This window comes from Pelecanus crispus, chromosome W, assembly GCF_030463565.1.
Source record: "Pelecanus crispus isolate bPelCri1 chromosome W, bPelCri1.pri, whole genome shotgun sequence".
In the NCBI taxonomy this organism is placed as follows: Eukaryota; Metazoa; Chordata; class Aves; order Pelecaniformes; family Pelecanidae; genus Pelecanus; species Pelecanus crispus.
In genome coordinates this window covers 13,805,148-13,877,236 of record NC_134675.1, presented here as the reverse complement: position 1 = coordinate 13,877,236, position 72,089 = coordinate 13,805,148, and the positions used below count along the sequence as shown (strand labels likewise).

The window sequence follows — 72,089 nt, the reverse complement described above, 5'->3', positions numbered from 1 at the left end:
CCTCTGCCGATGAAAGAAAATACCCAATAACATTTCAACCAGGAAAAGCGGTTATGGTTAATTTACCACAAATTGGAAATGTGCCTATGACTCTGACTAAACTCGTGGCACACTTGCTTGGGAAGCTATTGATAACAGTGGTACAAAACACAGAATTACTACTAGGTGGATTTATCCTGTATCATAAAAGGGGTAACCTGTTCGGACTCTCCCTGCCAAAACAGGTTTGGTTTTTTGTTTCTCTTTTCTCTCTCTTTTGCAGCACCCCGCAGGATGGCGAACGGAAATGCTGTGTTCATGTTACTATTCCAAACCCTAGCAACGCCACTCCTCTTAGCCTGTGGTCAAAGAACCATAGAATGGCCATGGTCTCAAGCTCGTGTTAAGTATACCGGGAGTATGGGAATACACCCTAGTATGGGAAATTTAAACCTTTCTATCATGGTCATGCACGGAACTGAGGCATACTTGGAAAACAAATGGAGCTGGGACAAAGATGAAGCTGATGGTAAAGTTCCTCAACTTTGAGGAACAACAGGGAAAGAAATTAAAATAGGATGCCGGATGATCAATGGGTCTGCTCATGAGAAGGCATCTCAGATTTCTGTGTACAATATCACATCAGACTCAATAGAAAAAGATACGAAACTTTGTGCCTCTGAAAGAATGGACTGTTGGTACAATTTTACCTTAGTACAACCTGTTCTCGTAGTCTGCCTCTGGGCTCGCCATAGCATGGGACTGTCCTTTAAATTTAAAATAGACATTACTGAGCCTAGTACAATAACATCCGCCCCGATTGTAATGGATAAGAAAACCCTATCCCCACAAATTTCTAAAATTGGACCATATGTGATCAAAAATACTGGACAAGAGCGAATATTATTTAACCCATCATGGTCCCTCAAACGAGTGGAACTGTCAATGCAGGTTAACATCTCTACAATTAAACCTACCTGCTCACCATTCCTAAATGCATCCTATACCGGATGGTTAGTGTCCTGGTTTCAGCTGGGATAGAGTTAATTTTCTTCCTAGTAGCAGGCACAGTGCTGTGTTTTGGATTTAGTAGGAGAAGAATGTTGATAACACGCTGATGTTTTTAGTTGTTGCTAAGTACTGCTTATGCTAGTCAAGGACTTTTCAGGTTCCCATGCTCTGCCAGGTGCACAAGAAACTGGGAGGGGGCACAGCCAGAATAGTTGATCCAAACTGACCAAAGGGCTATTCCATACCATATGACATCATGCTCAGTATATAAACTATGAGGGGTTGGCCGGGGAGCAGCGATCGCTGCTCGGGAACTGTCTAGGTGTCGGTCGTCGGGTGGTGAGCAATTGCATTGTGCATCACTTGCTTTGTATATTGTTATTATTATTATCATGATTATATTATTATCATTTTACTTTATTTCAATTATTAAACTGTTCTTATCTCAACCCAGGAGTGTTTTTTTTTTCCCACATTACTCCTCCGATTCTCTCCCCCATCCCATCGGGGTAGGGGGAGTGAGTGAGCGGCTGCGTGGTGCTTAGTTGCTGGCTGGGGCTAAACCACAACAGTCCTTTTTGGCGCCCAACGTGGGGCTCGAAGGGTTTGAGATAAGAACAGATTAACTAGAGTGTATTAAGGAATCTGTTAACAGTTGCCAGTCATGATATTAGTTCATCTGATCTGTACCATGTTCTTTTCTTGGCTGTGCATGTTAAAGCTTGGTGTTGGTCTGTGCATTGCACTATGCTCTGCAGTGATTAAGGATGTTTTGCTTGGGAGGTTCCTTATCAAAATCCTGACCTTGAGCATTGTTTTGTATCTGGGTTTTATACACAAGTCACTACTGTACTTCGGGTACCACCTCATGGAGAGAGTTAGCAATTATACCTTTCCCTTGGAGACGTTTGTTGTGGAGGAAATACAGAATGGCACCTTCATTACCTTCTTCTATAATGCTTCCTCCCTCATTACAGAAAGTTTTCAGTATTTTGAACATCCCTGGGCAGTTAAGATACTTCTATTGATACTTCTTGGGAATATTGTTTCGGTTTTGACAAAGATTAGTAAGCAATTTAAGAATATCATCCAGAGATCTGCCCCAAGGCTGGAGAGTTATGAGTGGCAGGGTGTGTGGGATAGTATGGGCAAGTACCTAGGACAGTGGGCACCTCTAGTGTTTTGGAACTTCACCCCTGAACAAGTGCAGAATCCTGAAGAACTAGTAAAGTATTTGGAAAAAGTATGCTGTCACCCTGGCAACTCCAGAGACACAGAAATCATTGCAACATGCTGGGGACTGGCCCATGCCTATCGAGCCATGGTCAACACTATTCAGTACCCTCAAGGGAAAGAGAAGGTCTCTGGATCTGATGACAAAACGACAAGCACTGTCACTACTCAAACCCCCGCTACAGGCACTGCAGCCACTCCAACCCCTGCCACAGGCACTGCGACTACTCCAAACCCAGTGACAGGCACCGTGGCTAAAACAGAGAATCAACCCGCACCGGTATCAGTTGCCCCTATACAGAAGAAAAAATACACAAGAAAATCAACTCGTTTAGTAAGGGAAGAAGATGAACCAGGGCCATCACGAGAACCAGAGGAGGAAGAACCCGTAAATGAGATGGTAACCACCCGATCCCTATCCCTGGGTGAGCTGCGACATATGCGAAAAGATTTCAGTCGTCATCCAGGCGAGCACATCATCACCTGGCTGCTCCGATGCTGGGATAACGGGGCCAGTAGTCTGGATTTAGAGGGTAAGGAAGCCAAGCAGCTGGGATACCTTTCCAGGGAAGGGGGCATTGACAAAGCAATTGGAAAAGGGGGAAAAACCACTCAGCTTCTGGAGGCGACTTCTGTCAAGCGTGAAGGAAAGGTACCCCTTCAAGGAGGATGTTTTATACCGCCCAGGCAAATGGACCACCATAGAGAAGGGTATCCAGTACTTGAGGGAATTAGGCGTGCTGGAGGTGATTTACAGTGACCTGAACGATGAGCAGTTACCCAAAGATCCAGATGAAGTCAGGTGCACACAACCCATGTGGCAGAAGGTGGTACAGAGCGCACCAGCATCGTATTCCAACTCGTTGGCAGTACTGACCTGGAAAGATGACGAGGCACCAGTGGTGGATGAAGTGGCTAGACGACTCCGGGAATATGAAGAAAATATCTCTTCCTCCCTACGGGCCTGTGTCTCGGCTGTGGAAAAACTGTCTGAAAAAATAGGCCGAGAGTTCCAACAACTCAGACAGGATCTGTCCTACTCCCCACCTGTATGGACCAGTGTCTCAGCCATTAGGAGTCAACGTCCCTATGCTCAAGAGAGAGGATGGAGAGGATACAGACCACGGGGCACCCTGTGGTTTTACCTGTGTGACCACGGAGAGGACATGAGGAAGTGGGATGGAAAACCCACCTCGACCCTAGAAGCACGGGTGCATGAGTTGCAAGGAAAAACTTTTACAAAAGGCAGTTCTCCCAGGAAAATTGCAGCTCCAGTTTCCAGTGAGCAGTTCCCGAGACAGAGGAGGAGGGATAATTCTACTCCCGTTCTTAATCAAGGGACTTTTGATTCACATTTACAAGGAGTGAACAACGAATACTATGACCAGTGTTAGAGGGGCCCTGCCTCCAGCCAGGTGGAGGAAAGGGACAATCGGGTTTACTGGACTGTGTGGATTCGATGGCCTGGAACTTCAGACCCACAGGAGTATAAGGCTCTGGTGGACACTGGTGCATCAAATGCCATCAAACTATAGAGGGGCAGAACCCATTTGTATTTCTGGAGTGACAGGGGGATCCCAACAGTTAACTGTATTGGAGGCTGAGGTGAGCCTAACTGGGAATGAGTGGCAGAAGCACCCCATTGTGACTGGCCCAGAGGGTCCGTGCATCCTTGGCATAGATTACCTCAGGAGAGGGTATTTCAAGGACCCAAAAGGGTACCGGTGGGCTTTTGGTATAGCTGCTTTGGAGACAGAGGAAATTAAACAGTTGTCCACCTTGCCCGGTCTCTCAGAGGACCCTTCTATTGTAGGGTTGCTGAAGGTTGGGGAACAACAGGTGCCGATCGCTACCACAACAGTGCATCGGCAGCAATATCGCACCAACTGAGACTCCCTGATTCCCATCCATGACCTGATTCGTCAACTGGAGAGCCAGGGAGTGATCAGCAAGACTCGCTCACCCTTTAACAGTCCCATATGGCCAGTGCGAAAGTCTAATGGGGAGTGGAGACTAACAGTGGATTATCGTGGCCTGAACGAAGTTACACCACCACTGAGTGCTGCCGTGCCAGACATGCTAGAACTTCAATACAAACTGGAGTCAAAGACAGCCAAGTGGTATGCCACAATTGACATTGCTAATGCATTTTTCTCCATCCCTTTGGCAGCAGAGTGCAGGCCACAGTTTGCTTTTACCTGGAGGGGTGTTCAGTACACGTGGAATCGACTGCCCCAGGGGTGGAAGCACAGCCCCACCATTTGCCATGGACTGATCCAGACGGCACTGGAACAGCGTGAAGTTCCAGAACATCTGCAGTACATTCATGACATTGTCATGTGGGGCAATACAGCAGAAGTTGTTTTTGAGAAGGGAAAGGAAATAGTCCAAATCCTTCTGAAGGCCGGTTTTCCCATAAAACAAAGTAAGGTCAAGGGACCTGCACAGGAGATCCACTTCTTAGGAATAAAATGGCAAGATGGACATCGTCAGATCCCAATGGATGTGATCAACAAAATAACAGCTATGTCCCCACCAACTAGCAAAAAGGAAACACAAGCTTTCTTAGGCGTTGTGGGTTTTTGGAGAATGCATATTCCAAATTACAGCCAAATCGTAAGCCCTCTCTATCAAGTGACCCGGAAGAAGAACGATTTCAAATGGGGCCCTGAGCAACAACAAGCCTTTGAACAAATTAAACGGGAGATAGTTCATGCAGTAGCCCTTGGGCCAGTCCGGGCAGGGCAGGATATTAAAAATGTGCTCTACACCGCAGCCGGGAAGAATGGCCCTACCTGGAGCCTCTGGCAGAAAGCACCAGGGGAGACTCGAGGTCGACCCCTAGGGTTTTGGAGTCGGGGATACAGAGGATCCGAAGCCCGCTATACTCCAACTGAGAAAGAGATATTGGCAGCATATGAAGGGGTTCGAGCTGCTTCAGAAGTGGTTGGTACTGAAGCACAGCTCCTGCTGGCCCCCCAACTGCCGGTGCTGGGCTGGATGTTCAAAGGGAAGGTCCCCTCTACACATCATGCAACTGATGCTACCTGGAGTAAGTGGGTTGCATTGATCACACAACGGGCTCGAATAGGAAACCCCAGTCACCCAGGAATCTTGGAAGTGATCATGGACTGGCCAGAAGGAAAAAACCTTAGAATATCACCAGAGGAGGAGGTGACACGTGCTGAAGAGGCCCCACTGTATAATAAATTGCCAGAAAATGAGAAGCAATATGCCTTGTTCACTGATGGGTCCTGTCATGGACTCCTCATGATGGGAGTGTCGATCTGCTCGAGGGTAGGATGGCCCTGCAGAGGGACCTGGACAGGCTGGATCGATGGGCCGTGGCCAACTGTATGAGGTTTAACAAGGCCAAGTGCCGGGTCCTGCACTTCGGTCACAACAACCCCATGCAACGCTACAGGCTTGGGGAGGAGTGGCTGGAAAGCTGCCTGGCCGAAAAGGACCTGGGGGTGTTAGTAGATAGCCGGCTGAACATGAGCCAGCAGTGTGCCCAGGTGGCCAAGGTGGCCAACAGCATCCTGGCTTGTATCAGGAATGCTGTGGCCAGCAGGAGCAGGGAGGTGATTGTCCCCCTGTACTCGGCGCTGGTGAGGCCGCACCTGGAATACTGTGTCCAGTTTTGGGCCCCTCAATACAAGAAAGACATTGAGGTGCTGGAGCGTGTTCAGAGGCGGGCAACGAAGCTGGTGAAGGGTCTGGAGAACAAGTCTTATGAGGAGCGGCTGAGGGAACTGGGGTTGTTTAGCCTGGAAAAGAGGAGGCTGAGGGGAGACCTTATCGCTCTCTACAACTACCTGAAAGGAGGTTGTAGTGAGGTGGGTGTTGGTCTCTTCTCCCAAGTAGCTAGCGATAGGACAAGAGGAAATGGGCTTAAGCTGCGCCAGGGGAGGTTTAGACTGGAAATTAGGAAAAATTTCTTTACGGAAAGGGTGGTCAGGCATTGGAACAGGCTGCCCAGAGAGGTGGTGGAGTCACCATCCCTGGAGGCGTTTAAAAAACGGGTAGATGTGGCACTTCGGGATATGGTTTAGTCTGGTCTACCCTTGATTAGTCTAGAGTGGGCTTGGTAGTGTAGGTTAATGGTTGGACTGGATGATCTTAAAGGTCTTTTCCAACCTAGATGATTCTATGATTCTATGATCTTGTGGGAAAGCATCGGAGGTGGAAAGCTGCTGTCTGGAGTCCTATACGACAAGTCGCAGAAACTGCTCAAGGAGAAGGGGAGTCGAGTCAGTTTGCAGAGGTGAAAGCCATCCAGCTGGCTTTAGATATTGCTGAAAGAGAAAAGTGGCCAGTCCTTTATCTCTATACTGACTCATGGATGGTGGCAAATGCCCTGTGGGGGTGCTTGCAGCAATGGAAGCAGAGCAACTGGCAGTGCAGAGGCAAACCCATCTGGGCTGCCGCATTATGGCAAGATATTGCTGCCCAGGTCGAGAAACTGGTTGTAAAAGTATGTCACGTAGATGCTCACGTACCCAAGAGTCAGGCCACTGAAGAACATCAAAACAACCAGCAGGTGGATCAGGCAGCTAAGATTGAAGGGGCTCAGGTGGATCTGGACTAGCAACATAAGGGTGAATTATTTATAGCTTGGTGGGCCCATGACGCCTCAGGCCATCAAGGAAGGGATGCAACATATAGATGGGCTCGTGACCGAGGGGTGGACTTAACTATGGACAGTATTGCACAGGTTATTCATGAATGTGAAACATGCACTGCAATCAAGCAAGCCAAGCGGTTCAAGCCTCTCAGGTATAGTGAACGATGGCTAAAATATAAATATGGGGAGGCCTGGCAGATTGATTATATCACACTCCCACAGACCCGCCAAGGCAAGCGCTATGTGCTCACCATGGTGGAAGCAACCACCGGATGGCTGGAAACGTATCCTGTGCCCCATGCCACCACCTGGAACACCATCCTGGGCCTTGAAAAGCAAGTCCTGTGGCGACATGGCACCCCAGAAAGAATCGAGTCAGACAACGGGACTCATTTCTGAAACAACCTCATAGACACCTGGGCCAAAGAGCACGGCATTGAGTGGGTATATCACATCCCTTACCATGCACCAGCCTCCGGGAAAATCGAGCGATACAATGACTACCTTGAGAGCAATGGGTGGTGGGACATTCAAACATTGGGATACACATTTAGCAAAAGCCACCTGGTTAGTCAACACCAGGGGATCTGCCAATCGAGCTGGCCCTGCCCAATCAAAACTTCTACGTACTGTAGAAGGAGATAAAGTCCCTGTAGTGCACATAAAAAATATGCTGGGGAAGACAGTCTGGGTGACCTCCCCTTCTGGCAAAGGCAAACCCATTCGTGGGATTGCTTTTGCTCAAGGACCTGGGTGCACTTGGTGGGTGATGCGAAAGGATGGGCAAGTCCAATGTGTACCTCAAAGGAATTTGATTTTGGGTGAAAATAGCCAATGAACTGAATTGTATGATATTAATTGCTATATAATACTTATGTTATCTCTTATTGTGTGTTATCTCTTAACTGTATGTTAATGTAATAATATAGTATGTTAATGTCAAGTAAATAATACTGTATGTTATGGTTGCTATATGCCACATCAACGGTATTACAGTGAGAATTGCCCAGCTTAATGAAAATGAACTTTGATGAAACCATGTTGGAATGAGAACTGGCTTCGTCATGCAACAATCCAACACTGCACACCACCTCTCCTGTTCTGAAAGACAGATGGAACCCAAAGTCATGGGCTAAATGAACTCAATGGATATTTTACAGGAATGGGCCATAGACGAAGGGAATGATATCTGTGTGTATATATCAAGACAAGATAGGGAAACCGGTGGTGATTAATTAGAATTGGAGAGGGAATGGCCTGTGCATGACGTAAATGGTATAGAATATGGGGTGGATACTGTCCTGGTTTCGGCTGGGATGGAGTTAATTTTCTTCCTAGTAGCAGGCATAGTGCTGTGTTTTAGATTTAGTAGGAGAAGAATGCTGATAACACACTGATGTTTTTAGTTGTTGCTGAGTACTGCTTATGCTAGTCAAGGACTTTTCAGCTTCCCATGCTCTGCCAGGTACACAAGAAACTGGGAGGGGGCACAGCCAGAACAGTTGATCCAAACTGACCAAAGGGCTATTCCATACCATATGACGTTATGCTCAGTATATAAACTGGGCGGGGGGGGTTGGCCGGGGAGCAGTGATCACTGCTCGGGAACTGTCTGGGTGTCGGTTGGTGGGTGGTGAGCAATTGCATTGTGCATCACTTGCTTTGTATATTGTTATTATTATTATCATTGTTATATTATTATCATTTTACTTTATTTCAATTATTAAACTGTTCTTATCTCAACCCAGGAGTGTTTTTTTTTCCCCACTCTTACTCCTCTGATTCTCTCCCCCATCCCATCGGGGTAGGGGGAGTGAGTGAGCGGCTGTGTGGTGCTTAGTTGCTGGCTGGGGCTAAACCACGACAGTTAGCATGGTTACATGGACAAACTCTCACCTCCCCAAAGCGAGCAGAGAGAGATATAACCGGTGTCACAGGGACAGGATTGGGAGTCTTGAATAGTATAGATGCTGAAATACTCATGAATAAATTAAGCACAACAAGTGATTTGAACAAATTGGAACACCCCTTACGGTCTTCTCTGTCAGCATTGGGAACTAGTCAATGGCTTGTAGCTGACATACTACCTAAGTGGGAAAGAATCAATGAAGAAGACCACCAACTAATCATGGACGCACTAGGCACAGCTCAAACTAGTCTCTCTCTTGCTCTTAGTTGTATTCAAGCCCAATGGTGGATACAATCTACTGTAACAACAATTATAAGAGAAGGCGATAAGGGCACCTTGCCCACTGAAATTCGAAAGGTAATCTGGGATAATGCAAGTCAATTTGAAAGAGACTTCCAATCCTGGTGGCGTCTAATCAATTTTACTTACAACCCTACCGACAGTAAAGCCACAGCTTTTGTACTAACAACATGCAATGCTTCGGTATACACCATATACCCAATCATTGCGCTGGGGTTAAACCATAATGGAACTGTACTCTATCCATTAAAACATAGAGTATGGGCCCGACAAAATGGGAATAAATGGCAAACTATTGATGTTGATGCATGTCTTGTATGTGAACAACAGGGATTTATTTGTGAAAATAACACCATTAAGGCCCAAGACATTTGTCTTGACACTGAACAAAGTGTTTGTCGTTTTGAAATACATCCCAATGAAATCCCTGAAACTGTGCTTATATATGTTGGACATGGATGCGTCTGTATGAGAACCCTTTGTAACTCTGTATCTGTAGATAACATCTCTATAGATATATACAATCACTCAAATACCTGTATTTGTAATTTTATCAAAATCATAGGATGTGACTTTAACTATTCAGCTCCTGTCACAACCCACCAATTGTTACAATCTAACTATACATTGTATCATTTATTGCCTACCCCCATTGGCATGAATCTCACATTGGTGAGAAAAATGTTGCAACATAGTGACCTGAATCAACTGCTGAAAAGAATTCAGAACAATGGACAAAAAACTCTGATTACCATCCATCATGACACAGAAAAGAGACATCATATTCTAGAACAAGTGAAAAAAGATGGGGAACATCACTGGTGGGATACCTTATTCGGATGGTCACCAACTGCAACGGGAATTCTGAATTGACTATTGCATACTATTGTAATCTTACTCATTTTTACCATATTATCTTCGCTGTTAAATATAGTTCTATATGTTAGAGTGTGGAGAATAGCTAGACAGCTGACATTATTACCAAAACCTCCTTGCATATTGTCGTGCTTTAGCCCCAGCCAGCAACTAAGCACCACACAGCCGCTCGCTCACTCCCCCTACCCCGATGGGATGGGGGAGAGTATCGGAGTAGTAAGAGTGAGAAACACTCCTGGGTTGAGATAAGAACAGTTTAATAATTCAAATAAAGTAAAATAGTACTGATAATAAAAACAATATAATAATAATAATAACAATAATATACAAAGCAAGTGATGCACAGTGCAATTGCTCACCACCCGCCAACCAATACTCAGGCAGTTCCCGAGCAGCAATCGCTGCCCCCGGCCAACCCCCCCCCCAGTTTATATACTGAGCATGATGTCATATGGTATGGAATAGCCCTTTGGTCAGTTTGGATCAACTATTCTGGCTGTGCCCCCTCCCAGTTTCTTGTGCACCTGGCAGAGCATGGGAAGCTGAAAAGTCCTTGACTAGCATAAGCAGTACTTAGCAACAACTAAAAACATCAGTGTGTTATCAACATTCTTTTCCTACTAAATCCAAAACACAGCACTATGCCAGCTACTAGGAAGAAAATTAACTCTATCCCAGCCAAAACCAGGACACCGTTGTAATCATAGAATCGTTTAGGTTGGAAAAGACCTTTAAGATCATCCAGTCCAACCATTAACCTAACATTACCAAGTCCACCACTAAAAAAATTAAAGGTAAAGTAGCAACCCCACGCCTCCTGGCTTGGTGGCTGGATCATTTATAATCAAAGTAAAAACTAGGAATCATTAAGGTTGGAAAGGACCTCTAAGATCATCAGTCTAATCATCAACCCAACACCACCATGCCCACTAAACCATGTCCCAGAGTGCCATGTCTACCCGTTTTTTGAACTCTTCCAGGGATGGTGACTCCACCACCTCTCTGGGCAGCCTGTTCCAATGCTTGACCACTCTTTCCGTGAAGAAATTTTTCCTAATATCCAATCTAAACCTCCCCTGGCGCAGCTTGAGCCCATTTCCTCTTCTCCTATCGCTAACTACTTGGGAGAAGAGACCAATACCCACCTCACTACAACCTCCTTTCAGGTAGTTGTAGAGAGCGATAAGGTCTCCCCTCAGCCTCCTCTTCTCTAGGCTAAAGAATCCCAGTTCCCTCAGCTGCTCCTCATAAGACTTGTTCTCTAGACCTTTCACCAGCTTCGTTGCTCTTCTCTGAACACGCTCCAGCACCTCAATGTCTTTCTTGTATTGAGGGGCCCAAAAATGGACACAGTATCCCAGGTGCGGCCTCACCAGTGCCGAGTACAGGGGGAAAATCACCTCCCTGCTTCTGCTGGCCACACCATTCCTGATACAAGCCAGGATGCTGTTGGCCTTCTTGGCCACCTGGGCACACTGCTGGCTCATGTTCAGCCAGCTGTCTACCAACACCCCCAGGTCCTTTTCGGCCAGGCAGCTTTCCAGCCACTCTTCCCCAAGCCTATAGCATTGCATGGGGTTGTTGTGACCCAAGTGCAGGACCCAGCACTTGGCCTTGTTGAACCTCATACAGTTGGCCTCAGCCCATCGGTCCAGCCTGTCCAGGTCCCTCTGCAGGGCCATCCTACCCTCGAGCAGATCGACACTCCCACCCAGTTTGGTGTCATCTGCAAACTTACTGAGGGCACACTCAATCCCCTCATACAGATTGTTGATAAATATATTGAACAAGACTGGCCCCAAAACAGAGCCCTGGGGAACACCGCTTGTGACCGGCTGCCAACTGGACTTAACTCCATTCACCACTACTCTCTGGGCTCGGCCACCCAACCAGTTTTTTACCCAGGGAAGAGTACGCCCGTCCAAACCATGAGCTGCCAGCTTCCCAAGCAGAATGCTATGGGAGCCTGTGTCAAAGGCTTTGCTGAGGTCCGGGTAGATGACGTCCACAGCTTTTCCATCATCCACCAGGCGGGTCACCAGTTCATAGAAGGAGATCAGGTTGGTCAAGCAGGACCTGCCTTTCATGAACCCATGCTGGGTGGGCCCGATCCCCTGGTTGACCTGCATATGCCTGTTGAGCGCACTCAAGATGAACCGCTCCATAATCTTTCCTGGTACCGAGGTCAGGTCGACAGGCCTGTAGTTCTCCAGATCCTCCTTCCGGCCCTTCTTGTAGATGGGCGTCACATTGGCAAGCCTCCAGTCATCAGGGACCTCCCCTGTTTACCAGGACTGCTGATAGATGATGGAGAGTAGCTTGGCGAGCTCCTCTGCCAGCTTCCTCAGTACTCTGAGGTGGATCCCATCCGGCCCCATAGACTTGTGAGCGTCCAGGTGGCATAGCAGGTCATTAACTGCTTCCTCCTGGATTATGAGGGCTCCATTCTGGTCCCCGTCCCTGTCTTCAAGCTCAGGGGGCTGAGTACCCTGGGGATAACTGGTCTGGCTATTAAACACAGAGGCAAAGAAGGCATTAAGTACCTCAGCCTCTTCCTCATCCTTGGTGGCAATGTTCCCCCCTGCATCCAGCAAAGGATGGAGATTCTCCTTGGCTCTCTTTTTGTTGTTGATGTACTTTATAAAAACATTTTTTATTATCTCTTACAACAGTGGCCAGATTGAGTTCTAGCTGGGCTTTTGCTTTTCTAATTTCCTCCCTGCATAGCCTAACGAGATCCCTGTAGTCTTCCTGAGTTGCTTCTTCCAAAGGCGGTAGACTCTCTTTTTTTCCCTGAGTCCCCGCAAAAGCTCCCTGTTCAGCCAGGCTGGTCGTCTTCCCCGCCGGTTGGTCTTACGGCACACAGGGACAGCCTGCTCCTGTGCCCTTAAGACTTCCTTCTTAAAGAATGCCCAGCCTTCCTGGTCCCCTTTGCCCTTCAGGACTGCCTCCCAAGGGACTTTCCCAACCAGCGTCCTCAACAGGCCAAAGTCTGCCCTCCGGAAGTCCATGGTAACACTTTTGCTGCCCCTCCTCTTTACACCGCCAAGAATCGAGAACTCTATCATATTGTGGTCGCTAAGCCCAAGACGGCCTCTGACCACGACATCTCCCTCTATCCTTCTCTGTTTGTAAACAGCAGGTCAAGCGAGGCACCTCCCCTGGTAGGCTCACTTACCAGCTGCCTCAGGAAGTTATCCTCCACACACTCTAGGAACTTCTGAGACTGCTGCCTCTCTGCTGTGTTGTATTTCCAGCAGATGTCCAGCAAGTTGAAGTCCCCCACAAGAACAAGGGCTGGCGACTGCGAGACTTCTGCCAGCCGCTTATAGAACGCTTCATCTATCTCTTCATCCTGGTTGGGTGGTCTATAGCAGACTCCCAGCAGGACGTCTGCCTTGTTGGCCTTCCCCCTCATCCTTACCCATAAGCACTCAACCTTATCATCACCATTGTCAAGCTCTATACAGTCAAAACTCTCCCTAACATACAGAGTAATGGTAAACATGCTGTTATCTGATTAACATTATGGATTCTCCCAAAGGATTGCACAAGCTGTAAGATTAAATTACCATGACTGCTACCAATGTACTGACAAATCAGTAAAATCCGCTTCATCACCATTATTGTTATGATTAGATCTATTCACTCCTGATTGTTTGTGAATCCTCCAAATACAAATCCCTGTTACAAAAAAAAAAAAACAAAACCAAAAGGTACTGCTTCCTAACATCTCAGGTACAGTTCATTTGAGGTGAGAAAGAGTTAACTTTAAATATCCTGTTTCCCTAGAAATCCATTGTTTTTGTTCCGGAGTGGATGCTTTCTTAACTCTTTTGTAATGAATCCAGGAGTCCACTCCGTCTACTTTCACTGCAGTGTTAGTCTTGAGTAAGACTGTACATGGTCCTTTCCACTTCTCCTTTAGTGGCTTATCTTTCCAAACCCGAAGGTATACTTGATCTCCTGGTTCAAAAAAATGCACTGGAGTATCCAATGGAATTGGCATTCTTGTGTTTAGATATCTATGCACTGAAGAGAGAGTTCTAGCCATAGATAAAAGATAGTAAGTATTTTCTTACCCGTTACATGCATTTGATCTGCTTTCCCAGTCAAATTTATTGAATAGGGTCTGCCATACAATATTTCAAAAGGGCTTACTCCTTCCTTAACTTGAGGAGTAATACGAATACGCATCAAGGCTATGGGAAAAACCTCTACCCATTTTAAATGTGTCTCCTGACATAACTTTGCTATCTGTCTTTTTAATGTTTGATTCATCCTTTCCACTTTCCCACTAGATTGAGGTCTCGGGGGGTATGTAAATCCCACTGTATTTGAAGATTCCTTGCAACTTCTCTTACTATTTTGCTATAAAATGAGGACCTCTATCTGAAGAGATGCTTTCAGGAATCCCAAATCTTGGTATTATTTCCTTCAACAAGTTTTTAATCACTTCTCTAGCTTTATTGTTATGACATGGGAAAGCTTCAGGCCACCCTGAAAACGTATCCACCAATACCAAAAGATACTTATATCCATTACTTTTAGGTAATTCAGAAAAATCAATTTGCCATTGTTCCCCAGGGAGATATCCCCGGTTTACCTCTCCAGGTGGAGGTTTCTTTTCTATTTTAGGATTGTTTCTGCAACAAATTTGGCACTGTTTAACAAGTCCCTCTGTATATTGTTGCATTCTGGGTCCAATTGCATGCCTTTTAATACTTGAGACTAATGCACCTGCTCCCATGTGGGTGTCTCTATGAGTTCGTTGCAATAATTCTCTCATGATTGGGGCTGTAACTATACATTGTCCATTGGGTGTTACCCACCATCCATCCTGTGTTTTATCACAATTCAAAAGCTTAGCTAGCTTATCTTCTTTTTCTGTATACCTAGGAACTTGCATTTTTAAATTTATGATGGGGATCAGAGCACCCAGTACTTTACCAAAGGATACTCTTCTCACTACTTCATCGGCCTTGCGATTTCCTTTCATCACATCAGTTTGTCCTGATTGGTGTGCTTTACAGTGGATGACTGCCACTTCCTTGGGCAAATTAACTGCCGTTATCAACCTTAAAAATCTCAGTTCCATACTTTATGGGAGTTCCTCGAGAGGATAACAACCCGCACTCCTTCCATATCTCTCCATGACCATGAACTACCCCAAAAGCATATTTAGAATCAGTATAAACATTCACTCGCTTTCCTTGGGACAGTTCCAATGCTCTAATGAGGGCAATCAATTCTGCTTTCTGTGCAGATGTATATGCTGGAAGTGGGTTAGCCTCCACCTCCTCTTCTAAAGTCACCACTGCATATCCGGCTTTTCATTCTCCTTTCAGGATGAAACTGCTGCCATCTGTAAACAGAATCCAGTCTGGGCTTTTCAAGGGAGTGTCCTTTAGATCTGGCCTACTGGAATATACCTGTTCAATAGTCTGTAAACAATCATGGGTTAAATTTTCATCACTGGAAACGGGCAACAATGTTGCCAGATTGAAGGCGGTAGAAGTTTTTAGTAACACATCATCCTGTTCAACCAACACAGCTTGATATTGTACCATTCTGCTAGGAGATAACCAATGATGTCCTTTCTGCTCCAAGACAGTAAACACTGCGTGTGGAACACACACAGTGATTCTTTGTCCCAGGGTTAGTTTATGGGCTTCTTGGATCAACAAAACTGCAGCAGCCACTGCTTGAAGACATGCAGGCCATCCTTTGCTAACCTCATCCAACTGTTTAGAGAAGTAAGCAACTGGCCTCTTCCAGTCTCCTAGTGTTTGAGTTAAGATTCCCAAGGCCACATGCATTCTTTCATACACATACAAAGTAAATGGTTTAGTCAAATTTGGCAATCCCAGGGCTGGCGCTTTCATCAAAGCCATCTTAATATTGTCAAAACCCTTTCAACATTCAGGGGTCCATTGCAAAACTTCTGGCCCTTTCAAAGCCTCATACAGTGGTTTCGTCATCAGTCCAAAATTTGGTATCCAAAGTCTGCACCAGCCCACCATACCCAGAAATCCTCTTAGTTCTCTTTTTGACTGGGGAGGGGCAATTTGACATATGGCTTCCTTTCTTTCAGTTCCCCATTTCCTTTCCCCTTGAGAGATTTCAAATCCCAAATAAATGACAGTCTTTTGCACTATTTGTGCTTTCTTTTGTGACACCCAGTATCCAGCCAATCCCAAAAAATTTAATAAATTAATGGTTGCTGTTTTACATTGTAATTCAGTATCTGTTCCCAGAAGTATGTTGTCCACATATTGAAGAAGAGTAACGTAAGGATTCTTACCTTGCCATTGTTCTAATTCCTTGGCAAGTACATTACCAAACAAAGTAGGGCTGTTTTTGACTCCTTGTGGCAGTACAGTCCAGCAAAGTTGTGTCTTCCGTGTCCTGTCATTGGACTCTCCCATTCAAAGGCAAATAACTTCTGGCTTTCAGTCTCCGATGGGATACAAAAGAAAGCATCCTTTAAATCTAACACAGTAAAATATATGTTAGTTTCTGAAATGGAGGATAACAGAGTGTATGGATTGAGTACCACCGGATGCACATCAAGTACAATTGGATTAATTGCCCTTAGATCTTGAACTAACCGATATTCTTGCAATTGAGGTTTTTTTACTGGTAATATTGGAGTATTGCATTCTGATTGACATGCAAAAGTCCATGTTGCAAGAAATTGTCTATCAATGGTTCTAATCCCAATCTTGCTTCTAATTTCATGGGGTATTGTTTCCTTCTTACCGGTTTAGCATTGGGTTTCAGTTCCACTTTTATCAGTATAGCTGACTTCGCCCTTCCAGGCGTTTTTGTGGCCCATACTGTAGGAATAACAGCATCCAAAATTTCTTCTGGTACTTGAATCTCTTTCTCATTTTCATTCTGTAACAGACATAACTGAGCTTTCCAAACATTATTCTTTGGGATGTTTATTTGAATGGTATTTTTAGAAAAAATTATTTGTGCCCCCAACTTATTCAATAAATCTCAACCTAAGAGAGGTACCAGGCATTCAGGCATATACAGAAATTCATGTGTTAAAATTTGATCTCCAATTTTACATTCCATTGGCCGTAAAAAGGGTTTCATTTCTCGCTTTCCCGTGACTCCAACAACAGGCATAGAGAACTTGCTTAAAGGCCCCTTACAACTATTTACTACAGAATAAGTGGCTCCGGTATCAACTAAAAATTCTACAGTTTCATTCCCCAGCTGTACTGGAACCAGGGGATCTGCTGGGGAAATTGTCAAATTCACCCCTAGTCCCCTTCATTCAGAATCATAGGTTCCCATCATCAATAAATCTGCTTCTGGCACCTGACCCCCCTTTGCTGGTACTTGTACTCCCTTTCTTTTTGGACAATCTCTCTTCCAATGTCCTTCCTCTCTGCAATATGCACATTGATTGATCCCAACAAGGTTATTACTCATAGGTTGAGGCAGAGGCATACATCCACGACCTCTCCCTCTGTTTACCATCCCTCTGTAACTCTCGCCTCCTTCTCTTTGAGAAGCATTTACTATCGCTGTCAACAAACTAGCTCGCATCTTTCTATCTTTTTGTTTTTCCCTTTTTTCCACCTCTTCTCTGTTATTATACACCTTATAGGCAATACTTATTAACTGAGCAATAGTCATATCTTCTGCACCATCCACTTTTTGTAACTTTTTCTGAATATCTGGTGCCAATTGGCCAATAAACAACATATTAAACATCCTATTACTATCTTCATCAGGATTTAAATCCATCCATTTTCTAGCAGCCTCACATAGCCTTTCATAAAAGGCTGAGGGATTCTCATCACTTTCTTGCTTTATTCCATATAACTTTGAAAGATTCTTTTGTTTAGGAACCCCATGTTGTATCCCATACAAAATCAATTGTTGATATTGTTTAATTATTGCTCTTCCCACACCAGTATTGGGGTCCCATTCTGGCTCCCCTTTTGGCATAAATTGTGCCAGGTCATCCCTCGTATTTTGCCTTTCATTTTCCTCATTAGCTTTTTCCAACACCTATCGTTTTTCTTCTAGGGTAAAGAGGGTATTCAATAATGTTTGAACATCTCCCCAGGTAGGATTATGGTTTAACATAATGGTCTGTCCAAATCTATACATCTTCTCAGGGTTCTCCCTATATGATCCTACTGACTCCTTCCAGTTCAACAAATCTGAGGTAGTAAATGGTACATGTACATACACAGGCTTTCCCTCAGGCCACACTACCTGTCGCAAAGGAGCTTGTATTGCTGGTTGCTGTTGGGGCCTTGTTCTTCCTGATACTGGACTAAAGGTGTCTGATTCCTGGGAAGTCTCCCGTCCAACTTCCAGGCATCCATCATCATCAGTACTACTATCATCACCCAGTCCTTGTTCCTTTACTTTAGGTTTTACAACCAGCAATTGCACATCCTCTTCCTCATCTGTTTTCCTCTGGCACCCCCTCCCAATATCACAGGAAGAACACCACCTTTGCCTACGTTTTTTCTGTACACTCTCAGCTTACATAATAATACTATTTACATCATCTATTAATTTACATTTCCTCCTAGTATCATGATCATTTCGCAATGCAAAAAATAAATCAACATATGTAACTTCATCCCACTTATCCATCCTTCTGCAAAACAACATTAACTGTAAAATAGTATTATAATTTAATGTTCTGTTTTCAGGCCATTTCTCTCCATCCTCTAATTTATACATTGGCCACCAGTGACTACAATACTTTTTCAATTTTTCTTTAGTCAGTGGATCCCCACCAAATTTTCCCCAATATTTCAGGATGCATCCTAAAGGAGAACAAGGGGGCACTTCTGTAGAGGAGCCAGATCCCATATTATTTCCTAGGAAATAACTTTATTCAGCACTTCATACACTCAGCCTCAATTAGCAGCTACGTGTAAGAAGTATCCTACTGCAGCGGTCCTTTCATGGAGCAACTTATGCAGAGGCATTCAGATTCAGACTCAGATTCAGATTGCTCCTCTAACAGATTTTCCCCTTTTTCACAACATCTCAATTTAGCATTGCACCTTTGTGTCACTTACGACCCAGCAAGGAGATAAGCTGACAGAGTCCCCAAAAAACTATTTAATGCGCGCTGGAGTCCAATCAGTCCAGTACTCCCTGCTGGCTGCAGCAAGTTGATCCGGGCAAGGCTTTTCAGCGCGGTCCCATCTGGGTCGCCAAAACTGTTGTCCCAAATAGGGCTCATTCACCTGGTGTGCAATAAGCCAATCTTCACACACTGAGACGAGATATTGTTTTATTTAATTTCTGTGCAGAGATGTGTGCTAGGTGGTAATTCCACAAAGCTAGCACATCTACCAAAGTTTTCTCTAACTTTTATACATTACAATTAACACACCACACCTATCTACTACATAATCATTAAATTAGCTAAGCATACTTGTCTCTCAGTGGTTCCTATGTTCTTCACTTAAATTTAAAGGTACAGTATGATTTTAACTTACTACGCATGCTCAAGGAGAGTGTGTGTGTGGGGGAGCTAGTCTCTCTAGTTTTTAATTGAGTCAGTAGTAGCAATCTCCCCCTGCTGAAATTACCTTTCCCCTGCTTTCCTTCTTGGCAGATCCTTAGTAACTCTTCATGGTTTAGTAGTCAATACAATAATACATCACCTTGTGTCCTGTTCCTGGACAATTTGTCATTAGCAATCTATTAACCAAACAAGGCATAGATAAAGTAGGGCTTTACAATGGACATTCTATAGCAGCATCAATTTTAGATAACAGAAGGAGCGGTGGAGATGAAGCTTTATGAACTGACTGCAATCCCCATTCCCCATTCCCCCTGCACTGCTTGGTAGCGGGGAGGAGGTAGAAGAGGAGAACTTGAGAAGGTGGATTTAGTTCTGGTTTTATTTCTCACTATGCTATTCTGGTTTTTTTATTGGCAACAAGTTAAATTAATCTTCCCCAAGACGAGTCTGTTTTGCCCATGATGGTAACTTGGTGAGTGATCTCACTGTTCTTATCTCAATCCATGAGCTGCTTCATTGCATTTTCTCCCTGCTGCCCTGCTTAGGAGGGAGAGTGAGAGAGCAGCTAGGTGGGGTCCTGGCAGCCAGCCAAGGTCAACCCACTACAGAGCTGTACAAACCCATGAAGGGGATGTGTAGGGGAAAGGGGAGCAGGGAGGAACAAAGAGGGGTGGTAGACAGAAAAGGGTGTAAAAGGGGCCAGTTGCGTGTAAAACAGGGCCTATCAGTACACTTGTCTAGCTGAGCCCTTTGCCTGATCACCACAGTCTGTCCTATCTTCTTCTATCTTATTCTTAAATGTTTTCTTAACTATCTGTCTGCATAATTTCACTCTCTGTCCCATGTGTATGTGTGCTGCAAGGACTAAGTGCCAGCTACTTGTGAGATCTATGTGTGTCTGAGTCAGACCAGGGGTGTAGGCGCCCCCTGCCTGTGGTGTCAGCTACTGGAGCAAACAGGCGTCCTAGTTGGAGGGGGCCATAGCCCTGTGGATCTAGGGAAGGTCATAGTCCTGCAGCCTTTGTGCCCAGAATGCCAGCTACTGGGGGCATTGGCATGAGTGGACTTGGGATCAGCCACTGGAGTCAGATTGGGAGTGTAGGTGCCTCCTGCTTGTGGTGTCAGCTACTGCAGTGAGTGGGGTCTCAGCATCAGCTGCTAGAACAAGTGGGGATCTTTAACCTCCAGCTACTGGGGTAGGAACGGTGTGTTCCCTGAAAACCAGCTACTGGGAGGGACTGGTGTGAGTGAGGGGCTCCAGAGGCTGGAGCAGGACCGTGCACCACAGCCCATGTGCCTGGTGCCAGCCACTAGGGTGGGGGGGTGGGTGTCTATATCATCCCCAAACCTGGTGCGTGGGGGGAGTGTGCACATATATTCGCTAGCAAACTTCAAGCTGGACTAGCTGGCGAGTAGCTGGGGCCTTGGGTCTGGCCCGGGGTATCAGGCAAGGGTCTGTGCTGGTATGCCCAAGGGGACTTGTGAGAGCGGAGTGCCTGTGGGACAAGTGTTTGAGTGTGTGCGTGTTTGCTAACGAGCATCAAGCTGGGCTAGCCGTCGAGTAGGAGACCCATGAAGCAGATGAGAGGGCCTGGGATTCAGGCAGAGGTACCAAACAGACAGAGGGGCCATGCCGATAGTTGGGGGAATCCCCAAATGTGGGTGTGCTTGTGAATCTAGGGAGTGTTGTGTATGTGCCTTCACTAGTGAACTTCTACCTCTGCCAGTCAAAGAGGAGGAAGGGGACATGGCTGTCTGTGTTTGTTTTATGTGAGTCCTGTATGTAGGTGCTGTTGAAGGCAGTGCCTTGTCTGGCAGTCTGTGTGACTGGCCGTGTTGGTGTCCTGTGTATGTCCTCTGTGTGTGTGTGTTTCTGGGATATGTGCTTCAGCTTTGCTACTGATTGAACCTGCAGACAGGAAAGTTGCAGCTGCATCCCTCGGCTTGGGCAGAGACCCCAGGTCCCCGGGCACACCAGGCTGGGCTTCAGCAGCTGGGCAGGAGGGAGTCCTGGGACAGAGCTGCTGGAGGAGGTGGCCACTCTTAACATCCCTTAACATCACATTCTCTACAGCAATGAACAAGTCTTTCCAACTCAGTGTAACATTTTTTATTATGAGGGAAAATATGGTGCACGTAGAATATTTTTTAAATATTTGAGGTTTCATTTTTCTAGAATATCTCATCTAGGCTCCCTTTCCCATGAAAGGTTGGACCAGATGATCTTTCGAGTTCCCTTCCAACATGGGCTATTCTATGATTCTATAATAAAAAGTATAGACGTCTAATACAACATATTGAGTATATTCAAAAGAGGGCTGATACTGACTGTTTGTGGACAGTTTCTCATCTTGCATGATAAATTAAGCATTTAATAAAGTAACTCAGTGCATTTTTATAATAGATTTTTTTTTTCCTCTTTTAATGTATTTGTCTTAAACTGAGCTCTCTTAGAGAAATGCTCACTGATTTCTGCCCACTCCCTACCATTAGAATGCTTGCTTTCCCTTTAAGGCCTTAAGTACTTATACCCAGTGCTTACACAAATTTTGTTTGCATATAAAATGGCTGTTTTCCTCCTTCAGTCTGCCTCTTGCTGTTGCACCATCACACATATTTTGGCACATGAACAGTTGACTCAAGAGAGCCTAGACGGCAGGTAGCATGCTGAGGCTAGTACAATAATTACAAACTAGTTAAGCGTGCAATTAATCATTCAATTGACTCAAAAAAAAAGTTGTGGAATAGAAAGTCTCTCTTTGCTCAAACATCAAGCCTTTGAAGGCAGACGAAAAGCTCTGCTTTTCTCATAAAATTCTGCTAAAGCCATTTGTGATCAGGGAGATATCAGCCCAAGTGGAAAAGCTTAAAACTGGAAATGAAAACTAGCTATGGCAAAGCAGAGGATAATAGCTGTGTCTGAGGCAAGGACAAACTTCTGGATTATCCTCTGTAGTTAGTGGGCTGTTGTTGCTTGAGGTAAGAAAACTTTCTAAAACTAAGGAAAAGCACAACTGTTTTAATTATGTAATGTAGGAATTTTATTTTTTTTTTTTTTTTTGGTGAGGCTTCTTGTATGGTTGAGTGCTCTCCTTTGTGAACTAACTTGTGCCTTGGCAGACTCCAAAGCTGCTGGAACTGTGACATTCAAAATTTTGTTTATGGGCAAAGACAAAGTACACCTTATATACATAAGTAAAACTAAAAATTTATTTTTAGTGTAATTCAAATCTTGAGAGTCTAATCATTATTAGTCCGGATCTAATTGTTACAGGAAAAGAAAGAATAATGATGTAGTTAAAATTGTCACACACACCCCTCTTAGTTTCTATGCCTTTTCCTGGTGTTATGCTCACTCTTTCACTGCTCTTCTGGGTCCTAAGGTCAGTGGTTTCATTCTGGTGGTGGGGGGGGAGTGCTTATGGCGAGTTGTTAGTATCTGGAGTCCATGACCAGGATGAATATAATGTTCATGTTGATGGTTTGTTTGTTTTTCTTCTTCCTCACTCTAGGATTCACTTGGGGTCATGTTTATATGTTTGCTAATACACTTTTACACCTTTCTCTTTGTTGGTGAATGAAACATGCAAGTAACCTTCATGAGTAGCAGCTGACCACACCCCTGTCTTTACTGCATATTGTTATCTGTTAACCAAATTACAAATGCTTGAAGTGTAAGTTATTAGCCACACAACTCCTTTTATTGTTTTACTGTATTATCACTGATAGTTTTACAGGGCCTAAAGCCTAGGAAAAGAACAATTCAAAATAGTTTCTTAAAGCTTTCCTGCCCCCACCCCCCAAAACAAAGGATACTTTCATGCATAACACCCCCTGCCAAAAAAAAGAAAAAAAAAAAAGAATTAAGACAGTCACCTGTTTGGTAGTTATGCTTGCTTTCCCTTTAAGGCCTTAAATGCTTATACCCAGAAAGCTCACTTTGTCAGTGCTGATGTAAAATTCTGCCACAGCCCAAATTAAACAAAAATAGTTTGCAAAAGATAAAAAAAAGCTGTTAATCAAGTAGTTTGACAGTCAGAGGAAGCTGTATTACTGTTTGAGCATTACAGAGAGAGATCAGGTTTTGTATGTTTGCAACAGAAACAAAGCAATACAAAAGCAGAAAACTTGAGTATACCAAATTTGCAAATAGAAGGTCTTTCAACAGGGAAGAACACTTTTAAAGCTTGAGATAAAATTGCTGTTTCACTCCTTCCACCTTTCCATTTCAAGGCACACACATACATAGGCACAATCCCACTTTGCACTGGGTCAGTTTACACTGAAGTTAAATATTCAGTAGCTACACTTATGCTGATGAATGAGATCATAGAATCATAGAATTGTTTAGGTTGGAAAAGACCTTTAAGATCATCCAGTCCAACCATTAACCTAACATTACAAAGTCCACACTAAGCCAATCAAGGGTAGACTAGACTAAACCATGTCCCAAAGTGCCACATCTACCCGTTTTTTGAACACTTCCAGGGATGGGGACTCCACCACCTCTCTGGGCAGCCTGTTCAAATGCTTGACCACCCTTTCCGTGAAGAAATTTTTCCTAATTTCCAACCTAAACCTCCCCTGGCGCAGCTTGAGCCCATTTCCTCTTGTCCTATCGCTAACTACATTGGAGAAGAGACCAACACCCACCTCACTACAGCCTCCTTTCAGGTAGTTGTAGAGAGCGATAAGGTCTCCCCTCAGCCTCCTCTTCTCTAGGCTAAAGAATCCTTGTTCCCTCAGCCTCTCCTCATAAGGCCTGTGCTCCAGACCCTTCACCAGCCTTGTTGCCCTTCTCTGAACATGCTCCAGCACCTCAATGTCTTTCTTGTATTGAGGGGCCCAAAACTGGACACAGTATTCCAGGTGCGGCCTCACCAGCGCCGAGTACAGGGGAACAATCACCTCCCTGCTCCTGCTGGATGATGTTCATTTTAAAGCTGAGCAGTAAAATGGTTGACAAAATAGTTTTTGTAGGCTCAGTTTAAACTTGAGGTTCAGAAAGTAAGTCATCCTCATCAGAAATTGGCAGCTTCTATTTAAACTCCAAAGATAATTTAGAACCCCAAGACATTCGAAAGTTTAGTTCTTAACCTTCTGTAGTGTATCAAGCAAGAGAAGTAGCTTTCATTGGCCCCTTCTTGACTTCCATATTATACAATGTGCACAGTGAAAAATTTGATCACTGGGAGTATTAGGAAACATCAGAAATGATAGAATAAGCTACTAGACGAAGATACAAATATTTTTTTTACTTTGCATTTGTCTAGTTATTCCACTGTGGGTAAATTTATCCACCAGCATATAAATACTTTAACTTGTTTAGAAGTATATTCAATTGCATCAAGATTTAGATGTATTGCCATTTACCCCATAAATATTAAAGGCCATTAACAAGACTAATTACCTTTCACACTAAGCAGCCACTAACAATATCACCCATCTCCCTACTGAAATGTAACTGCTGTTTTGAATTGTCTCCAAGTTTCATGGTACTCCATGTTATTCACAAAAAGTTCCATAAATTAATCTATTCCCAGAGACTAAGTGACCTCAAATGTACAAATACCCAAGTGAATAGAGGAGCTTCAAAGGAAGGTAACATTTTTCATAACAGCCTTAGCAAGAATTCATATGTTGCATTGATTATGCCCCAGGACAGGACAGAACGATGGTAATTCAGATGGGCTCCTCTGAAAAGATGCATCAATTTTTTATCACGTTCTAGCCAGATCATCACAAAAACTTTTGAAAAAGACTGAAATTCACCACCAATTTGAGACTGCATGCGAGCTTTTACAACATTCATTGGGAAAAATAAGGATCCCAGCATAGCACCCAAGAGCCCTCCACAGATAAAGTCATTGACCAAATGAGTGCTGTAAGAAGTTGCTTCAGGCAGACACTGTTTGATAGGTCCTCGTAGGCCAAAGAAGAGGATGTTACTGCTTCCATTCCGGAGCAGAATAGGCACCAAACCACGATAATATTCTCTAATCCCATAGACTTTTAGTACCTTGAAAGCCTGGTAAGTGTTTGTAAATTTGTCGTGATGTTTGTAGTCCTGAAGCAAAGTCTGGACTCGTTCAAAAGGTGTAAGAAGGGCTTCCGTGGTCCCTGCAAGCATTGCTGCCATGCTGCGAGTTAGAAGTTCAGGTGCGCTTGTGTGACTATGGAGCAAGGAGGAGAAATCTTCATACAAGCCAAACATTAGAGCCAGGGTGGTCGTTTTTTGCATTAATGGAGGAAGGATTCCACGATAGAGATTTCGCATTCCATCTTTCTGCAGCTGATGTACTGCATCCTTTGTTTTCAAGCCATACAGCTGTTGTCGAAAGAGGACCTTCTGGATGGGAAAGGTGACTGCTATATTGGTGAAGGCTGCACAGTAGCCACAAAGATAATGTTTACCAGAGCTACCCTTTATGTGATGGCTGATATCTTGCTTTGAATTTGCTGGGACACAATCTTGTGAATCCATCTTTTTTTTCCCCTTAATATATATCTTAGACTTCTTTTCCTATGTCAAAAAAAGAAAAGATTGTGAACAAAATGGCATGTGATACAGCTTTTTTAGTTCTCACATACACATCATGTGCACACTGTTCAACATTTTACATCCTGAAGAAATTTCATCAAGTTCAGTGGAACAGTGTGACAAATATTTCATCTGATGATAGATGAAGCAAAATGCACAATTTTCTACACCAGATCCAAGGACCTGAAAAACTAGCCATTTTTTTTCCTCCCTTTATGTTTTCTTCAACCACCCCGACATTTGCTGGAAAAGCAACACGGCGAGCTGTAGGCAATCCAGGAGATTCCTGGAATGCATTGAGGATAACTTCCTAAGCCAGGTAATAGACACCCCTACCCGAGGGGATGCAATACTGGACCTGATGGTCACCAATGCAAGTGAGCTCATTGGTGACGTCAAGATTGGAGGCAGCCTGGGCTGCAGTGATCATGCGTTGGTGGAGTTCACGCTCCTGAGGGACATGGGAAAAGCGAGGAGTACAGTCAGGACCCTAAATTTTAGAATAGCAAACTTCCAGCTCTTCAAGGAGTTAGTCGATGGGACCCCCTGGGAAACGGTCCTCAGGGACAGGGGAACAGAACAGAGCTGGCAGATATTTAAGGACACCTTCCATAGAGGGCAAGAGCTCTCAGTCCCCAAGTGTAAAAAATCAGGCAAGGAAGGGAAGAGACCAGCATGGCTGAGTCAAGACATGGTGGTCAAACTAAAGAGTAAGAGGGAACTGCACAGGCAGTGGAAGCAGAGACAGGTGTCCTGGGAAGAGTATAGGGATGTGGCATGGTTGTGTAGGGATGGGGTCAGGAAGGCCAAGGCGTGGATGGAGCTGAATTTGGCAAGGGCCGCAAAGCATAAGAAGGGCTTCTACAGGTATGTCAACCAGAAAAGGAAGGTTAAAGAAAGCGTACCCCGCCCTGATGAACAAGAATGGCGAACTTGTATCAACAGACAAGGAGAAAGTGGAGGTACACAACAACTTCTTTGCCTCGGTCTTCACCGGCAACCTCTCTCCTCACCCCTCCCAAGTCGATGGACCTCAAGATGGGGACCAGGGGGGTAAAGCCCCTCCCACTGTAAGGGAAGATCAGGTTTGAGACCACCTGAGGAACCTCAATGTACAGAAGTCTATGGGACCTGATGAGATGCATTCCAGAGTCCTGAGGGAATTGGCTGATGTAGTTGCCAAGCCACTCTCCATGATATTTGAAAAGTCATGGCAGTCAGGTGAAGTCCCTGCTGACTGGAAGAAGGGGAATGTTGTGACCATTTTTAAAAAGGGAAGAAAGGAGGATCCTGGGAACTACCGACCTGTCAGCCTCACCTCTGTGCCTGGGAAGATCATGGAACAGATCCTCCTAGAAGCTATGCTCAAGCACATGGAGGACAGGGAGGTGATTCGAAACAGCCAGCATGGCTTCACCAAGGGCAAATCCTGCCTGACCAACCTAGTGGCTTTCTATGAAGGAGTGACTGCATCAGTGGACAAGGGAAAAGCAATGGATGTCATCTGCTTAGATTTCTGTAAAGCGTTCGACACAGTCCCCCACAACATCCTTCTCTCTAAATTGGAGAGATATGGATTTGATGGGTGGACGGTTTGATGGATAAGGAATTGGCTGGATGGTCACATCCAGAGGGTAGTGGCCAATGGCTCGATGTCCACATGGAGACCGGTAACAAGTGGTGTCCCTCAGGGGTCCGTACTGGGAGCAGTGCTGTTTAATATCTTCATCAATGACATAGACAGTGGGATTGAGTGCACCCTCAGCAAGTTTGCAGATGACACCAAGCTGAGTGGTGCAGTTGACACTTCTTGCAGCTTCCTGGCAGCTTCCAGGAGGACGAAATGTCATCCAAAAGGACCTGGACAAGCTGGAGAGGTGGGCCTGTGTGAACCTCATGAGGTTCAACAAGGCCAAATGCAAGGTCCTGCACCTGGGTTGGGGCAACCCCCGATATCAATACAGGCTGGGGGATGAAGAGATTGAGAGCAGCCCTGCGGAGAAGGACTTGGGGGTACTGGTAGATGAAAAGCTGGACATGAGCCGGCAATGTGCACTTGCAGCCCAGAAAGCCAACCGAATCCTGGGCTGCATCAAAAGAAGCATGGCCAGCAGGTCGAGGGAGGTGATTCTGCCCCTCTACTCTGCTCTGGTGAGACCTCACCTGGAGTACTGCGTCCAGCTCTGGGGCCCTCAGCACAAGAAGGACATGGACCTGTTGGAGCGGGTCCAGAGGAGGGCCACCAAAATGATCCGAGGGCTGGAGCACCTCTCCTGTGAGGCCAGGCTGAGAGAGTTGGGGTTGTTCAGCCTAGAGAAGAGAAGGCTGTGAGGAGACCTTATTGTGTCCTTCCAGTACTTAAAGGGGGCCTATAGGAAGGTTGCCCAGAGAGGTAGTGGAGGTCCCATCCCTAGAAACATTCAAGGTCAGGTTGGATGGGGCTCTGAGCAAGCTGATCTGGTTAAAGATGTCCCTGCTCACTGCAGGGGGGTTGGGCTAGATGACCTCTAAAGGTCCCTTCCAACCCAAAGCATTCTATGATTCTATGATTCTATGTTTTGTTGATTAAAACCAAACTAAATTGAAACAAATAGACATATGAACCCCTCCAGTGCCACATGACAGCTGAAAATGTCAGGGAGAAATAGCAAGTTTACACATTAATTTTCCAGTACAGTATGTCAAGAAATTCAAATGCTGAATGTTCTGTTCTAACACTAGTAAGATACAATACAAATTACAAATGTTTTGGAAAACACACATACACACACACACACTACACAGAGCTTAGTGTTACAAATTCTGATCATTCCTGCCTGCATTTCCCTGTGGCAGACAACAATGAATAATTTAAATAAGAATTTTAATTATCAGCATTAGTTTACTTATGGAGAAGTAAAAGAATATAGAAAAGCTAAAGAATACATTGAGCTCTGCTAGAGCTAATATCCTGAAGGACATAGTGAACAGAGTTTCATTAAATAAAACAGAGAATTAGTCCTTAATAGGCAATACATGATCCACCACTGTTGCATAATGTTGCACTCTTTAATGTTTGCCAAAGAACAGCACCATAGAAGTGTTTTACAAAGATGAAGCATTTATCCTGATATGAAGTTATGGCAGTAGCAAGGAATTCACATTGGGGAGCTTGTACCACTTCATCTATACTAATATATATTGTTCCTAGGATCACCTTAGTTCTATCTGCATATAGTAAAATAGCCACACCCACAACTAAGCTACAGTCTTATCTGGCACCCCACTTTTATATTAAGAGTTATACCAACTTCACAACTGCAGTGGGTAAGAGTGTCACTCAATAATATATGTAAAACATTGAGGGTTCATAAGACTTTTGACAACTAGTCACCAGTTGTGTTGGCAATAGCAACCTGTGGCCAACATCACATCTGATTTCTTTTGAGGAAAAAAAGTAAGAGATCTAACACAGTTTTATAAGGTACATATTACTTTCTATGGAGTAGCAGGATTTATGAAGTAAGGAGCAGATTAAAACTATAGCGTTACCTTGATAATCCTGATTTCGGCTGGGATAGAGTTAATTTTCTTCCTAGTAGCAGGCACAGTGCTGTGTTTTGGATTTAGGATGAGAAGAATGTTGATAACACACTGATGTTTTAGTTGTTGCTAAGTACTGCTTATGCTAGTCAAGGACTTTTCAGCTTCCCATGCTCTGCCAGGTGCACAAGAAGCTGGGAGGGGGCACGGCCAGAATAGTTGATCCAAACTGACCAAAGGGCTATTCAATACCATGTGACGTCATGCTCAGTATATAAACTGGGGGGGGGTGGCCGGGGAGCAGCGATCGTTGCTCGGGAACTGTCTGGGTATCGGTCGGCGGGTGGTGAGCAATTGCATTGTGCATCACTTGCTTTGCATATTATTATTATTATCATTATTATATCGTTATTATTATCATTACTATCTTACTTTATTTCAATTATTAAACTGTTCTTATCTCAACCCAGGAGTGTTTCTCACTCTTACTCCTCCGATTCTCTCCCTCATCCCATCAGGGTAGGGGGAGTGAGTGAGCGGCTGCGTGGTGCTTAGTTGCTTGCTGGGGCTAAACCACGACACTCATGTAGTTTAAATAAGTTCTCATGGTTATGATTTGAGAATTTGCAATGATCAGGCAATGCAATTTTTCTCAGAAGTGTTTATGACAGACCCTTTGCTTTCAGCCATAATTTCAAAGACCTGCTGTGTCACTGTGCTGGTTTTGGCTGGGATACAGTTAATTTTCTTCATAGTAGCTAGATGGGGCTATGTTTTGGATTTGTGCTGGAAACAGTGTTGATAATACAGAGATGTTTTAGTTATTGCTAAACCGTGCTTCTCACACCACCCCCACCAGCGAGTAGGCTGGAGGCACACAAGAAGTTGGGAGGGGACACAGCTGGGACAGCTGACCCCAACTGACCAAAGGGATATTCCATACCATATGATGTCATGCTCAGCAATAAAAAAATGGGGGGAGAAGAAGGAAGGGGGGACATTCAGAGTTATGGCTTTTGTCTTTCCAAGTAACCATTATGCGTGATGGAGCCCTGCTTTCCTCGAGATGGCTGAACACCTGCCTGCCAATGGGAAGCAAGTGAATTAATTCCTTGTTTTGCATTGCTTGCACGTGGGGCTTTTGCTTTCCCTATTAAACTGTCTTTATCTCAATCCACAAGTTTTCTCACTTTTACTCTTCCAATTCTCTCCCCCATCCAGCCAGGGGGGAGTGAACGAGTGGCTGTGTGGTGCTTAGTTGCTGGCTGGGGTTAAGCCATGACAGTCCTTTTTGGCACCTAATGTGAGGCTCGAAGGGTTTGAGATAACGACAGATTTGATTGGAATGTGGTAGATCCAATTTATAGCTGTTATTGCTGTTTAGCTATTAATCGGCAGGCTCCTGTGCTTGCCATGGGGCTTGCTTGCCTTACTGTATATTAGTCTAGTGCTCATTAGTGGATGCTTTTTCCTTTTGTTGCTTGCTGTACTGCTTATCATCTTACTCTGCTGTGCCTGGGAACATTTTGATAAGAGCAATGTCGATGTGCCTGGGCTGGCAGATGGCCAGGACATTGCTGCTGTGTCTGTGCTGCTGTACTGGACAGGCTGGAACTCTGGTGGGAACTCGAGTTGAAGGGACTGTGATCTGTGGATGAGTCCACGTGGGAGTAGGACACCCCGAAGCATCTGTGGCCGTGGTTATATCTGTGCTGCAGCAGGTATACCTCTGAAGGGATTGTGGCCCAAGGATAAGTCCACGCTGGAGAAGGTACACCTCAAAGCATCTGCGGCTGTGGATAAGTCCATGCTGCAGCAGGTACACCTCGAAGCATCAGTGTCTGTGCATGCTGGAGCACCTCAAAGTGTGTGGGTATGGATAAGCCCATGACAGAGCAGGTACAGCCCTGGAGGGACTGCAGCCATGGGTAAGGCCATGTTGGAGCAGGTTTACTTCTGAAGGGACTGTGGCTGTGGATAAGGCCACGCTGGAGCAGGTGCACTTCAAAGTGACTGTGGCTGTGGATGAGTCTATGCCACAGCAGGTATACCCCTGAAAAGACTGTGGCTCATAGATAAGGCTCCATCTGGAGCAGGTAAAACCTTAAGGGACTGCAGTCTGTGGATGAGTCCAAGCTGGAGCAGGGGCAAGGGGAGGAGTTCATTGCAATGTTAAACCCTATGGTCTGGTCCAAAGGGACCAGGGGTGGAGATTGTAATGGATATACCTTTAAATTGTTGTAACCCATGATTTGACTTGCATGTTATAGGAATTACTATAGCAGGAACCGCCTGAACCAATGGAGGCCAAGCCTTACAAGCAGCAGTGCAAGTGCAGCAGTGACCCGACCTGAGTTGGCTTTGGTGCCCAGTAACTCCATGCAAGACACCACCTCTCCTGTCCTGAGTGACCACCATAAGAGATGGAGCCCAAAGTCATGGACTAAATGAACTCAATGGACATTTTGTGGACATTTTGTGGACATCTTACAGGGGTGGTCCATAGACCACAAGTGGTGGAGTACATGAACTGCTTCCCAATTAAAATTTATTACAAGGGAATCAGTTCTCAGAAGAAATAAAAGCTTTGGATCACCTGTTTTCCCAATATGCACAAATTTCTGCACCCATTACAATAGCCAATTTCTGTGCAGAAGTCCGTTCCCCCCCGCCCTAAGGTTTCAGAACAGACTGCAAGGGGACATAGGCCATTCTCTTTTTGACAGGTAACAACGAGATCATCTACACAAGCAGTCTCCAAACTTTTTTGATCATGCACCGCATCAGCCAAAAATTTTTGAGCAAGTACCCTGTATATATATATGTATATTCACTTATAAATTATACACATGTACTACTGCACTAATATGTCATGGTTTAGCCCCAGCCAGCAACTAAGCACCACGCAGCCGCTCGCTCACTCCCCCTACCCCGATGGGATGGGGGAGAGAATCGGAGGAGTAAGAGTGAGAAACACTCCTGGGTTGAGATAAGAACAGTTTAATAATTGAAATAAAGTAAAATAGTAATGCTAATAGTAACAGTATAATAATGATAATAATAATAATGATACACGAAGCAAGTGATGCACAATGCAATTGCTCACCACCCGCCGACCAATACCCAGACAGTTCCCAAGCAGCGATCGCTGCTCCCTGGCCACCCCCCCCCAGTTTATATACTGAGCATGACGTCATATGGTATGGAATAGCCCTTTGGGCAGTTTGGATCAACTATTCTGGCTGTGCCCCCTCCCAGTTTCCTGTGCACCTGGCAGAGCATGGGAAGCTGAAAAGTCCTTGACTAGCATAAGCGCTACTTAGCAACATCTAAAACATCAGTGTTATCAGCATTCTTCTCCTACTAAATCCAAAACACAGCACTATGCCTGCTACTAGGAAGAAAATTAACTCTATCCCAGCCGAAACCAGGACAGTGTCCACCCCTTAGTCTATACCATCTACATCATGCACAGGCCCTCCCCTTCCCAATGCATTCTGATTGATCACCACCGGTTTCCCTATCTTGCTATATACACACAGATATCATTCCCTTCGTCTATGGCCCATCCCTCTAAAACGTCCCTTGAGTTCATTTAGTCCATGACTTTGGGTTCCATCTGTCATCACAGTCTTTCAGAGCAGGAGAGGTGGTGTGCAGTGCTGGATTCTTGCATGCTGAAGCCAGTTCTCATTCCAACACGGTTTCATCAAAGTTCACTTTCATTAAGCTGGGCAATTCTCACTATAATACCATTGATGTGGCATATACCAACCATAACATGCAGTATTATATACTTAACATTAACATACTATATTATTATATTAACATTATACTATATTATTATATTAACATACAGTAAGAGGTAAGATACAGTTAAGAAATAACATACAGTTAAGAGATAACATACAGTATTATAGAGCAATTACCATCATACCATTCTATTTTCACCCAAAACCAAATTCCCTTGAGGTACACATTGGACTTGCCCATCCTTTCGCATCACCCACCAAGTGCACCCGGGTCCTTGAGCAAAAGTAATCCCATGAATGAGTTTGCCTTTTTGCCCAAGGGGTAAGTAACCCAGACTGTCTTCCCCAGCATATTTTTTATGTGCACTACAGGGACTTTATCTCCTTCTACAGTACATAAGAGTTTTGTTTGGGCAGGGCCAGCTCGATTGGCAGATCCCCTGGTGTTGACTAACCAGGTGGCTTTTGCTAAATGTGTATCCCAATGTTTGAATGTCCCACCACCCATTGCTCTCAGGGTAGTCTTTAACAGCCAATTGCATCGCTCGATTTTCCCAGAAGCTGGTGCATGATAGGGGATGTGATATACCCACTCAATGCCGTGCTCTTCGGCCCAGGTGTCTATGAGGTTGTTTCGGAAATGAGTCCCGTTGTCTGACTCGATTCTTTCTGGGGTGCCATGTCGCCACAGGACTTGCTTTTCAAGGCCCAGGATGGTGTTCCAGGTGGTGGCATGGGGCACAGGATACGTTTCCAGCCATCCGGTGGTTGCTTCCACCACGGTGAGCACATAGCACTTGCCTTGGCGGGTCTGTGGGAGTGTGATATAATCAATCTGCCAGGCCTCCCCATATTTATATTTCAGCCATCGTTCACTATACCCAAGGGGCTTGAACCGCTTAGCTTGCTTGATTGCAGCACATGTTTCACATTCATTAATAACCTGTGCAATACTGTCCATAGTTAAGTCCACCCCTCAATCATGAGCCTATCTATATGTTGCATCCCTTCCTTGATGGCCTGAGGCATCATGGGCTCACAGAGCTATAAATAATTCACCCTTATGTTGCCAGTCCAGATCCACCTGAGCCACTTCAGTCTTAGCAGCCTGATCCACCTGCTGGTTGTTTTGATGTTCTTCAGGGGCCTGACTCTTGGGTACATGAGCATCTACATGACGAACTTTTACAACCAGGTTCTCTACCTGGGCAGCGATACCTTGCCACAATGCGGCAGCCCAGATGGGTCTGCCTCTGCACTGACACTTGCTCTGCTTCCATTGCTGTAACCACCCCCACAGGGAATTTGCCACCATCCATGAATCAGTATAGAGATAATGGACTGGCCACTTTTCTCATTCAGCAATATCTAAAGCCAGCTGGATGGCTTTCACCTCTGCAAACTGACTCGACTCCCCTTCTCCTTGAGCAGTTTCTGCGACTTGTCATATAGGACTCCATACAGCAGCCTTCCACCTCCGATGCTTTCCCACAAGATGACAGGACCCATCAGTGAACAGGGCATATTGCTTTTCATTTTCTGGCAATTTATTATACAGTGGGGCCTCCTCAGCACACATCACCTCCTCCTCTGGTGATATTGTGAAGTTTTTGCCTTCTGGCCAGTCCATGATCACTTCCAAGATTCCTGGGTGACTGGGGTTTCCTATTCGAGCCCGTTGTGTGATCAATGCAACCCACTTACTCCACGTAGCATCAGTTGCATGATGTGTAGAGGGAACCCTCCCTTTGAACATCCAGCCCAGCACCGGCAGTCGGGGTGCCAGCAGGAGCTGTGCTTCAGTACCAACCACTTCCGAAGCAGCTCAAACCCCTTCATATGCTGCCAATATCTCTTTCTCAGTCGGAGGAGAGCGAGCCTCAGCTCCTCTGTATCCCCGACTCCAAAACCCTAGGGGTCGACCTCGAGTCTCCCCTCGTGCTTTCTGCCAGAGGCTCCAGGTAGGACCCTTCTCCCCGGCTGCGGTGTAGAGCACATTTTTAATATCCTGCCCTGTCCGGACTGGCCCAAGGGCTACTGCATGAACTATCTCACGTTTAATTTGTTCAAAGGCTTGTTGTTTCTAAGGGCCCCATTTGAAATCGTTCTTCTTCCGGGTCACTTGATAGAGAGGGCTTACGATCTGGCAGTAATTTGGAATATGCATTCTCCAAAAACCCACAACGCCTAAGAAAGCTTGTGTTTCCTTTTTGCTAGTTAGTGGGGACATGGCTGTTATTTTGTGGATGACATCCATTGGGATCTGACGACGTCCATCTTGCCATTTTATTCCTAAGAACTGGATCTCCTGTGCAGGTCCCTTGACCTTACTTTTTTTTATGGCAAAACCAGCCTTCAGAAGGATTTGGACTATTTTCTTTCCCTTCTCAAAAACTTCTTCTGCTGTATTGCCCCACACAATGATGTCATCAATATACTGCAGATGTTCGGGAGCTTCACCCTGTTCCTGTGCCGTCTGGATCAGTCCATGGCAAATGGTGGGGCTGTGCTTCCACCCCTGGGGCAGTCGGTTCCAGGTGTACTGAACACCGCTCCAGGTAAAAGCAAACTGTGGCCTGCACTCTGCTGCCAAAGGGATGGAGAAAAATGCATTAGCAATGTCAATTGTGGCATACCACTTGGCTGCCTTTCACTGCAGTTCATACTGAAGTTCTAGCATGTCTGGCATGGCAGCACTCAGTGGTGGTGTAACTACGTTCAGGCCACGATAGTCCACTGTTAGTCTCCACTCCCCATTAGACTTTTGCACTGGCCATATGGGACTGTTAAAGGGTGAGCGAGTCTTGCTGATCACTCCCTGGCTCTCCAGTCGACGAATCAGGTTATGGATGGGAATCAGGGAGTCTCGGTTGGTGCAATATTGCCGCAGATGCACTGTTGTGGTAGTGATCGGCGCCTGTTGTCCTTCGACCCTCAGCAACCCCACAATGGAAGGGTCCTCTGAGAGACCAGGCAAGGTGGACAACTGTTTAATTCCCTGTGTCTCCAAGGCAGCTATACCAAAAGCTCAACGGTACCCTTTTGGGTCCTTGAAATACCCTCTCCTGAGGTAATCTATGCCAAGGATGCACGGACCCTCTGGGCCAGTCACAATGGGGTGCTTCTGCCACTCATTCCCAGTTAGGCTCACCTCAGCCTCCAGTACAGTTAACTGTTGGGATCCCCCTGTCACTCCAGAAATACAAATGGGTTCTGCCCCTCTATAGCTTGATGGCATTAGGGTACACTGTGCACCGGTGTCCACTAGAACCTTATACTCCTGTGGGTCTGATGTGCCAGGCCATCGAATCCACACAGTCCAGTAAACCCGGTTGTCCCTTTCCTCCACCTGGCTGGAGGCAGGGACCCTCTAACAGTGGTCATAGTATTCGTTGTTCACTTCTTGTAAATTTGAATCAAAAGTCCCTTGATTAAGATTGGAAGTAAAATTAGCCCCCTTACTCTGTCTGGGGAACTGCTCACTGGAAACTGGAGCTGCAATTTTCCTGGGAGAACTGCCTTTTGTAATAGTTTTTCCTTGCAACTCATGCACCCGTGCTTCTAGGGTCGAGGTAGATTTTCCATCCCACTTCCTCATGTCCTCTCCGTGGTCACGCAGGTAAAACCATAGGGTGCCCCGTGGTGTGTATCCTCTATATCGTCTCTCCTGAGCAGAAGGACGTTGACTCCTAATGGCTGAGATACTGGTCCGTGCAGGTGGGGAGTAGGACAGATCCTCTCTGAGTTGTTTGAACTCTCGGGACAGTTTTTCAGACAGTTTTTCCATAGCCGAGACACAGGCCCACAGGGAGGAAGAGATACTTCCTTCGTATTCCCGGAGTCAGCCAGCCACTTCATCCACCGTTGGTGCCTCATCATCTTTCCAGATCAATATTGCCAACGAGTTGGCATACAACGCTGGTGCGCTCCATACAAACTTCCGCCACATGGGCCGTGTGCACCTGACTTCATCTGGATCTTTAGGTAACTGCTCATCATTCAGGTCACTATAAATCACCTCCAGCACGCCTAATTCCCTCAAGTACTGGATACCCTTCTCTATGGTGGTCCATTTGCCTGGGCGATATATAACATCCTCCTTGAAGGGATACCTTTCCTTCACGCTTGACATAAGTTGCCTCCAGAGGCTGAGCGTTTGCGCCCCTTTTCCAATTGCTTTGTCAATGCCCCCTTCCCTGGAAAGGGTTCCCCACTGCTTGGCTTCCTTACCCTCTAATTCCAGGCTACTGGCCCCATTATCCCAGCATCGGAGCAGCCAGGTGACGATGTGCTCGCCTGGATGACGACTGAAATTTTTTCGCATATCTCGCAGCTCACTCAGGGATAGGGATCGGGTGGTTACCATCTCATTTATGGGTTTTTCCTCCTCTGGTTCTCATGATGGCCCTGGTTCATCTTCATCCCTTACTAAACGAGCTGATTTTCTCATGTATTTTTTCTTCTGTATAGGGGCAACTGATACTGGCACGGGTTGGTTCTCTGGTTTAGCCACGGTGCCTGTCACTGGGGTTGGAGTGGCCGCAGTGCTCGTAGCTGTGGTTTGAGTAGCCGCAGTGCCTGTGGCAGGGGTTGGAGTAGCCACAGTGCCTCTGGTGGGGGTTGGAGTAGCCACAGTGCTTGTCGTTTTGTCATCAGATCCAGAGACCTTCTCTTTCCCTTGAGGGTACTGAATAGTGTTGACCACGGATCAACAGGCATGGGCCAGTCCCCAGCATGTTGCAATGAGTTGTGTCTCTTTGGAGTTGCCAGGGTGACAACATACTTCTTCCAAATACTTTACTAACTCTTCAGGATTCTGCGCTTGTTCAGGGGTGAAGTTCCAAAACACTAGAGGTGCCCACTGCCCTAGGTACTTGCCCATACTATCCCACGTACCCTGCCACTCATAACTATCCAGCCTTGGGGCAGATCTCTGGATGGTATTCTTAAATTGCTTACTAACCTTTGTCAAAACCGAAACAATATTCCCAAGAAGTATCTTAACTGCCCAGGGGTGTTCAAGATACTGAAAAGTTGTTGTAATGAAGGAGGAAACATCATAGAAAAGGTAATGAAGGTGCCATTCTCTATTTCCTCCACAGCAAGCCAATTGGTAACTCTCTCCATGAGATGGTACCCGAAGTACAGTAATGACTTGTGTATGAAACCCAAATACCAAAGAATGCTCAAGGTCAACGTTTTGATAAGGAGCGTCCCAAGCAAAACATCCTTAATCACTGCAGAGCATAGCACACTGCACAAACCAACAACAAGCTTTAACATGTACAGCAAAGAAAAGAACATGGCGCAGATCAGATGAACTAATATCGTGACCAGCTAAAGTTAACATACTCGTTAATACACTCTGGTTAATCTGTTATTATCTCAAACCCTTCGTGCCCCACATTGGACTCTAAAAAGGACTGTCATGGTTTAGCCCCAGCCAGCAACTAAGCACCACGCAGCTGCTCGCTCACTCCCCCTACCCTGATGGGATGGGGGAGAGAATCGGAGGAATAAGAGTGAGAAACACTCCTGGGTTGAGATAAGAACAGTTTAATAATTGAAATAAAGTAAAATAGTAATGATAATAATAACAATATAATAATGATAATAATAATAATATACAAAGCAAGTGATGCACAATGCAATTGCTCACCACCCGCCGACCAATACCCAGACAGTTCCCGAGCAGCGGTCGCTCCTCCCCGGCCAACCCCCCCCAGTTTATATACTGAGCATGATGTCATATGGTATGGAATAGCCCTTTGGTCAGTTTGGATCAACTATTCTGGCTGTGCCCCCTCCCAGTTTCTTGTGCACCTGGCAGAGCATGGGAAGCTAAAAAGTCCTTGACTAGCATAAGCAGTACTTAGCAACAACTAAAACATCAGTGTGTTATCAGCATTCTTCTCATCCTAAATCCGAAACACAGCACTATGCCTGCTACTAGGAAGAAAATTAACTCTATCCCAGCCAAAACCAGGACAATTATCTATGTTCTAAAACATACACAAAAATAGAAATTAAAAAGGATGACATAAACATGAAATAAACACTATATTAAAATAAATTTTATTTCATTTATTAACAGTACAAGAATATTTTCTTCTCTCACCGCAATGGATTGTCTTGCACACCCACTTTGGAGACCACTGATTTAGACTGTATTTGCACTGTCCTTAGAAATCTAGCCAGAGACTGAAAAAAAGTCCAGCATATTCCCTGATCCAAAGTCCATCCTTTCAGGCTTCTGTCACTTCCATACCATCCTGTGGTATGTAACATCTAGTCCTTCTAAGACAACTATGAGTTCAGGAAATTTACCTGCCTAACGGACCATAGTCTTCAGAATGCCAAGACTCCACCCACTAGATTGAATACACACACAAGGGAAAGAAAAAAAAAATTATTTTGTACCCAACAGCCTTTTATATCTCTGTGTTCATAACACTGGTGAGAGATGTTATGCTATGTGATAAAAAGATCATCTGTACACCCACAAATGAGAACAGAGAGACAATGGCAGGTGGAGGAGCCCAAGTAATATCCTGCCCTGGCTCCTCCCAGGCCCATCACAGGAGAGCTATCAGCCCATCTGTTGTGGTTTAACCCCACTGGGCAACTAAGCACCACACAGGTGTTCCCACCACCGGTGGGATGGGGGAGAGAATCAGGAAAAAAAAAGTAAAACCCATGGGTTGAGACAAAGGCAGTTTAATAGGACAGCAGAGGAAGAGAAAATAATAATAATAACAATGATAAAAGAATATACAGAACAAGTGATGCACAATGCAATTGCTCACCTCCCACTGACCGATACCCAGCCAGCCCCCAAGCAGCGATCGCTGCCCCCCAGCCTACTCCCCCCAGTTTATATACTGAGCATGATGTCATATGGTATGGAATAGCCCTTTGGTCAGTTTGGGTCAGCTGTCCTGGCTGTGCCCCCTCCCAGTTTCTTGTGCACCTGGCAGAGCATGGGAAGCTGAAAAGTCCTTGACTAGCATAAGCAGTACTTAGCAACAACTAAAACATCGGTGTGTTATCAGCATTATTCTCATAGTAAATCCAAAACACAGCACTATGTCAGCTACTAGGAAAAAAAAGAGGAAAACTCTATCCCAGCCGAAACCAGGACAGTATCCACCCCTTATTCTATACCATCTACGTCATGCCCAGGTTCTACCTTTTCCAATAAATTCCAGTTAATCACCACCACTTTTCCTGTCTTTTGATATATACACACAGATATCATTCCCTTAGTCTATGGGCCATCCCTCTAAAATGTCCACTGAGTTCTTTTAGTCCATGAGTTTGGTCTCCATCTGTCATAACAGTCTTTCGGGGCAGGAGAAATGATGTGTGATATTGGATTGTTGCATGCTGAAGCTAGTTCTGGTTCCATTACCACTGCACTTTGCTCAGTTTTATTAAAGCTCATTCTTCATTAATCTGGGTGATTCTTACTGTAATACTGTTGATGTGGCATTGTCGTGTTTTAACCCCAGCCAGCAACTAAGCACCATGCAGCCGCTTGCTCACTCCCCCTGCCCCGGTGGGATGGGGGAGAGAATCGTAAGAGTAAGAGTGAGAAACACTCCTGGGTTGAGATAAGAACAGTTTAATAATTGAAATAAAATAAAGTAAAATATTAGCAGTATTAATAACAATATAATAATAATAGTAATAATAATATACAAAGCAAGTGATGCACAAGTGCAATTGCTCACCTCCCGCTGACCGATACCCAGCCAGTCCCCAAGCAGAGATCACTGCCCCCCCAGCCAACTCCCCCCATTTTATATACCGAGCATGACATCATGTGGTATTGAATAGCCCTTTGGTCAGTTTGGATCAACTATTCTGGCTGTGCCCCCTCCCAGTTTCTTGTGCACCTGGCAGAGCATGGGAAGCTGAAAAGTCCTTGACTAGCATAAGCAGTACTTAGCAACAACTAAAAACATCAGCGTGTTATCAACATTCTTCTCATCCTAAATCCAAAACACAGCACTGTGCCTGCTACTAGGAAGAAAATTAACTCTATCCCAGCCGAAACCAGGACACCATCAAAGTCCCATCTCCACAAGCCCAGAAGAGCACAGACACAAAGGCAGGCAGGCAACCCAAATTAGGGACTCAGAAACAGACACTATGTCTGGGCCCCTCCCAGGACTGTCCCAGGAGAACCTCAGCCCCAGTATCCAGATGTGATATCCATCAAGATGAGTACAGCTGACAGAGGCAGCCAACAGATGCAGCAGTTTGTACAGCAGTCTCTGGGGTCTGCTTTGCAAGCTTCTGAGGACAGGGTCCAGGATCATCGGGGAACTCCTGGGAACCCTCTCAGAAACTTGAGGGTGTCTGCTGCTGCCAAATAAGGACAAGGTAAGGGGAGCCACAAGGATGTGGGCCTGAGGAAGCTCTAGCAGCTTCTAACAAGCATGGTCAGCTGCCTTTGACCCAAGGTGCCTGGAGCCTTTGTTACTACTACCTGCTGATTAGAGAGGGCCAAACCCCCCTTTTGGCTGGTGCTAGGGAGAGGCCTATAGAAGAGCCAGGCCTGGAGTACAGCCTCCCAGAGGCAACAGCTTTTGCAGAGAGGGATCTTCATCACAGTTCAAACCAGCCTATATGTTCTCAGGTATGGTGGTGACATGTCATAGGGCATATTCCTCAGCAGGTATTAGAGCAGCTGTCCCTGCCAGGGCAGAGGCTTTGACCTAGATAGAGCTTTAGATGGTAGATGCAGCCTTGCAAGTATAGGCTGTAGGGAGTGCCTGGGGCCTTTCCCTGAGGGTGGTAGAAGTGGCCTTCTTTTCTGCAGTCACCAAGTGGAGGAGTTACAGGAGGAATTCAACAGGCTATGCAGCATCACAGATAGAGTCAGGATCTTCTCAGAGACACAACAGCTTCAAGAGCCCTGGACCCCAGCTGCAGTGGAAACATAGGCAAGAGTCTGTCCCTAGAAGAATGGCAAGTGTAACCTCTGGGGAAGGTGAAAAATGAAAGCTGGTGACTTCTGGCAACAAGAGGAAGGCTACCGGCTCTACCTGAAGGCTTGTAACTATGGAACAGATTCACTGCCTTCAAAGCTGAGGAGGAGTTGGGTGTGCTTTCAAGCAAAGCATCTAAGCCAACTGACCCTAAACCATGCAAGATCACCAGGAGGAAGTGGTGAGTGATGGTAGTGGGTGATTCCCTGCTGCAAGGGATGGAGGCACCCATCTGCTGACCTGACCTGTCATATAGAGGTTTGCTGCTTGCCAGAGGCCTGGATCTGGGATGCTATGGAAAGGCTGCCAAAGCTTGTCTGAACCTTTGACTATTACCCGCTTCTTCCATTCAGGCACAAATACTGCCAGGGGTAACCTGGAGTCAAAAGTGACTACAGAGCTCTGGGGGTGATAATCAGGGGTATGGTGTTCTCCTTGATCCTGCCAGTGAAGGCAAAGGGTGTGAGGAGGAGGGGACTGATACTGCATACCAATAACTGCTTGTGGAGCTGGTGTCAGCAACAGGGTTTTGGTTTCTATGACCATGGATCCCTGTTTAAGGACAAACATCTTATTGGGAGAGATGGGATCCACCTCACTAAGCAGGGCAAAAGTATCTTTGCCAGCATGATGGCTGACCTGGTAAGGAGGGCTTTAAACTAGGAATGAGGAGGAAGAGAGTTACCAGCAGTGATGGACAGTGCTGGCAAGCAAAGGGCCTGGGGTGATGTGACTGAAAGGGATCACAAAATCAACAAAACAGGGCTTAAATAGGGTCACCTCCAGCATTGGCATGTAAGCAAGGAAGTGCCTACAAGGCACTGATGTGGGAGGGAAACAGACCCTTTCTGGGAAATCAGCATGCTGTGGTGCCTCTCTGAAGTGCCTGTACACTAATGCATGCAGTATAGGGAATAAATATGATGAGTTCTGTGAGATCTGTGTGCAGTTGCAGGGCTAGGATCTTGTTGGGATCATGGAGATGTGGTGGGATGGCTCCCATGACTGGAGTGTTGCAAAAGAGGGATACAGGATCTTTAGGAAGGACAGGCCGGGAAAATGAGGAGGGTGAGTTGTCCTTTATGTGAGAGCGCAGCTGGAATGCATGGAGCTCTGCCTGGGGATGGATGATGAGCCAAATGTGAGCTTATGGGTAAGGATTAAAGAGAAGACAGGTAAAGGTGACATTATAGTGGGTGTCTGATATAGGCCGCCTGACCAGGAAGAACAAGCAGATGAGGCCTTCTATAGACAGCTAGAAGTAGCCTCACGTTTGCAGGCCCTGGTCCTCATGGGGAACTTGAGCCACCCCAATATCTGCTGGAGGGACAGCACAGCAGGGCACAAGCAATCCAGGAGGTTCCTGGAGAGCATCGATAACAGCTTCCCAACCCAAGTGATAGAGGAGCCAATGAGGAGAGGTGCTCTGATGGACCTCATATTCTCAAACAAGGAGGGGCTCATTGGGGATGTGAAGGTCAAAGGCAGCCTTGGCTGCAGTGACCATGAAATGGTGGAGTTCAGGATCCTGAGAAGTGGGAGCAGGGCAAAAAAACAAGATCACAACCCTGGAATTCAGGAGAGCAGACTTTGGCCTCTTCAGAGATCTGCTTGATAGTCCCATGGGATGAGACCCTGGAGGAAAGAGAGGCCCAAGAAAGTTGGTTGATGATATTCAAGAATCACCTTCTCCAAGATCAAGACCGGTTCATCCCGATGAATGGAAAAGTCAGGCAAAATTGCCAGGAGGGCTGTGTGGATGAACAAGGAGCTCCTGGCCAAACTCAAACACAAAAAGGAAGCATACAGAAGGTGGAAGCAGGGACAGGTAACCTGGGAGGAATACAGAGACACTGTTCGAGCATCCAGGGATGAGGTTAGGAAAGCTAAAGCCCAAATGGAATTGAATCTGACCAGGGAGTCAAAGACAACAAGAAGGGCTTCTATAAGTACATAGGTGACAAAAGGAAGACTAGGGAAAATGTGGGCCTGCTGCTGAATGGGGAAGGGGCCCTGGTGACACAGGACACGGAGAAGTCTGAGGTACTGAATGCCTTCTACACCTCAGCAAGACTGGCCTTCAGGAATCCCAGGTCCCAGACACCAGGGAAAAAGGCTGGAGCAAGGAAGACTTACCCTTGGTGGAAGAGGATCAGGTTGGGGAATACTTAAGCAAACTGGACATAGATAAGTCCATGGGCCCTGATGGGATACACCCATGAGTGCTGAGAGCTGGCTGATGTCATTGCGAGGCTGCTCTCAATAATCTTTGATCATGGCAATTGGGAGAGGTGCCTGAGGACTGGAGGAAAGTAAATGTCACTCCTGAAGGGTAAGAAGGAGGACCCAGGGAACTACAGGCTGGTCAGCCTCACCTTGATCCCTGGGAAGGTGATGGAGCAGCTAACCTTGGAAACCACTTCCAGGCATATGAAGGACAAGAAAATCATCAGAAGTAGTCAGCATGGATTCACCAAGGGGAAGTCATGCTTGACCAGCTTGATAAACTTCTATGATCAAATGACTGGCCTGGTAGACGAGGGGAGAGCAATGGATATTGTCTACATAGACTTCAGGAAGGCTTTCGACACTGTCTCCCATTAGAGCCTCATGGAGAAGCTGTTGATGTATGGGCTGGATAAGCAAACAGTGAGGTAGAATGAAAACTGGCTGAACGGCCAGGCCCAGAGGGTGGCGATCAGTGGCACAAAGTCTAGTTGGAGGCCAGTAACTAGCAGTGTACCCCAGGGTTCAATACTGGGTCTGATCTTGTTCAACATCTTCATTGCCTAGTCTCCCACAGCATTCTCCTAAGGAAGCTGGCAGCTCATGGCCTAGGCAGGTGTACTCTTCGCTGGGTAAAAAACTGGTTGGATGGCCGAGCCCAGAGAGTTGTGGTGAATGGAGTTAAATCCAGTTGGCGACCGGTCATGAGTGATGTTCCCCAGGGCTCTGTTTTGGGGCCAATTTTGTTTAATATCTTTATCAACGATCTGGATGAGGGGATTGAGTGCACCCTCAGTAAGTTTGCAGATGACACCAAACTGGGTGGGAGTGTCGATCTGCTCGAGGGTAGGATGGCCCTGCAGAGGGATCTGGACAGGCTGGACCGATGGGCTGAGGCCAACTGTATGAGGTTCAACAAGGCCAAGTGCCGGGTCCTGCACTTGGGTCATAACAACACCATGCAATGCTATAGGCTTGGGTAAGAGTGGCTGGAAAGCTGCCTGGCTGAAAAGGACATCGCGGTGTTGGTCAACAGCTTACTGAACATGAGCCAGCAGTGTGCCCAGGTGGCCAAGAAGGCCAACAGCATCCTGGCTTGTATCAGGAATAGTGGGGCCAGCAGGAGCAGGGAAGTGATTGTCCCCCTGTACTCGGTGCTGGTGAGGCTGCACCTGGAATACTGTGTCCAGTTTTGGGCCCCTCAATACAAAGAGGATATTGAGGTGCTGGAGCGTGTCCAGAGAAGGGCAACGAAGCTGGTGAAGGGTCTGGATCACAAGTCTTATGAGGAGCGGCTGAGGGAACTGGGGTTGTTTAGCCTGGAGAAGAGGAGGCAGAAGGGAGACCTTATCGCTCTCTAGAACTACCTGAAAGGAGGTTGTAGTGAGGTGGGTGTTGGTCTCGTCTCCCAAGTAGTTAATGATAGGACGAGAGGAAATGGGCTCAAGCTGCACCAGGGGAGGTTTAGATTGGATATTAGGAAAAATTTCTTCACAGAAAGAGTGGTCAAGCATTGGAACAGGCTGCCCAGAGAGGTGGTGGGGTCCCCATCCCTGGAGGTGTTCAAAAAACAGGTAGATGTAGCACTTTGGGACATGGTTTAGTGGGCATGGTGGTGTTGGGTTGATGATTGGACTGATGATCTTAGAGATCCTTTCCAACCTTAATTATTCCTAGTTTTTTACTTTCATTAAAATAATCCATCCACCAAGCCAGGAAACATTAAATTATTACTCTACCCTTAATTGGTTTAGTGGTGGACTTGGTAATGTTAGAATCATAGAATCGTTTAGGTTGGAAAAGACCTTTAAGATCATCCAGTCCAACCATTAACCTACACTACCAAGTCTACTCTAAGCCAATCAAGGGTAGACTAGACTAAACCATGTCCCAAAGTGCCACATCTTAACTCCATTCACCACAACTCTCTGGGCTCGGCCACCCAACCAGTTTTTTACCCAGCGAAGACTACGCCCGTACAAGCCATGAGCTGCCAGCTTCCCAAGGAGAATATTGTGGGAGACGGTATCAAAAGTTTTGCTAAAGTCCAGGTAAATGACATCCACAGCCTTTCCATCATCTACCAGGTGGGTCACCAGGTCATAGAAGGAGATCAGGTTGGTCAAGCAGGACCTGCCTTTCATGAACCCATGCTGTCTGGGCCTGATCCCCTGGTTGACCTGCACTTGCCTGTTGATTTCACTCAAGATGAACCTCTCCATAATCTTCCCCGGCACCGAGGTCAGGCTGACAGGCCTGTAGTTCCCCGGGTCCTCCTTCCGGCCCTTCTTGTAGATGGGCGTCACATTGGCAAGCCTCCAGTCATCAGGGACCTCCCCTGTTAACCAGGACTGCTGATAGATGATGGAGAGTGGCTTGGCAAGCTCCTCCGCCAGCTCCCTCAATACTCTCGGGTGGATCCCATCTGGCCCCATAGACTTGTGAGCATCCAGGTGGCATAGCAGGTCATTAACTGCTTCCTCCTGGACTATGAGGGCTCCATTCTTGTCCCCATCCCTATCTTCTAGCTTAGGGGCCTGAGTACCCTGGGGATGACCGGTCTGGCTGTTAAACACAGAGGCAAAGAAGGCGTTAAGTACCTCAGCCTTTTCCTTGTCCTCGGTGACAATGTTCCCCCCTGCATCCAGCAAAGGATGGAGATCCTCCTTGGCTCTCCTTTTATTGCTAATGTACTTGTAAAAGCATTTTTTATTATCTTTTACAGCATTGGCCAGATTGAGTTCTAGCTGGGCTTTTGCCTTTCTATTTTCCTCCCTGCAGGACCTGACAAGATCCCTGTTAGGTTAATGGTTGGACTGGATGATCTTAAAGGTCTTTTCCAACCTAAATGATTCTATGATTCTAATGACCTGGGTGATTGGGCAATGAGTACCCTCAGAAAGTTTGCAGATGACACAAAACTGGGAGGAGTGGCTGATACACCATTGTGTTGCCCTCCAGAGGGACCTCAACAGGCTGGAGAAACGGGCTGACAGAAACCTCATGCAGTTCAACAAGAAGTGTCACACCCAGCATCTAGGGAGTAACAACCTCAGGCACCAGTACAGGCTGAGGGCTGACCAGCTGGAATGTACCTCTGCAGAGAAGACCTTGGGGGTCCTAGTGGACATCAAGTTGAACATGAGCCAGCAATGTGCCCTTGCAGCAAAGAAGGCTAATGGTATTCTGGGCTGCATGAGGATGAGTGTTGCCAGCAGGTCGAGGGAGGTGATCCCTCCCCTTTATTCAACACTGTTGAGGCCGTACCTGGAGTACTCTGTCCAGTTCTGGGCTCCCCTAGTACAAGATTGTACTGGTTTTGGCTGGGATAGAGTTAATTTTTCTTCATAGTAGCTAGTATAGGGCTATGTTTTGGATTTGTAATGAAAACAATGTTGATAATACAGGGATTTTTTCATTATTGCTGAGCAGTGCTTACACAGAGTCAAGGCCTTTTCTGCTTCTCACACTGCCCTGCCAGTGAGTAGGCTGGGGGTGCACAAGAAGTTGGGAGGGGACACAGCTGGGACATTGGACCCCAACTGACCAAAGGGATATTCCATACCATATGACGTCATGCTCAGCAATAAAACCTAGGGGAGGAGTTTGCTGGGGTGGCCATTGCTCAGGGACCAGCTCGACATCAGTTGTCTGGTGGTGAGCAATTGTTGGGTTTTTTTCATCACTTGTTTTCCTTGGTTTTTCTTTTCTTTGTTTGTTTTTTTTTTTTCTTATTAAGCTGTCTTATATGAACTCACGAGTTTTCATGCTTTTACCTTTCTGATTCTCTCCCCCATCCCACTGGGATGGGGAAGTCAGGGAGTGGCTGTGTGGTGCTTGCACAGCTGTGTGGGGATGCACAGCTGGATCTGCTGCTCATGAACAAGGGAGAACTAACTGAGCATGTGGAAATCAGTGGCAGCCTTGACTTGAGTGGAGCTCAAGATCCTGAGGGGAGTGAGGAAGGCAAGAAGCAGAGTACAGACCTTGCATTTCAGACCATTGTGCACGCAGCTTTTGCTTTACCTATTAAACTGTATTTATCTCAACACATGAGTTTTCACACTTGCCCTTCTGATTCTCTTCCCCATACCACTGGGGGGAGGGGAGCGAGCAAGTGGCTGTTTGGTGTTTAGCTACCTACTGGGGTTAAACCATGACAGTCCATTTTGGGGCCAACGTGGGGCTTGAAAGGCTTGAGATAATGACAGATTTGACCGGAGTATATTGGAGGGAACTTATAATAATAATTATTATATCTGTTTAACAGTTGCTGGTCATGATATTGACTTATCTGTTCTCAACATTGGTTTATCTGATCCATGCAATGCTCCCTTTTTTTGCTGTACATCAAATTTGAGAGCTTGTTAAAGGCTGGTTTTAGCTTTTGCAGTTTGCTGTGCTGTGTAGCACTTGGTGGTGTTTTGCCTGGGAAAATTATGATAAAAGCACTGGCCTTGAGCCTAATCTGGTATTTGGGCCTTGCACTGATGGTTTCCCTGTACTTCAGGAACCATCTCATGGAGACAGTTAACAATTACACTTTTTCCCTTTTCTCCTCTAAGAGGCATTCGGTGGAGGAAACACAGAATGGCACCTTCCCCTTCTCCTGTGGGGTAGATATTTTCTCCCTTGTTAGAATAAGTCTTCATTATCTTGAACATCTTTGGGTAACCAAAATACTCCTATCAGTACTTCTCAAGAATATTTTTTGGGCTTTTTCTAAGGTTAACCAACTATTTAGGAATATCACCCAGGGATATGCCCCAAGGCAGTGTGGGTATGGGTGGCAAAGCATGTGGGAGAATATGGGCAGATACCTAGAACAGTTGTCACCGATGGTCTGGAACTTCACTCCCGAACAAGTGCAAGATCCTGATGAAGTGATAAAATGTTTGAAAAAAAAGATGCCCTGGCCCTGGCTATGCCAAAGAGACAGAACTTCTCGCACTGTGCTGGGGCCTGGCCTATGCCTACCAAGCACTATTCAGCACCCTCAAGGAGAAGAGAGGGTCTCTGGATCTGAAGACATAGAAACAGACACTGTGGCTAAACCAGAGACCCAGCCCTCAACTATATCTGTTGCCCCGATAGTCAAGAAGAAACAATGGAAGAGGAGGTCAACTTGTTTAGTAAGGGAGAAAGAATCAGAAGAGGCAGCCTGTTCTGCAGCAGGGCAGTCACAAGAACAGGAGGGAGAAGAGACTGAAATCATAAATGAGTCAGAAACCACCTGATCCCTATCCTTGAGTGAGCTGTGAGGTATGTAAAAAGACTTCAGCCGTCAACCAAGCAAGCTGGTTGCTCTGATGCTGGGATATTTGGGCCAGGAAACAGAGGTTAAGGAAGCCTGGCAGCTGGGATCTCTTGCTAGGGATAAGACCATTGACAAAGGGATTGGAAAAGGGGCAACAGTCCGCAGCCTCTGGAGGCGCCTCCTGTCGAGCATGAAGGAAAGGTATCCCTTCAAGGAAGATCTTGTAAATTACTGAGGCAAGTGGACCACCACTGAGGGACGTATCCAGTATCTGAGGGAATTAGCCGTGGTGGAGATGATCTATAGCAACCAATAACCAGGCATCCAAAGACGCGGATGAAATCCAGTGCATGTGGTCCATGTGGCAAAAGTTTGTACAAACTGCACTGACATCATACACCAGCACCCTGGTGATAATGAACTGGACAGACACAGAGGCACCAACTGTGGCTGGATTGGCTAGCCAACTCCGGCAATTTGAAGAGAATGTGTCTTCCTCCCTACGGGCCTGCGTCTCAGCTGTGGAGAGACTGTTCCAACAGTTCCAGCAATTCAAAGAGAATATGTCTTCTTCCTTGCCCATACCAACAAATATTTCAACTATTAAAAGCCACACTTTTTCTGCTCAAGGGAAAGGGTACCGGTGGCACACACCACATGCCACCCTGTGGTTCTTCCTGCGTGCCCAGTGGGAGGACATGAGGAAGTGGGATGGTGAACCTACCTGGAGATTAGAAGCTCGGGTACAGGAACTGCAAGGAAAAACAACAGCCAAAAGGGATCCATGCAGGAAAATTACTGCTCCAGTGTCTGTTGAGCAGAGTAGAAGGGCTGATTGTACTTTTGACCCTGATGAAGGGACTTCTGTTTTGCGGTTACAAAAATCAAGTAATGAAGACTCCGACCAGGAACAGAGGGGCCCTGCACCTGGCCAGGTGGAGGAAAGGGACAATCGGGTTTACTGGACTGTGTGGATTCGATGGCCTGGCACATCAGACCCACAGGAGTATAAGGTTCTAGTGGACACCAGTGCACAGTGTACCCTAATGCCATCAGATTACAAAGGGGCACAATCAATCTGTATTTCTGGAGTGATGGGAGGATCCCAAGAATTGTCTGTGTTGGAGGCTGAGGTAAGCCTAACTGGGAATGACTGGCAAAAGCACCCCATTGTGACTGGCCCAGAGGCCCTGTGCATCCTTGGCATAGATTACCTTAGGAGAGGGTATTTCAAGGACCCAAAAGGGTACCGGTGGGCTTTTGGTATAGCTGCCGTGGAGATGGAGGAAATTAAACACCTGTCCACCTTGCCTGGTCTCTCAGAGGAAACCTCTGTTATTGGGTTGCTGAGGGTCAAAGAACAACAGGTGCCGATTGCTACTACAACAGTACACCAGTGGCAATATCACATCAACTGAGACTCCCTGGTTCACATTCATAAGCTGATTTGATGACTGGAGAGCCAAGGAGTGATCAGCAAGACTCGCTCACCCTTTAACAGTCCCATATGGCCAGTGCAAAAGTCTAATCGGGAGTGGAGACTAACAGTGGACTATCATGGCCTGAATTAAGTTACACTGCCACTGAGTGCTGCTGTACCGGACATGCTAGAACTCCAATACGAACTGGAGTCAAAGGCAGCCAAGTGGTATACCACAACTGATATTGCCAATGCCTTTTTCTCAAGTCCTTTGGCAGCAGAGTGCAGGCCACAGTTTGCTTTCACTTGGAGGGGTGTCCAATACACCTGGAATCGACTGCCCCAGGGGTGGAAACACAGCCCCACCATTTGCCAAGGACTGATCCAGAAAGCACTGGAACAGGGTGAAGCCCCTGAACACCTGCAATACATTGATGACAGCATTGTGTCAGGGAAGAATAATTCATATTCTTCTGAAAGCTGGGTTTGCCATAAAACAAAGTAAGGTCAAGGGACCTGCACAGGAGATCCACTTCTTAGGAATAAAATGGCAAGATGGACGTCGTCAGATCCCAATGGATGTGATCCACAAAATAACAGCTATGTCCCCACCAACTAGCAAAAAGGAAACACAAGCTTTCTTAGGCGTTGTGGGATTTTGGAGAATGCATATTCCAAATTACAGTCTGATCATAAGCTCTCTTTATCAGATGACCCGGAAGAAGAATGACTTTGAATGGGGCCCTGAGCAGCAGCAAGCCTTTGAACAAATTAAATGGGAGATAGTTCATGCAGTAGCCCTTGGGCCAGTCTGGGCAGGGCAGGATGTAAAAAATGTGCTCTACACTGCAGCCAGAGACCATGTCCCCACCTGGAGCCTCTGGCAAAAAGCACCAGGGGAGACTCGAGGTCAACCCCTAGGGTTTTGGAGTCGGGGATACAGAGGATCCGAAGCCCGCTATACTCCAACTGAGAAGGAGATATTGGCAGCATATGAAGGCGTTCGAGCTGCTTCGGAAGTGGTTGGTACTGAAGCACAGCTCCTGCTGGCACCCCGACTGCCGGTGCTGGGCTGGATGTTCAAAGGGAGGGTCCCCTCTACACATCATGCAACTGATGCTCTGTGGAGTAAGTGGGTTGCACTAATCACACAATGGGCTTAAATGGGAAACCCTGACCTCCCAGGAATCTTGGAAGTGATCATGGACTGGCCAGAGGGCTGAAACTTTAGTGTCGCTAGAGGAGGTGACTTGTGCTGAAGAGGCCCCACTGTATAACAAATTACCAGAAAACGAGAAGCAATATGCCCTGTTTACTGATGGCTGGCTTTAGATATTGCTGAACAAGAAAAGTGGCCAGTCCTTTATCTCTATACTGATTCATGGATGGTGGCAAATGCCCTGTGGGGGTGGTTGCAGCAATGGAAGCAGAGCAACTGGCAGCACAGAGGCAAACCCATCTGGGCTGCCCCATTGTGGCAAGATATTGCTGCCCGGGTAGAGAACCTGGTTGTAAAAGTATGTCACGTAGATGCTCACATACCCAAGGGTCAGGCCACTGAAGAACATCAAAACAACCAGCAGGTGGATCAGGCTGCTAAGATTGAAGTAGCTCAGGTGGATTTGGACTGGCAACATAAGGGTGAATTATTTATAGCTTTGTGGGCCCATGATGCCTCAGGCCATCAAGGAAGAGATGCAACATATAGATGTGCTCGTGATCGAGGGGTGGACTTAACTATGGACAGTATTGCACAGGTTATTCATGAGTGTGAAACATGCACCATAATCAAACAAGCTCTCTGGTATAGTGAACGATGGCTGAAATATAAATATGGGGAGGCCTGGCAGATTGATTATATCACACTACCATGAATCCACCATGGCAAGAACCACATGCTTACAATAGTGGAAGCGACTACTGGATGGTCAGAAACATACCCTGTGACCCATGCTACTGCCCGGAATACAATATTGGGCCTTGAAAAGCAAGTTTTATGGTGACACAGCACCCCTGAAAGAATTGAATCAGACAATGGGACTCATTTCCGAAACAGCCTCATAGACACCTGGGCCAAGGAGCATGGCATTGAGTGGGTATATCACATCCCCTATCATGCACCAGCCTCTTGGAAGATCAAACGATATAATGGACTGTTAAAGACTACCCTGAGAGCAATGGGTGGTGGGACATTCAAACATTGGGATACACATTTAGCAAAAGCCACCTGGTTAGTCAACACCAGGGGATCTGCCAATCGAGCTGGCCCTGCCCAAACTGCCTGTGTATGCCCAAACTTTATGTACTGTAGAAGGAGATAAGGTTCCTGTAGTACACAACTGGTTGGGAAAGTCTGGGTTACTCCTTCCTTGGGAAAGGCAAACTCATTCATGGGATTACTTTTGCTCAAGGACCTGGGTGTACTTGGTGGGTAATGTGGAAGGATGGGGAAGTCCTATGTGTACCTCAAGGGAATTTGATTTTCGGTGAAAATAACCCATGATTTGAGTCGTATGATGCCATTAATCTATGATGGCAGTGTTATATGATGCTGTATGTCACCACTATTGTGGTTGCCATATGTCAAATGTATTATAACAGGACTGACCCGAACCAATGAAGACTGAATCTCATGAGGAACCAGGCAAGTGCAGTGGTGGTGCAACTTGAGGTGGCTTCAGTGTGCAACAATCAAAAAAAACACACCATCTCTCCTTTCCTGAGTGACCCCATAACAGATGGAGCCCAAAGGCATGGACTAAATTAATTCAATGGACATTTTATTGGCATTTTATGAACATTTTACAGGGCTGGCCCATAGACTAAGGGAATGATATCAGTGTATATATCAAAGGATGGGAAGAGGGGGTGGTTAATGATGATGTATTGGATAGTGTAGGACCTGAGTATGACGTAAACAGTATGGAATAAGGGGTGGAGAATGTACTGGTTTTGGCTGGGATGGAGTTAGTTTTCTTCATAAGTAACTTGTATGATGCTAGAGAAGAGAAGAGAATAGTTCAATTAGAAGGGACCTACAACGATCATCTAGTCCAACTGCCTGACCACTTCAGGGCTGACCAAAATTTAAAGCATATTATTAAGGGCATTGTCCAAATGCCTCTTAAACAGAGAGGCATGGGGCATCGACCACCTCTCTAGGAAGCCTGTTCCAGTGTTTGACCACCCTCTCAGTAAAGAAATGCTTCCTAATGTCAAGTCTGAACTTCCCCTGACACAGCTTTGAAACATTCCCATGCATCCTATCACAGGATACCAGGGAGAAGAGATCAGCACCTCCCTCTCCATTTCCCCTCCTCAGGAAGCTGTAGAGAGCAATGAGGTCGCTCCTCAGCCTCCTTCTCTCCAAACTAGACAAACGCAGAGTCCTTAGCTGCTCCTCATAAGACATGCCTTCCAGCCCTTTCACCAGCTTTGTTGCCCTCCTCTGGACACATTCAAAGATCTTAACATCCTTCTTAAATTGTGGGGCCCAGAACTGCATGCAGTACTCAACCAGGGGAACACATGACACCTCTGCACAAACATATTTAACAAAGGGTGGTAGCAGCTAGGGGCAGGAGACACAGGAGGAGACGTGAGGACGCGTGAGGAAAAACAGAAAGAGACACAAGGAAGGGGACATTGTTGGGGACACAGCTGGAGACACTCTCAGAAGGAGGTGTTCCATGCCAAAGGAGGTGGTACGCCTCTGAGGGGACTACAGCCCGTGGCTAAGCCACACCAAAGCAGGTATACCCCCAAAAGGGGCTGCAGCCCATGCCAGAGCAGAGGAAATGAATAAAAAAGCCAGAAGCAGCGGAAGAAAAAACACTATGCACTGTTCCAAACATCCTGCACCGCCTGTTGCCTCACTGAAGGGACTGAGTGTAATACATGGCAAAAATAAGGGCAGTGGAGACCAGGGAGCGGGGAAGAGAGGTGCCTGGACTGAAGTTGAGCCTAGGGGAGGCGGAAGAAAGGTGTCTTCCCTAAGTGTTTGTTTAATTGTTTGTAATCTTTGTTTCTCAATACCTGAATTAATAATTAAATTTAATTTATTGCCAATTAACATATTTTTTAAGATAAATTCTCTGAGTCAACACTGTCTTGCCCATGACAATATCCCAATCATTCCCCTACCAAATGACTAGAAGGCATGCATTTCAGCTATGTGGTGGTGCATGCCTAGTCATGAGGGACACCCATTTTGGCCACACAACATATGCTTCCAGTTGTGTGACAAGTTGTTTAGGTAGCCAGTCTCTGCAGTCTTTATAAGGTCTCAAACCATTTTCCAGTGTAGATCTTGGGGATCAGGAAATGCTAGATTAATTCTTCTGGAGAGTCAGATATACTCAGTGGGTCAAAAATTAACCATCACTGGTATAAACAGCAGACATTCAGTTCAATTGTCTTTTGGAAAGAGAACAGCCTAGTACTGTAACTGCACAAATCACTAAAAGTAAAAACAATATACACAAATTGCTTGGCTACAAATATTTTATAACTATAGAAGTTTTCAGAGTCAGGGAAATGTTAAGGGCAAGATATGAAGAAAAACTATAAAATCCTGAATGGAGAAGAAAACTGTTCTCTCTCCCCTAAGACTAGGGCTATGGAATGAAACTAGCAGGTTCAGAACAAAAGGAAGTACTTCTTCACAATGAGTAGTTAAACCATGAAACTCCTTACCACAGCCAAGTTCCTTTGGGTTCAAATGCAATTACATATATTCATGGAAGAAAAATCTACTGAGGACTATTAGCTACTCAGACACTACCTCTGCCTTGGGAAGTCACTAACACTGAAATTACTGGAGGATTCGTTCCACATATTTGTTGTTATGTCTTTTAGTTTTACAGTTCTCTTTGATATCTCCTGAAAGAGTTTTAGGACACATTTTTTTCAAATGTCAGAATGATTTATTCTCAAGAATAGGAGGATCAGCATTTTTTCTCTTAATATTTTGATTATAAACTTGAAAGAACCATTAATAGAGGGTGTGCTTAGTAAATGTTTAAATTATTAACCTATATCACCATTTACTACTGGTGAGCAAGCATCCCTGCTATATAGTTAGAAATAAAGTATGATTTTCTGAATCCAAGATGGACCTGCTGATGGCCAAAGCTGAGCCAATCAGCAACGTTGGACCTGCTAGTTGCAAACAGGGAAGAACTGTTGGATGATGTGAAGGTCAAGGGCAGCCTTGGCTGCAGTGACCATGAGACTGTAGTGTTTAAAACCCTGAGAGGAGTGAGCAAGACAAACAGTAGAATTACAACCCTGGACTTGAGAAGAGCAGATTTTAACCCGTTTGGGGACCTGCTTGGAAGAAACTGCCCTGGAGGGCAGAAGAGCCAAGGAGAGCTGGGTGATCTTCAAGGACAGCCTCCTCAGAGCACAAGAATTGTCTGTTCCAATGTGCAGAAAGCTGAGCAAGTGTGGCAGAACAGATGAACATGGAGCTCCTGACAGAGCTCAAACATAGAAGGTGGAAGCAGGGACAGGCTACTTGAGAGGAATACAAAGATATTGCCTGCACACGTAGGAATGGAGTCAGGAAAGCCAAAGTTCAGCTGGAGTTGGAACTAGTGAGGGATGTGAAGGGCACCAAGAAGAGCTACTATAAGCACACTGGCAGCAAAAGGAAGGCTAAGGAGAGTACAGTGTTATGGGATTCTTTATTGCCAACACTTGAAATACAGAATTCCAAAGAGAAATTCTTTACTGCAGTGTGCATGCGGTGCCCCAGCCTAGTTCTGAGGGACCCTAATCATTAGTAACACACAGGTTATATAGAATATACAGGTGGGCTATTGCCCAATTACAGTCTTAAGCTTATCTACAGTCAGCCAATCAGTCCTTAATGTTTGCATGCACAGTAGGGTTTCCTTCGCGTGGCTGTGTGATCAGAGACAGTGGTCTGGGCTGGTTTTCATCCTTTGTCTGCTACATGCTCAGAACTGGTTTCCATGGGTTTGTTATCAGGCAAGGTTGTTGTAACTAGCTGAGCTTTCGTGCTTCAGTGTTTCCCCTCCTTGAGTTAATGGAAAGCTCACCGAAACGAGGGTAAAGTTCATCCTATTAAGTGTCTTAAATTTGTATTTTCTTCACAGTCCCCCCTTTTCTTTTGACCGTCAGGGTCAGATTTGATTAAGTCACTCAGTAGGTGATCTTTGAAGACAATCTAGAACACAGAGGAAGACAGCAATGCAGAAGGACATAAATTACAGCAAAAGCAAGTAAAATTACAACCAATATAGTTAAAAGCTTTTGGACCCAGAGGGAAAGGTTGGGAAACTATGAGGTTACCCACCCAGACATATTGAGGGGTGCTTCTTTTCCAATATCATGCAATATTTTCATATGAGTCTTTATCTCTTCCACATCTGTTTCAATCCTTTGATCTTGGTAAACATAAAAACAACAGCTAGCATTAACTAAAGCTCAAACTCCTCCTTGTGCAGCTAACACATAATCTAAAGCAAATCGATTTTGAATTACCATTTGTTATCTCTTCAGCAAACTTCAGTCCCTTACAGGGAGTCCTTCAGTCTCTGGCATTCCTGCTTCCAACCAGTTTAACCCCTTCTGCAGTTAGGCCTTCTTGCCCTCCATGTCAGATCATTCCTTGGTCATAAATTTCCATCGCTGCACAGTTACAATTTGAATTTCCACTTCATTCCCTCCTTTTGTGAGTGGTTTGTACTCACACACATTCATCATTGCAAGCCTTTCAAATTCCTCCTTATGCTTCTTATCTATTTCCATTTCCAAAAACATTTGTTTTGCCTCACTTGGGTTATTCCCTTTGCTCCCTTCTTCATGTGTTAACAGCCTGTTTTCAGGCACTGTTAGATAAGGAGGCTCAAGACATTTTTACCAGGTTTACATGGCAAGGTTTTGGTAGTGGAGGGGGATTGCAGGGGTGGATTCTGTGAGAAGATACCAGAAGCTGCCCCTATGTTGGACAGAGCCAGTTCCAGGCGGGTCCAAGATGGACCCGCAGCTGGTGAAAGCTGAGCCAATCAGCAACGCTGGTAGCACCTCTGTGATAACATATTTAAGAAGGGTAAAAAAACTGCTGCGTAACAGCAGCTGGGAGAGAGGAGTGAGAATATTGTGAGAGAAACAACTATACAGACACCAAGGTCAGGGAAGAAAGAGGGGGAGGAGGTGCTCCAGGCGCTGGAGCAGAGATTCCCCTGCAGCCCATGGTGAAGACTGCAGATTGTCCCCCTGCAGCCCATGGAGGTCCACGGTGGAGCAGGTGGATGTGCCCTGAAGGAAGCTGCAGCCCGTGGATAGCCAATGCAGGAGCAGGCTCCTAGCAGGAACTGCGGCCTGTGGAAAGGAGCCCATGCCGGAGCAGGTTTTCTGGCAGGACCTGTGACCCACGTCTGGGGGGACCCACGCTGGAGCAGTCTGCTCCTGAAGGACTGCATCCTGTGGAAAGGACCCATGCTGGAGCAGTTCATGAAGAACTGTAGCCTGTGGGAAGGACCCACACTGGAGAAGTTCATGGAGGATTGTCTCCCGTGGGAGGGACCTGTCAGGGACTGAAAGAGTTAATGCCTCAAACATTGTGGTGAGGCAAGTTAAGGTCTGCAAAGAGACAAGTTAAGGTCTCCATACCGATAAATTGGGGTCTGCATAGCACCACAGGTGAGAAGCCGATTGGTGCGGAGTTGGCACGGAGCTGGGAGGCATGTCGGAGGACTCGCAGTTCCGCCCTCTGACGGCCGAAGGTCATGCAGAGTTCATTTGAGGAAGGGGCTCACGACCACCCGAAAGACCCCCGGAAGACCCCTCGCGACCACCCCCCCCCAGTGGCGCCTGCGCAGAAGAGGGAGAACATTCTGGAACAAGCCTCAAGGGGGGCGAGACTAGAGGCAGAGACTGGCCTATAAAAAGACACAACTTTGAAGAGCCACGTGGCGCACCCCCACCACCAGAGGATCCCGTGCTGCTGCCTTCCCCCGCCTCCGCTCCAGATCAGCCTTCCCCCACCCGCTGTCGGCACAGCCGGAGGCCCTGTGCTCCGAGAGCAGCATGTCCACCGCCGGAGGACTGCCGCGTTTATCATCGATATCGTGGGATCCAAGGGTGGTGATAGCTCTCTCTCTCCTCTTTCTTCCTTTTCCTTTCCTTTTATAAGTATTTGATTTAGAACCCACGTTGCCTATCGTGGTGCTTTCCTGGTTCGGGTTGCCTCCTTATTCACATGAAACCATTGACCAAGTCTGAGACTAAGATTGGACCTAGCCACACCTAGACTCCTCTCTGGAAAGGAGTTTAGAAAGCAAGGGGGTCTATTCCGAACCTTGTGACTCAACGGGAGGGTCCTCCTTATCCCCTGCATATCGTGGTGCTTTCCAAGTTCAGGTTGGTGTTTACTGTCAATAAAGTGTTTAATTGGTCGTTTGGTGTCATTTCACCTTAATTTAGCCCAAGGGAATCACAGAACCTCCATGATCCTCTCTGGACAGTCCAGTTTGGGTCGTGACAGGACCCCACTCTGGAGCAGGGGAAGAGCGTGAGGAGGGAGGAGTGACAGAGAAAAAGCTTTATGAACTGTCAAAAACCCCATTTCCTATCCCCCTGTGCCACTCATGGGGAGGAGGTAGAGAACTTGGGAATGAAGCTGAGCCTGGGAAGAAGGGAGGGGTGGGAGGAAGGTGTTTTAAGATTTGTTCTTCTTTCTCCTTATCCTACTCTTTTTAATTAGCAATAAATTAAAATTAATTTCCCCAAGTTGAGTCTGTTTTGCCTGTAATGGTAATTGGTAAGTGGTCTCCCTGTCATTATCTTGACCTGTGAGCTTTTTGTCATATTTTATCTCCCTGTCCTGTTGATGGAGGGGGAGTGATAAGGTGGCTTGGTGGGCACCTGGCAGCCAGCCAAGGTCAACCCACCACAACAGCACATCCTCTTACAAATAATACACTCTTTTTTTAAGTGAAACTGTGCTGACTGACAAGACCATTAGCTGCAAATGCTTTTTTGTTTTTTAACTAGTGAGGCCTGCAAAGGTCTATGAGACTTTTTGAGACTTTTAGTCTCACACCATCCTTCTCTTAAAGACCTAGAGTATGGTAGAAGGGCCACAGATGCCCTGCTGATGACTCCTGGGAGCCCAGGATTGATCACTGTGTGGGCCATGCTGTCCTATCATCCGTTCTTGCCTCTAGATTTTTATAATTGTTAATAGTCACGAGTCCAAGCACTCCTCCCTTTTCTTCTTCCTTATCTTCTAATATATTCAGCGTCATTGTTCTGGCCTCTGCTTGAGTTATGCCTCATCCAATGCTGTCTTAAGCAGTTTTTCCTAACCATCCTTCCATATCTGGGAGCCATCCCCACCAGTCAAAAAGGTTGGGTTTTTTTCCTCCAGGTATTGCATGCGGTATCTGAAGTTTACCTCACATTTTATGTGTGTCCATTTCTCTTCTCTGATGTTGCTCTGCATATGCACAGCAAGTGGTGTTAACTAATACACATATATCTTCCTTGAGCGATAAGCACATAATCAAATACACTTCTGTTTTGTAGGGCTACCTAAAATGCTTGTTTTACCTCTAAATGTAAGGCTGAATAAGGCCGAAATCTCTTCTATTACAGCAGATATATTTATAATAGCCCTTTCTAATTCTGATATTCCTAGCCAGGGGAGGAATGTTCATGCAAATTGGTGGAAGCCAGTTTGTCAAATAAAAAGTGCACATAGCATTTTGTACTTTGTTTGGTACATTTGGGTAAGTCATGCCCATCATTCCAGATGTCACCAGCAGTGTTCCTCAGGGCTCAATTCTAGGGCCAGTTCTGTTCAATATTTTTATCAATGATCTGGATGCAGGAGTTGAATGTACCCTTAGCAAGTTTGCTGATGGTACTAAACTGGGAGGTGCTGCTGACTCTCTTGAGGGATGAGAGGCCTTGCAGAGGGATCTAGACAGACTGGAGCATCGGGAAATCATCAGTGGCATGAAATTTAACAAGTCCAAGTGCCAGGTTCTGCACCTAGGATGGAGTAATGCTGGACACAAGTATAGATTGGGAGAAGAGTAGCTGGAGAGCAGCCCTGCAGAAAGGGATCTGGGGGTGCTGGTTGACAGTAGGCTCAACAGGAGTCAGCAGCATGCCCTGGCAGCCAAGAGGGCAAACCACATCCTGGGGTGCATCAAACACAGCAGCCCAAGGATAGCCAATGCAGGAGCAGACTCCTAGCAAGAACTGCAGCCTGTGGAGAGGAGCCCATGCTGGAGCAGTTTTTCTGGCAGGACCTCTGACATTCTCAGCCTTGCTACTGGTTGGATCTGGGGATATGGAGCTGTGGCAGACTTGCCTCTATGGTGCTGCCAGATTCAGTAATTCCCTAACAAGAGATCAGGATGTTTCCCATCTTGACTGAACTACTGAGTACTGTAGAGTGTGTACCACTTAAAAAAGCCCGATGGCTTTCAGGTCACAGGTTATTCAATTAGTTAACCAGAATAGTACTGCAAACTGGTACTTCTGTACCACCAAATATAGGAAACACTGGCCCTGTCTATTTTAGTTTTTATCCCCATCCTAATGCCAAGCACAAGCATGACAGTTAAAGTAGAAGGTTTTATGGGGTTTGTTTATTTTTCAGGTTTGATAACTTATCACTAGGATAGTGTCTAATTACTGCCTGCTGGCTCTTGAGTTGGTAATTCTTAATCAATATCAACCAACTTAAAACAGGAACAATTCAATATTTTTCAAAACTTGACTACAGATGGTTCCTAACTATCTGCATTAACCTCTAAGTCTGACACTTTTCAAGATGTAGCTATGCATGTAAGAAATTCTTCAATCTTGGTAGCTCATTATAATAGAGGAACCCTTAATACTTCTTACAGATACTGGTGAAGGCCTGTCAAGTAAGACCTATTAGTTGCACTGTAGCATTTTGCACAAGCAGTCAACACACTGAAGAATCATTATAATTATTTTGGTGTTAAAACAAAAAGTTGGGCCAAGTAAAAGCAGAAGTGGATGAGTGGCTTGCTAGTGCCAAAATGGTTGCTTAGTTACTGCTGACTTTGAACTAAAATATGGTACAACTGAAATAAAAATAAAAAAAAAAAAAACAAAAAACCTATTTGAACTACTTAACAAAAGATACTAAAATTTGAAGTGAACTCCCCCCCCCCCCAGTAACTCTGCATATCCATCTGGGGGAAAACAAATAGCAATATTATGTAGCATCCTTTAACCTGTTTCTCCACAGATAGCTCCCCATACAACTAATAGTTACTATGAGCTGACATGTTTATGATATTTGACTGCCACCTTCATTATATGATTTAATCAGAAGTTAAATATCATAAAGGAAATTAATTTGGTTACGCAGTTTGTTTTTATTTTCCAAGAAGTGATTCCATCCCAGATACAGCTATATCTTTGCTTACATTGGTCTCAATTTCCGAAGATTACCCTTACAACTAACAGGAACTGAACAAGATCAAAGCAGAGGCCAATAAGTGTGATATTGTGGCAGGAGTTTGTTACAGACAGGGTGAGGAAGCAGACAAAGCCTTCTTTAAGCAACTTGAGGAACTCTACAGATCACAGATCAAGGGCAACAAGAGCTTCTACTACCACTTTAATAGTAAAAGACTGAACAAGGAGAAGGTGGGCCTATTGCTGAATGGGATGGGTGATCTAGTGACAGTGGACATAGATGAGGCTGAGGTACTCAATGTCTTCTTGGCCTCAATCTGCACCGACAAAGTCTCCCAGGCCTCTGTGCTTAGAGACAGGGTTCAAGGAAAACTACCAACAGTGGATGAGGATTGAATCAGGGATTATTTCAGAGAACTTAATCTGTACAAACCCATGGGACCAGATGGGCTGCATCCAAGAGTGCTGAGAGAACTGGCTGGTTTCATAGTGAGGCCGTTCTCTTATCAGCTTTGAAAAGTCATGAAGATCAGGGGAATTCCCTGATGACTAGAGAAGGACAAATGTTGCATTCATCTTAAAAAAAAGTGCCAAAAATTCAACCCAGGGAACTTAAGTTCCTGGGAAAATCATAGAGAAAGTCCTCTTGGAAGATGTTTTTGGGTGCATGAAGGAGAAGGTGATTGGGAACAGTCAGCATGCATTTACCAAGGGGTTATCATGCCTGACCAACCTAATTGCCTTCTGTGATAAAATGGCAGGATTCGTGGATGAAGGGAGAGCACTGGATGTCATTTACCTCGACTTTAGCAGTGCTTTCAATACTGTATCCCACAATATTCTTGTATCCAAGTTGGGATATTATAGTCTGGATGGGTGGACAACTAGATGGGTTTAAAAACTAGTTGGGTGACTGAGCTCAGAGAGTGGTGGTTAATGGGCTGTACTCTACTGGGATGCCTGTGACAAGTGGGGTACTGCAGGGGTCTATCCTGGGACCTGTCCTGTTTAAAATCTTTATCAAACACCTGGAGGAGGTGATGCATCTCGCTCTTGTCAAGTTTGCAGGAGTTGGGAGGATGAAGTAAATACACTCAAGGGCAGGGCTGCCATTCAGAGAGACCTAGACAGGTTGGAGGAATGGGCTGACAGGAACTTAATTTAATTCAACAAGGACAAATGCCAAGTCCTGCACCTAGGGAAGAAGAACCCCTGGCATCAATACCATCTGGGGACTGGCTGGGGAGCAGCTCTGCTGAAAAGGACCCGAGGATCTTGGAAAACAGCAAACTGAATATGAGCCAGAACTGTGCCCTGGCAGCAAAGGTGGTTAGCAGTATCCTGGGCTATATCACCAGGAGCACAGCTAGTAGATTGAGGGAAGTGATTATCCTCCTTTACTTGGTGCTCATTAGATCACATCTAGAATGCTGTGTCAAATTTTGGGCACCTCAATACAAGAAAGTAATTGATCAAGTGGATCAAATTCAGCAGAGGGCCACCAAGATGTCAGGGGGCTGGAGTATTTGCACTATGAGGAGAGGCTGAGGGAACTGTGCTTGTTCAGCCTGGAGGAAGGAAGGCTGCAGGGGCACCTAATAGCAGCCCCCCGGTACCTATGAGGAGGCTATCAAGAAGACAGAGCCAGGCTCTTCACAGTGTTGCATAGTGGGAAGATGACACAATGGGCACAAATTGAAACAAGCAAGGTTCACGCTGGCTATAAGGAAACTGTTTTTCACCATGAGGACAGTCAAGCAGTGGAACAGGGGCCCTGAGAAGTTGTGCAGTCTTCAGTCCTGGAGGTTTTCAAGCCCTGACTAGAGAAAACCCTGAGCAAGCTGGTCTGAATTCAGTGTTGACCCTGCTTTAAACAGGAGGTTGGACTAGAGACCTCCAGAAGTCCCTTCCAACCTGAATGGTTCTTTTTTTTTTTTTTTTTTTTTTCTTCTAGCCTGAGAAGATATTCTCTGTAAAGAAGTGGAACTGCCAAAAGAAAAGACACCTAAACACAGTGTTGAGTTTGGAAGGCAGCCATTGCATTCTCTTGTTTAGCCTTTTCCTGGTGCCCGCATCAGGAACAATGCAGGGATTTAGAGAAGCAACCTGATTGTGTTTGTGTCCTGAGCAGGATCAGGCTTTCAAGCTCTGCTGTGTAGACTGCCACCAGCTCCTCGGCAGCAGGTACTGCAGAGCTCACTGCCTGCGTGGATGAGAGAAAGTGACCAAGGGATCAGCAGCTAGTATTCCAGGCAGCTTGCAGAAGACTGCCGCGTGCTGTTGTTATTCTCCCTACTCCTGTCCAGTCGTCGCCAACTCCGCAGCATGGCGGAATGTCTCTCCTGCGGTTCCCGCTGAGGAGCGTGTCCCAAGACGCCACACCCAGTCTGGAGCGCGGGGACGAATTGATGCAGGCCGGCTACCGTACACCACCCCCACCCCCACCCCCCCGCCGCTTCCGGGTGCTCCCCGCCCCCCTCCGCGCTGCCGTGACAGTCTAGGACGCTCATGCTCCAGAGGCAGCAGCGGTCCAGCCCGGCGCGACCTTCACCACTGGCGGGAATCCTTATGAGACAGGAATGAGGGACGAGAAAGGGTGGCCCCGCCGCAGTGGAAAGAGATGCGAGCAGCAGCATACCCTCTCCCCAGTGGCTCACCTGTTGCGTCTTCCATGCCACCTGAAAATGCAATTTGGAGATAAAAGTTGCCACTGCCGCCGACCAAACCGGACGCTGCATCCACCACCTCACATTCTCGATGACGTAGGAAGTGCAGCACAGAAACCCAACTCGCGTCAACTACACGTGACCAAGAGAAAGAGCAGCTGGGAGGAGTAAGCCCCGCCCCGTCTCCCCTTTCCTCAGCTAATCACAGAGCTGCCTGGGTATGGCCTCGCTCCAGAAGGGCTTTGTGGGTGTCATGATACTCCTTGTGTTTGGTGAGCTGTGCTTGCAGAAGGATACATATCAGGGTAAAATACGCTGCGCAACAGCAGCTGGGAGAGAGAGGAGTGAGAATATGTGAGAGAAACAACCCTGCAGACACCAAGGTCAGGGAAGAAGGAGGGGGAGGAGGTGCTCCAGGCACGGGAGCAGAGATTCCCCTGCAGCCCGTGGTGAAGACCATGGTGACGCAGGTTGTCCCCCTTCAGCCCGTGGAGGTCCACGGTGGAGCAGATATCCACCCTGCAGCCCATGCAGGACCCCACGCTGGAGCAGGTGGATGTGCCCTGAAGGAAGCTGCAGCCCATGGAGAGCCCACGCGGGAGCAGGTTTTCTGGCAGGACCTGTGACCCCTGCAGGGGATCCATGCTGGAGCAGTCTGCTCCTGAAGGACTGCACCCTGTGGAAAGGACCCATGCTGGAGCAGTTCGTGAAGAACTGCAGCCCGTGGGAAGGACCCACATTGGAGAAGTTCATGGAGGACTGTCTCCCGTGGGAGGGACCCCACACTGGAGCAGGGGAAGAGCGTGAGGAGGAAGGATCGGCAGAGACGAAACGTTATGAACTGACCACAACCGCCATTCCCCTATCACCCTGTGCCGCTTGGGGGTAGCAGACTCGGGAGCGAAGCTGAGCCTGGAAAGAAGGGGGGGGGGGGGGGGGGGGGGAAGGTGTTTTTAGATTTGTTCTTATTTCTCATTATCCTGCTCTGTTACAATTAATTGACAGTAAATTAAATTAATTTCCCCAAGTCAAGTCTGTTTTGCCCGTGATGGTAATTGGCAAGTAATCTCCCTGTCCATCTCTTCTCCAGGCTGAACAGGCCCAGTTCTCTCAGCCTCTCCTTGGATGTCACGTTCTCCAGCCCCTGACCAGCTTGGTGGCCCTCCGCTAGACTTGTTCCAGTGTGTCACTATCCTTCTTGTACTGGGGAGCCCCAAACTGGACACAGTACTGCAGCTGCAGTCTCACAAGTGCTGAATAAAGGGGAAGGATCACTTCCCTGGACCTGCTGGCTGCACTTTTGCTAATACAGCTCAAGATGCAGTTGGTCGTCTTTGCTGCAAGGACCCCCAGATCCTTTTCTGTGGAGCTGCTTCCCAGACAGTTGGCCTCTGGCTTGTATTGTTGCATAGGGGTATTTCATTCCAGATGCAGGACTTTGGATCTGCTCGTGTTGAGCTTCATGGGGTTCCGGTCATCCCATTTCTCCAGCCTGTCCAGGTCCCTCTGAACAGCAGCCCTGACCTCCAGCATACTGACCACTCCCCCCCCAATTTGGTGTCATCCACAAACTTGCTGAGAGTGCACTCCATCCCATCATCCAGATCATTAATGAAGACATTAAATACCAGTATTGGCCCCAGTACTGATCCCTGAGGGACCCCAGCTGGGCTTTGTACCACTGATCACAACTCTTTGAGCTCAGCAGTCCAGCTAATTTTCCATCCACCTTATCATCTGCTTATCAAGCCCATATCCCAACAATTTGGAGATAAAAAGACTATAGGAGACTGTGTCAAAGGCCCTGGCTAAAGTCAAGGTATACAACATCCACTGCCTTCTGCTCTTCCACAGCGCCAGTCACCTCATTACAGAAAGCAATGAGATTGGTCAGGCATGATTTGCCCTTGCTAAAGCCATGTTGGCTGCTCCCAATCACCTTCTTGTCTTTCATCTCTTTAGAAATGGCTTCCAAGAGGATTTGCTCCATAATCTTCCTGGGAAAAGAGGGTAAGGCTGACCAGCCTGTAGTTCCCTGGATCCTCCTTCTTGTCCTTCTTAGGAATAGGAGTCGTGTTTGCCCTGTTCCAACCATCAGGAACCTCCCCCAATTGCCATAACCTTTCAAAGATGATAGACAGCGGCCTCCCAATGACATCGGCCAGCCCCTTCAGCACGCTTGGATGCGTCCCATTTGGTCCCATGGACTCGTATATGTCCAATTGGCTTAAGTGCTCCCTAACTCTTTCTTCCTGTACTGTGCTAGCTGGTTCAGGGACCTGAGAGCAGACCTTACCAGTAAAAACTGAAGCAAAAAACCTATTGAGTAACTAGACTTCTATGATGTCCTTGATCACTAGGTCCCCTGCCCCACTGAGCAATGGGCCCACTGTGAAGAAAAGTGCAAACTTAGGTCACTTAATAGGATGAACCTTACCCTCGTTTTGGTGAGCTTTCCAAGAACTCAAGGAGGGAAGACACTGAAGCACAAAAGCTCAGCTAGTTGCGACAACCTTGCCTGATAACAAACCCGTGGAAACCGGTTCTGAGCATGTAGCGGACAAAGGATGAAAACCAGCCCAGACCACTGTCTCTGATCACACAGCCATGCAAAGGATCGGCTGACTATAGATAAGCTTAGGACTGTAATTGGGCAATAGCCCACCTGTATATTCTATATAACCTGTGTGTTACTTATGATTAGGGTCCCTCGGAACTAGGCTGGGGCACCACATGTGCATTGCAGTAAAGAATTTCCCTTTGGAATTCTATACTTAAGGGTGTCTGCATCTCTTTCCTTGGTCGGCAATAAAGAATCCCGCAACAGTTTTGGCACCCCAGAAGGGACTTTGCCGACTCGCTTGAATCCACCAGCCGCTACGATCCCCTGCGATTCAACGACCCACTGATAGCAAAAGGTGAGTTCACCTGGGGAACTTGAGCGCAGGGGGTAGCGGTTGGACGAATAATTTTTTTGCAGTGAGGAGGTGAGAGTTAATAATAATGGGGACCGGACACAGTATAGTGAAAGGGACACCTTTGGGTGAATTGCTAACCAATTGGTCAAAAACAGATGGAGCCCAGGGGTTATCTAAGAAAAGGGCACTGGAACTGCATCAGGATACCTGGCCCGCATTGACCACCCTTGGAATCGCAAATCAACGGTGGCCTGAGGTGGGCAGTTTTGATTATGATAGGCTGCATTTTTTGTGACTCGAATTGGATGAACAGTTCCCAGGGCAAATGCATTATTGGTATGTTTGGAATAATGATGTATGGCAATGGAAACTTCCCCCTCTGAAAGGGAACTGATCTCAGGGTTCCTGTCCAAAAGGGGAACTTGTTCAAACCTCTCCCCTGAAATCCCCTTCTGTCCCCATTAATGCTCCTCCTCCCCCTGTGATTTTGCAGAAAAGAGGGCCTAGGATATGGGCAGGGGTAGCAAGAGGACAGAAGTGTCCATACTGGTACTTGGCGGATCTGCGAATGTGTGTGTACTTGTAAATCTAGAGTAGTCTGTGTGCACGTGTGTGCTTTCACTAGTGAATTTATATCCCTACCAGCTGAAGAAGAGGAAGCGGACTTGGCTCTCTATGTTTATGTGTTACATGAATCCTAATATGTGGGTGTTGTTGAAAACAGTGCCTTGTCTGTGGCAGTGTGTGTGACCAGCCATGTCAATGTCCTTTATATGTCCTCTGTGTGCGTGTGTGCGTCTCAGATACGTGCTCAGCTTCACTGCTGGTTGAGCCTGCAACCGGGAAAGCAACAGCTGAGTCCCTCAGCCTGGGCAGAGACCCTGGATTCCCTGGGCTGGGATCCAGCAGCCAGGCAGGCGAGTTCTGGCCATGGCTGCTGGAGGAGGCTGCCCCACTCCTAACATCCCTTAACAGTTTCATAGCCAGCAGGATCTGGTCGGGTTGTGAGTACTTCCGAGATTACATGTATATAACTCTTACGTGAGGGGGGAACCGATCCTTTGCTAATGTGTAAGGAGGTGTAAATGGCTTGAACTGCAGGCCTAGTGACTGGGATTTGTAGTTTGTGGGATGAAAAGAGAGGCTTACCAAAGTATGTACAAGACCTCCTGTAAGTAACAGATCACTTCCACCTATCAAACTGATAATGATATTGGCTATAAAGCAGGAGGAAACCTGAGACAATCAGGCTAAGGCTGAGCTCTCTACAAACTGAATTTCCAAATTTGTGAAGAATCAGGTAGAAAAGGGAAATGCACAGTCGCAAAGGAAGAGCCTCATCTTACAGATTTAAACCTGATGGAGCCGAGTATTAGACCCGAGTAGTGTGCAGAGGAAATCAATGAATTATAGGGGAACAAACATCACTTGACTCTGCAAATAATATACCTAGTGGAAACATAAATCCCTTGTTAGACAAATGCATACCATCCTGCTTGTAAACAAGAGGTGGCTGGACAGGACAACCCAGGGTCAGCCAGTCCAATTGTTAGTGGCACAAGAGGTCCTTGTGTCCAAGGATGCTCAGATAAGTCCCTGATCCAAGTGTTATCCAAAGCTGATGCTGCTATAGAATGTCCATTGTAAAGCCCTAACCTAACTATGCTTTTGTTTGGTTAACAGATTGCTAATGACAAATTGTCCAGGAACAGGACACAAGGTGATGTATTATTGTCTTGACTAGTAAACCATGAAGATTTTTTAAGGATCTGCCAAGAAGGAAAGTAGGGGAAAGGTAATTTCGGCAGGGGAAGATTGCGACCACCAACTCAATTAAAAACTAGAGACTACCCCCCCACACTCTCCTTGAGCATGCGTAAGTTAAAATCATACTGTACCTTTAAATTTAAGCGAAGAAGATATGAACCAGTAAGAGACAAGTATGCTTAGCTAGTTTAATGATTATGTAGTAGATAGGTGTGGTGTGTTAACTGTAATGTATAAAAGTTAGAGAAAACTTTGGTAGATGTGCTAGCTTTGTGGAATTACCACCTAGCACCCATCTCTGCGCAGAAATGAAATAAAACAATATCTCGTCTCAGTGTGTGAAGATTGGCTTATTGCACACCGGGTAAATGAGTCCTATTTGGGACAACACAAGGAGATACATGATTTTTCCCTCCCCTAAGGAGCTGGAACCCTTCTAGGGGTCCTTAAAAGATCCTGCCCTTAAGAACAACAATTTGAGCACAGGGATGGGTCAGGTGACAGTTTCAGTGCCATACTGCAGGACACCCCCCCCCCCCCCCACCCCTTAAATGTAAGCACTAAAGGCAGCCACAGTGAAGGGGGTTCAGCGCTTGGGAAGGGGCTGAGATAACATTCAGATCCTCCTTCCACAGGGGAGCCAGAGATACCAGGCTCATTCACCAAAGCAGCAGAAACTTTGCTTTCAGTATTTCAGTTCAGACTGAATATGCTCCAAATTAACTACTCAGCCACCACCAATTGATATTAGGTATTTATGGATGAAGAAGGTGGGGTCAATGAACTGAAATGGAGACATCCCCTAACCCCCTAAAATTTCTGGGGAGGTGGGATTGCTCAAACTCCTGTGATGTGCCCAGGGATTTTTCCCCTAGGAGATATTCCTGAGAACCTAGTAAAGGAGAGATAGGGAGACTCTCCTATTGTTTGAAAAACTTCTCTCCCACCCCAGTTTCAGACTATAGTTCACTTGATCACTTCATGCTAATTGTGCTACAACTACCCAAGAGGTAGAAAATATCCTGCAGTGAACCTGGCTAGAGCAATCTAGAACTCCCTGCCAATTGCAGGCAAAATGGCTTTGGGAGTACAGCAAGAAGAATAACAGATATAGAATCATAGAATCATTTAGGCTGGAAAAGACCCTTAAGATCATAGAGTCCAACAGTTAACCTAACACTACCAAGTCCACCAATAAACCATGTCCCTAAGTGCCACGTCTACACATCTTTTAAATACCTCGAGGGATGGTGACTCCACCACCTCTCTGGGCAGCCTGTTCCAATGCTTGACAACCCTTTCAGCGAAGAATTTTTTCCTAATATCCAATCTAAACCTCCCCTGGCGCAACTTCAGGCCATTTCCTCTTGTCCTATCACTTGTTACTTGGGAAAAGCAACTGACACCCACCTCGCTACAACCTCCTTTCAGGTAGTTGTAGAGAGCGATAAGGTCTCCCCTATCTGCCCTTGCTCATGTGGCCCATTCAGTGGCCCACACCAGCACAGGGGGGATGATTGCAGCTATACGACAGGATTAGTTTGCTCCAATTTTTTCTTATGCATATATTTTTCAGTTATTTGTCTATTCTCAACATTATTTTAGAAAAGAATGAGAGCAACAGAATGCTTTAGTGAAGTCACTGAGCTAATGACTACATCATTAAAATGTTGGTATATCTGAAGATACAGCTAATAGTGAGAAAGAAAAATTAAAGAACTTTAAATGTATTAATGAAATGTTTAAGGGCTTTACACACACAGCTTAAAGAAGCTTTGCCAGAATCCACCACTGAAATCACAATGTGCATCCATGTGTGGAAGACACAGGAGGCTCCATGTGTCAGACAGTGTGGTGGAGAAGGTGGTCCCTAGGCAAATTAGTCTCAGCCCTGTGGTAGGTTAACCTTGGATGGCTGCTAGGTGACCACCAAGCTGCTCTCTCATTCCTCCTCCTCAACAGGACAGCGGGAGAAAAGAAGATGGAAAAGCTTGTGGGTTGAGATAAGGACAGGGAGATCGCTTACCAATTACTATCACAGACTCGACTTGAGGAAGATTAATTTCATTTATTGCCAATTAAAAATAGAGTAGGATAGTGAGAAATAAAGACAAAACAAACAATGCCTTC

General features: G+C 46.1%; 2 protein-coding genes across 2 annotated transcripts; one reads left to right on the top strand and one right to left on the bottom strand.

The window, feature by feature from the left end:
• Positions 1-564: 564 nt before the first annotated feature.
• Positions 565-15,225, top strand: LOC142596439 (uncharacterized). Its single transcript, XM_075725536.1, is given in 3 exon segments — positions 565-996; positions 8,718-10,001; positions 15,202-15,225. Coding segments are annotated over 3 exon segments (1,740 nt in total).
• A 9,844-nt stretch (positions 15,226-25,069) lies between these two features.
• LOC142596529 (mitochondrial nicotinamide adenine dinucleotide transporter SLC25A51-like) lies at positions 25,070-65,346 on the bottom strand. The gene is made up of 2 exons (XM_075725681.1): positions 65,266-65,346; positions 25,070-25,981 (listed from the first exon to the last, which is right to left on the bottom strand). The coding sequence occupies exons 1-2, from the start codon at positions 65,344-65,346 to the stop codon at positions 25,070-25,072; spliced, it is 993 nt and encodes a 330-aa protein (XP_075581796.1).
• Between the last annotated feature and the right edge of the window lie 6,743 nt (positions 65,347-72,089).

Excerpts from the sequence above, each read along its gene's own strand:
- LOC142596529 (XM_075725681.1), bottom strand. The coding sequence starts at position 65,346 with ATGCAGCGTCCGGTTTGGTCGGCGGCAGTGGCAACTTTTATCTCCAAA. Across the intron at positions 25,982-65,265 it reads TGGCATGGAAGACGCAACAG|GAAAAGAAGTCTAAGATATA; the intron begins GTGAGCCACTGG and ends TTTTTGACATAG.